This window comes from Microtus pennsylvanicus, chromosome 10, assembly GCF_037038515.1.
Source record: "Microtus pennsylvanicus isolate mMicPen1 chromosome 10, mMicPen1.hap1, whole genome shotgun sequence".
NCBI lineage: Eukaryota > Metazoa > Chordata > Mammalia > Rodentia > Cricetidae > Microtus > Microtus pennsylvanicus.
This window is the reverse complement of record NC_134588.1, coordinates 30,911,877-30,981,017: the sequence shown is the minus strand read 5'-3', so window position 1 is coordinate 30,981,017 and position 69,141 is coordinate 30,911,877. Positions and strand designations below refer to the sequence as shown.

At 51.8% G+C, this 69,141-nt stretch overlaps 3 protein-coding genes and 2 long non-coding RNA genes across 5 annotated transcripts; 1 reads left to right on the top strand and 4 right to left on the bottom strand.

Annotated features, from left to right (window-relative positions):
* Window positions 1-12,329: 12,329 nt before the first annotated feature.
* Window positions 12,330-19,018, bottom strand: Tnnt2 (troponin T2, cardiac type). The gene is made up of 11 exons (XM_075988076.1): window positions 18,952-19,018; window positions 18,654-18,689; window positions 17,742-17,775; window positions 16,788-16,851; window positions 16,448-16,564; window positions 15,669-15,746; window positions 15,128-15,238; window positions 13,740-13,849; window positions 13,163-13,253; window positions 12,873-12,913; window positions 12,330-12,565 (listed from the first exon to the last, which is right to left on the bottom strand). Exons 4-11 carry the CDS (start codon window positions 16,839-16,841, stop codon window positions 12,520-12,522), a joined length of 648 nt encoding a protein of 215 aa, XP_075844191.1. The 5' UTR covers window positions 16,842-16,851; window positions 17,742-17,775; window positions 18,654-18,689; window positions 18,952-19,018; the 3' UTR covers window positions 12,330-12,519.
* A 5,115-nt stretch (window positions 19,019-24,133) lies between these two features.
* Window positions 24,134-28,982, bottom strand: LOC142858608 (uncharacterized). Its single transcript, XR_012912056.1, has 3 exons — window positions 28,755-28,982; window positions 24,504-24,543; window positions 24,134-24,331 (listed from the first exon to the last, which is right to left on the bottom strand). It is a non-coding gene; the product is annotated as an uncharacterized LOC142858608 (long non-coding RNA).
* Window positions 28,983-29,210: 228 nt separating this feature from the next.
* On the top strand, window positions 29,211-31,645 carry LOC142858351 (uncharacterized). Its single transcript, XR_012912009.1, has 3 exons — window positions 29,211-29,433; window positions 29,691-29,794; window positions 31,570-31,645. It is a non-coding gene; the product is annotated as an uncharacterized LOC142858351 (long non-coding RNA).
* A 489-nt stretch (window positions 31,646-32,134) lies between these two features.
* Lad1 (ladinin 1) lies at window positions 32,135-46,481 on the bottom strand. The gene is made up of 10 exons (XM_075988075.1): window positions 46,070-46,481; window positions 39,339-39,476; window positions 37,146-38,022; window positions 36,441-36,545; window positions 35,537-35,580; window positions 34,367-34,439; window positions 34,133-34,267; window positions 33,807-33,893; window positions 33,491-33,565; window positions 32,135-33,144 (listed from the first exon to the last, which is right to left on the bottom strand). Exons 1-10 carry the CDS (start codon window positions 46,105-46,107, stop codon window positions 33,139-33,141), a joined length of 1,578 nt encoding a protein of 525 aa, XP_075844190.1. The 5' UTR covers window positions 46,108-46,481; the 3' UTR covers window positions 32,135-33,138.
* Window positions 46,482-53,706: 7,225 nt separating this feature from the next.
* Tnni1 (troponin I1, slow skeletal type) lies at window positions 53,707-65,085 on the bottom strand. The gene is made up of 8 exons (XM_075988074.1): window positions 64,990-65,085; window positions 62,123-62,156; window positions 59,491-59,532; window positions 58,908-59,039; window positions 57,081-57,170; window positions 55,854-56,030; window positions 54,973-55,082; window positions 53,707-54,095 (listed from the first exon to the last, which is right to left on the bottom strand). The coding sequence occupies exons 3-7, from the start codon at window positions 59,497-59,499 to the stop codon at window positions 54,975-54,977; spliced, it is 516 nt and encodes a 171-aa protein (XP_075844189.1). The 5' UTR covers window positions 59,500-59,532; window positions 62,123-62,156; window positions 64,990-65,085; the 3' UTR covers window positions 53,707-54,095; window positions 54,973-54,974.
* Between the last annotated feature and the right edge of the window lie 4,056 nt (window positions 65,086-69,141).

Here is a 69,141-nt window from a genome sequence, read left to right as displayed (position 1 = left end):
GAGAGGTGGGGATCAGTGTGACGACATCACCCTCCCCCTCCAGCCTAGCCCCTGCCAATACTGCCGACCCACCTGGAAATGAGGGCAAGGGTCCACCAGGGACCAAAGCACTTCTGAGAAGAACCTTACCTAGCTTTTGGTGTGTGGGTGTGGGAGCAAAGGGATTAAAGCATCCTGACGTCATTTGCACAGGCTCACAGTGACAAAGGCCTAAATTCTGGAGGCTCTGAACACATGAGTTAAGTAGTTTTCTTTGCTCGTGATTTTCAGAGGCTTTGATGTGCTGAGGTGTTTCGGGGCAGAGAGAGTGGGAAGAGAGACAACACAAAACCTTCCCATGAGCCTCTGCAGAACACCTTTTAACAGAATGCTGCCAAGGAGCCATCGGGGCTGCAGCCTCGGGTTAAGCTCACATGTAGAGAGAGGTTTCATATTTCGAAGTCAAGTCACGGCAAATCAGTACACAAGGGGAGATCTGTCTCTGCTAAGCCTGTGCCCGGAATGAGACCTTGTATGAGGACCCTTGGCATGTCTAGCCCTCTGCCAGCCACATGTGTGGGCTGGCAACGGAAAAGGATTCGGGTGTCAGACAGGCACACAGCCTACTCTGTTGTTTATGGAATTGGACACCCTCTCCCCTCTATCACCAGTCACCAGTCAGTCTGTACCAGTGATCACGCGGTCCCAGACTCTGTGTGTTTTCAGGGATTGAAATGCTCACCAAACCGTCAGTCGGAGAAGCTCCTAGACAATCTCTGAGGGGCAGGCTGGGTGGAGTGGAGTGACTCGGATGGGAAAGGCAGGAGGAAGCAGGGTTAGGGTCACAGCGTGAGGTGAACATAAGGATGGCGTGAGAGCAAGGCAGGTTCAGGTTGCCACGGCATCAAGAAAGCCAAGGCGCCATGGAGGCCTGCACTTCACAGTTAGGACTAGAATGGGAGGCACAAGTGGTGGCTGGGAGATGGACAACAGCGTCCAGGAACTGACTTTCACAGGCCCTCATTGTGACCGACAGTGTGGAATTGGGACTGGAGACCACAGCCAGGGTCAGGGCTGAGCCTTCAAGTGACGGGTATGATTAGGCTCTGGGTTCCTCTCTTCAGGGGAAATCTGTGCCTTCCTCATGGGAGACGGGATGTCACCAACACCTAACTTTTACCTCCTGTAGCTGGTTGGCTCTCCGCAGCACGGAGGCGAGGCAGAACAGGCTGACTCATCCCACCAGACCATCTTCCCATGACCTGTAAGCCCCAGGTTTGGCAAGAGGAGCCAGCGGGTGGGAGGAGGGGCCTAGCTATGGACCTATGGCTCATCAGGATGGGAGGAAATGGGGACTTAGACTGTGGGGAGCTACAGGAATTGGGTAGGAGGGTAGAAGGACAGAGGAGGCCAGGGGACACCCTCATGTCCCACAGCACCCCAAAGATCACAGCGATATTCATCTGCTTCCACCACGTGCTGTTTTGAGCCCTGATATTTACGCAAGCTCCTTTAATCCCCACAAGAACCTGGTGAGGGCATTGCTAATATCATTCCCATTGTGTAGAGGAAGAAACCCAGACACAGTAATGCTGCCAAAGCCACTCCACAAATACGGGGGCGGGGGTGGCCCTGGACCCAGGAAGCCCAGTGCCACAGCCTGTGCCTTTAGTAACTTCCTGGAAGAAGCTGATTCCGGGCAGCGCGTGACTTCTCCTCTCTCTGCCCCCCTCCTCTTGACCAAGTGAACAGAATCCAGAACAGGCTGCTGGTGACCCGGCCCAGAACACCCTGACTTCAGGAATGACAGCCAGCCCACACGAAACCTCTTCGGGCAATCTCCCCTCCATGAAAGCCTCTTTGCTAACTTCCCTTCTGGCTGAAGTAGCCCTGGCTTTGTCCTAGACGGACCTCTTCAGATATCCAGCTGCTCTCACCTGGGGGCCCCCAGCTTTCACGGCTGCAAGACTCTATCTTTTCTAGAACACCGTGTGTGCACAACCTGTTCAACAGGAGGCCTGGACTCTGGGAGAAAGTCACTCATCATTCTTCACACCCAGCAAGTAGTCCCCGAGCGTCACCAGGTTCCATCGTGTGCATAACTGAACAAAAGACCAATCCCGGCCCTGATGTGCTTGCAGTCAAGTGGAAAGACGCCGTGAAGACAAGATGAGCTGGGGCAAAGTACGTCATGCAGCAGGCCAAAAGAAAACTCTAAAGGGAGCGTGAAAGAGAAGGGGACAGACAGACGGACAGAAGAGCACCTACAGAGCCAGCTTTGGCAGCCAGGAGTGGCCTCCCTGTGAGCCTGGGAAGACCCGAAGAAGGTGAAGTTGGCCACACAAAGTTTTATCTGTCCTCACAGCGGTGCTCACCCCTCTGAGGCTTGCCCTGCTGGACTGTGGGGTCCCCTGGGGCTTGCCCTGTTGGACTGAGGGGTCCCCTGAGGCTTGCCCTGCAGGACTGTGGGGTCCCCTGAGGGCTTGCCCTGCAGGACTGTGGGGTTCTCTGGGGTCTTGTCCTGCTGGACTATGGGGTCCTTTGAGGGCCTGTCCTGCTGGACTATGGGGTTCTCTGGGGGCTTGCCCTGCTGGACTGTGGGGTTCTTTGAGGGCTATCCTGCTGGACTGTGGGGTCCCCTGAGGGCTTGCCCTGCTGTACTGTGGGGCTCCCTGAGGGCTTGCCCTGCTGGGCTGTGAGGTCTGTTACAGCTTCCAAGCCTTAACAGTCACTCATGCTTCCTACACTTGAGTTGTTAAGACTCCCTGATCCAGCAGAAGCTTGATCCCCAGTTCGGTGTACCTCTTCCTCCTCTGACTAATACAGGCTAGACTGTGGGGTGAGCAAAGAGAGGCTGGCACTGCCCTGTCTGCTGCCAGGAAAAGAGAGGGCTGGGTCCTTGGTCTCCTGGTTGCCTTACTGCTACCCTGGGGTAGACGCTCCAGGTTCCTCTGATTTTGTGCTATAGTCAGAGGGAGTCAGGGGTAGGTAGGTGGAGGGGGCACACGAGGCCTGTCAGAGGCCAATAGTAAGTGTTGGTCTCATATAGCAGCTTCAGGGACTAGAAAGTCTCCCACCAACTCTCCAGACCCCAGGCTTGGGCCAATGCTGTGGTCAGCCCATCGTCTTCAAGAAAGGTACCATGTCATACTACCCAGCCTCTCACAGCTTTCCACAGTCAACCCTTCCAAACTGCCTCCTCCTGCCCGGGGGCAAGGGTAGTTGCTTGGAGTCTCTAGAGGTAGAAGAGACTCATCCAGGTGTCCCAGGGCCCTGATCCCACCACGGCCTCTAGAGGATGTCAGGAGAGTTTTGACTGCTGAACCATGAGAGTCCAGACCATCCTATTCCTTACTAACAGACATCAATCTAACTCCACAGGGACCCAGAGCTTATCCCAGTCCCAGACTCAAGCCACGCACTGAGGTTGTAATTTGCTTGTCTAGACCCTGAGCAATAGCCACACTCCAGAACTATTTGGCAGGAAATTGGAGCTGCTGGGAACCCTAAGTGGCCTAGGACATCATTATTAGAGGAGACGTCTCTGTTTCTATCCACCATACACAAAAAGCTGGTGTCAAATGCAGAATGGCTAGATTCCCTAAGTACAACTGCCTATCCAGATGATTTTTGTCATGAAAGAAAAGATAAACGAAAGGAAGGAAGGAAGGAAGGAAGGAAGGAAGGAAGGAAGGAAGGAAGGAGAAGGGAAGGGAGGGAGGGAGGGAGGGAGGGAGGGAGGGAGGGAGGGAGGGAGGGAGGGAGAGAAAGGAAAAGAAAACTTGGTTGCACGTTTTCAAGTTCTTTCTCTGAAGCAGAGACTTGAGGCTCACTGGCCAACCACCCTACCTATTTGGTGAGTTCTAGGTCAGTGAGAGACTGTGCTTCAGAAAGGAAGGTAGACAATACCAGAGGAACAGCTCCTGAGCTGGGTTTTTATATCTACCTCATGGACATGCATACATGTACACATACACCCCCACACTCATGAAATAAGGTGAAATCAAAATAAAAACACAGAGCTCAAAGACGGTCCTGGCTGCCCAGTATAAGGGTGGTGCTGTAGGTAACGGCATGGGGGAGGGAAGGGGAGAGGAGAGGAGGAGAGGAACGAGGAGGGGAGGGGAGGTGGTCCTCAAAGGCAACACATCTCCTCTTCCCTGATTCTGTGGCTTTGCCTTCGCTCTCTCCTGCTCCATTCTCCTCTCACTCCACTGCCTGCCCACATCACCAACTTGACCCATCAGCAATAGCGTCTTGTCCAGTCTTCCTGTGTCCCTGCTGGCCGTCTTCCAACCAAAGAGATTTTTATTTTTATTTTTATTTTTTTGGTTTTTCGAGACAAGGTTTCTCTGTGGTTTTGGAGCCTGTCCTGGAACTAGCTCTTGTAGACCAGGCTGGTCTCGAACTCACAGAGATCCACCTGCCTCTGCCTCCCAAGTGCTGGGATTAAAGGCGTGCGCCACCACCACCCGGCCCAAAGAGATTTTTAAAGCACAAATCAAGCCAAACTAGTTGTGCACATCTGAAATCCCAGTACTCCAGAGGCTGGAGCAGGAGGATTGCAAGGAGCTGGAAGCCACCATGAACTACATAGTCAAACTAACTTAATGTTATCTATCTATCTATCTCTTTCTTTCATTATCTCCCCCTCCCGTGTGTGTGTGTGTGTGTGTGTGTGTGTTGTAATGTAGAAGCTAGATAGTGGCACAGATTTATACTATAATCTCAGTACTTGGGTGATGAAGAAAAGAGTATCTCAAGTTCAAGGCTATCTATCCTCGGGTACATAGAGAGTTATAGCCTGAGCTATAGGCCTTTTCTTATAAATAACAGGTGGTAGGTAGGTGGGTGGGTGGGTGGGTGGGTGGATGGATGGATGGATGGATGGATGGATAGATAGATAGATAGATAGATAGATAGATAGATAGATAGATTAGATTAGATGGAGATCGAGGCAGGAAGACAGGCATGTAAACCAGCGTGTGTCACTCTTGCTAACAACTCTCAATAACTTCCCATGATGTCCTTTCCCATTACCTGCAGGGACTGACTTGATCCTGGCCATCCCTGGTCTCTTCCCCCACCTCCACTTCCATCCTTTCCATCCCCTCTCAGGACCTTGACCACATCACAACCCCTGCCATTCTCTCTGCTACCAACACCCTCTCCACTCCCTTCCTATGGCTAGGTGCTGCCAGCCCAGAGAACTGAACCCAGGGAAGGCTTCCAAAAAGAAACTCACTCATCAGACCTTTAGCTAAATCATGTCCCACATCAAACCTTTAGTTAAATCATGTCCCACACTGAGCACTTTCCCTTTCTCTCAGTCTTTCTTCATAATTTGAAACAGGCAAACACGGGCTTAACTGTATATATGAATTACTTATGTCATATCTTTCTAGCTTTCACTGGTGTAGTGTCTGCTTAGTATTTCTCTCCCCTGGCCTGTGAAGCTCAGGCTTGGTCTGTTACCATGGTAACCTCATAACCAGATAGTAGCTGGCATGTGCTCAATAAATATGTGTTAAAATTTTAGATTGCTGAATCAATGGATCGATAACCTCTCCTAAAGAAACACCCACACTTAAACAGACTCAATGCTTACACTGATATGTATATTAGGTACACATCTCTATTTTTGAAGATTTATTTATTTTTTATTTTCTGTATATGCTTTGCCTGCATGTATGTATATGCATCAGGTGCATGCCTAGTGCCCAGGGAAGTCAGAAAAAGGAATCGGAGCCCTTGGAACTGGAGCTATGATTGATTGTGGGCCACTGTGTAGGTGCTGGGAACCTAACCCAAGTCCTCTGGAAGAGCAACAAGTGCTCTTAACCACTGAGCTACCTCTCCAGCCCTGCCACCCCCAACACCACCACCAGGCTGCTTTCCATTTTGTTGTTTGTTTTGAGACAGGATCTCTCTATGTAGCCCTAGCTGTCCTGGAAATTTACTGTCGACTAAGATGGCCTCAGTCTCAGAGATCTGCCTGCCTCTGCCTTCTGAGTGCTAACACTAAAGGAGTGTGCCACCATGCCTGGCCACGTGACCTTTGAAGAGAAAACTTGTTCTTGTAGAGCAGGAATGCCTTTGGATACAGGGATACAGGGAAATGCTGTTGTCGTCTACAACGCGGTGGGTCACATTTATCACTTTCCTGGGACCCATGCAGTCTATGAACTGCAATGCGGACATGCTTGTTATAAAAAGCTAGCACTTTGATTTATTACAGGACTCAGCAACAGCCCAAAAATAGTGTCTGCCATGTATTCCAATCGTGTTAATATCTGATTCCACAAATCAAGTACTATATAGGTCACCTACTGTGGGAATGACTTACTCAGTCTGTTTGGTAGGACGCTGGGATCTATGAATGCCTGAGCTAGGGTTCTTTTTTTTTTTTTTTTTTTTGGTGTTTCAAGACAGGGTTTCTCTGTGGCTTTGGAGCCTGTCCTGGAACTAGCTCTGTAGACCAGGCCGGTCTCGAACTCACAGAGATCCACCTGCCTCTGCCTTCCGAGTGCTGGGATTAAAGGCGTGCGCCACCACCGCCCGGCCTGAGCTAGGGTTCTAGGCATCAAGAAAGGCCAAGTTTTCATGAGAAGGAAGAAGATGAATTCAATGGCCACAACTAAGAGAGAAAAGAGCTTTAATTCACAAACCATGGCCGGATTGACAAGCATTGGCAACACCTGACTAGCCAGAGAGTGATCAAAATTTTGCAACTCATAGATATGTATGTTATTTCACACAAGTTTTCATACGACAAGGACTGGAACGCACAGATTTTGCTTTGCAGAATCAGAAATGATTTGAATATTTGTTGGCTGGAGTGCTAATTTCTTGAAAACATACTTCTTTTGTCTCCATCAGATAGGTGACTTCATTCAATAGAAGGCGTGTTGGGCAAATAATCTAAAATCATAATAAAAATGATCCTATATGCAATCATAACAAAAGTAATCCCTGCCCTGTGTGACCTACTATGAGTCACCTAACTTCCCTGGGCCTCAATTTCCTTGTGCATAAAATGGATTTACCTATGCAGGACCTAACTTTGGGTGCTATTGTAATTAGAATTTACACAGGGCAGTGCCCAGCACACTACAGCCACTGAGTCCAGGGGTACTGACATTGTTTATTAGTATTAGTCACAGCTCAGAAACTATACCTTGGGTCTCAGCAGAATGAATAGACCACTCACTCCCTCATTCCCTGTGAGGACCTAAGTCAGTGAGAGACACCAAACTAACTGGTCCCCTGGATCAAGGAAAACATTGTTTGTTCATTCCCCCCAAACCTTCACCCCAATTGCCGGCCTCTTCTGGGAGTTGGCAGGGCATGGGAAGAAGACGAAGCAAGACAGCTCATCCTCAACAGGCCTCCAGACCTGTCACTCTGTTCTGCTAGCCCAGCACCAACTCAGCAGGTCTCAGCCTGGGAACCGCCCCACCCCATGCCTGCCTACTGCTTTTCCTCAAGAGCACCCCAGCCTGGCCCAGGCTCTGCATTGCCCAGGCCTGACTTTCCAGAGGAAACGACTCTGAGATTGGCATGAGCTTAAGGTGGTGCTCCTGTGGCCCTGGCCAGCGCTGAGTGCAGAGCCACAGGGTGGGGTAGGGTCAGGGCGGGGTGGGATAGGGAGACGGCAATGCACACCCACTCCCCAGGGCCTGGGTGCTTTGCACAAGTGTGGAAACATTTTTCTCCTGAGTCTTCAACTGAGAGCAATTTAAATTCCTGTAGCTGTTGGGGTGGAGGCTGAGAACCTGGGGTGTGGTGGGTGGAGCTAGGGAGGGAGGGTTGAGTGGGGCACCCAGAGCTGACTTCAGGGAATCACCTTGGGGCAGGGGTAAATCCTCAGTACAATTCATCTGAGGCCTTTCCAGAGGAAACAAGGAGCACTCAGGACATGGCCAGAGAAACGGACTGGCCACAGCCCAGAGGAAAGGGGCCACATGAACTTGGGAGGGAGAAGCAGCGAGGCTAGGTGGAGCAAATAAAAATGGGGGTGGAGGGAGCTGTGTGTTGACTCAGTGTGCTTGCTCCAAGTCTGAAGACCCAAGGTGAATCCCTGGACCCACATGGTAGAAGAGAGAATTGACTCCTGTAAGCTGCTCTCTGATATTCACACATATCCATATGCACACACCACACATACACGCACACACACACACGCACGCATGCACGCATGTGCACACACTATATATTTTTTTTATTGTTTTGAAAGCATGCTGTCCCCCTTCTTGCTATCAGATGGCAGCTGCAACAGGCCTAGGCAGTGACTTCCGTGATCCCCAAACCCTTCACCCATCCAGGACATAGGAATGGGCTGTGGGCTCCATCCCAGCCCTCACCAAGAGGAGGCTACCTGTGCATTCTGTGGTTCCTGGTGTGTCCCCCACTGCAGGCTGGCCTCCCTCTGTTGGACCACACCTCCCATCAGGTCCAGGGTGGGGAAAGCAGGAAAGGGACAATGGGAGCTGAGTCCCTGGATTCAAGCTTTGTGGCCTGACCCCAGGTTTACCCACAGAGTTCACAGGAGACTCCGACTCTGCAACATTTTAGGGAGGCTTGGAGGGCCTCCCAATCTGCAAGGCCCAAGTACAGAGAAGGAGGGAATAACAGTGTCCCCTCTCATACCCCATCTCCTTCCTGGTAGGATTACTAGACAGGCTGAACTTTCGGAGAGAGAGAAAGAGGTCACACTCAGATAGGCAAGTGCCAACGATTGTCCTGTGGATATCTAGACTCCAGCTTCTGGAGTCCCCAACTCCAAGGGAGGCCATTCAGAGGCCAACCTGAGCCCTGTCCCCCACCAGAATGAACCCAAGAAAGTTAAGTTTTTGTCTCCACCTTTCCAGAAACCGTACTGCACAGTCAGAGGCGGAGGTCTGCCTGAAAGCAAGCTCAACACAGGATAGTCCTGACCATGTTCTTGGAGGACAGTCTCAGGGGCAGTGCCTGCCTATTGCAGCCTCCAGAAGTCTGGCCAGGGAGAAAACACCCAGGCCGGACAAAACAGTGGTAAGTTGTCTTCGCCAAACCTTGAGCCCCTGAGAGAAACTGATCACATGAGAGCCAGAATAGCAACAGTAGTGGCTAACACTGACGATGCAATTAATCTACAGCTAATACCACCCTAATCGCTACACACACTACTTCAGCCAACCCTCGTATTCACTCCACCTTTAGATAGGGAACTCAGAAACAGAAGCAGCAAGAAATGGCCCAAAGTTCCCAGAGTCGAGCCTTGGCAGAACCAGAATTTGATAAGTTTTAGGTTCAGAGCGTGGGTCTGCAGCTTCAAGAGTTGATCTCAAGGAAAGTGGAGTCCTGGAGACCCCTGTTCTTAGTTGTTCTTAGTGGGCATCATAGAAAGGAGCTTTGCCCAGGACACAAAGTTGAGAGCAAACATAAGGGCACAAGAGCAAATCTGTTGGCAAGATAAAGCAAAGGTGTCTACTTCTTCAATCCAGGGCCATGTGGAGCGTGTGAGTGGACATAGGGCCCTGAAAGCTCCTTAAGATGAGGGGCCAGGAACCCAGAGTAGTGCAAGATTAAAGTTGAGGTGGGAAAAGGTTGTTCTTGGAGGTGTACAAGAAAGATGGGCCTCCAAAGCCACAGAGAAACCCTGTCTCGAAAAACCAAGAAAAAAAAAAAAAAAGAAAGATGGGCAAGTCAAGTGTGCATTGGTCCTACCCGCACCTCCCTGACACCCTCACCAACTCTTAGGTAGTCATGGGGCCCAGCCCATCTTGACCATCCTTGCACCTCCGGTGTTAGACCCAGTTCCATGGTAAACACGAGAGCATTGTGTGGGATGGAGACTTGGGCTCAGGAATCTATCTGGGTGTTTCTGTGTGCATGTCCATGGTCCCTCTGTTCCCTAGGAATACCAGGGATAATGTGGAGGACCACCTGGCCTCAGCACATCCCTTGTCTATAGAACTTAGGAGGGCTCCCTGCCCAGGATCATCCCTTAGGTATGACCCTACACTCTGGCATTCTCTTTTTCTCTCCTCCATGAGTGAGAGAGGACAGGGCCACCTCCTTGGGCTCCACTTATCAAATGCTTCATGACCTAAAAAGACCAGGGACTTCAGCCAGGCTCAGGGACGGATGTTGTTAAGATCTCACTTGGATATAGAATCTAGAAGGATGGAGCTAATAGGAAGAGAAAGCAGAATAGCAAGACAAGGGATGTCAGGTACGTTCTTGAGTTCCACCAGTTAATAATAATGTACGGTGTGTTGTGTGTTTTCTGAGAAAAAGACCTTACCTACTAGACACCTAAAACAAGGCAGTACCAAGCCCTGCCTGCATATGTGATGGTTTCCTACACACACTTAAATTTTGTTTATAATCTAGGCACAGCAAAAGGCTAACAAAGTAAGCCACAATAAAAATAGAGCCATAGTACTAATATGCAATAATAAAAAAGTTATTTGAACATTCCCCCTTCTCTTTTGCCCTGCCCCTACCTATCTTGATACCTTTTTGAGCTACTTGTGTTCATAGTTCTTGGTGAATGAGGGTAACCGAAGGATAACTGTGGACTGGGGTCAGGGCATAGGAACTACTAGAGACAAAAGCTCATGATAAATATCCTCACTACAAAGAAATGGTGAACATTTGTGTTTAAAAAGAAAAATAAATCTTCCCAAGACTCCTGATGACTTTAGGAAAAAAGATATGGTCGGGGGAAGTTCAGAGCAGAACAGGCTGCCTCCTGCTTCTAAGATTTGTAGACTCTCCCAGACACACCTCTCTCCTAACTTCCCCTCTTTCCCACTAGGACTCAGCAGGTACACTTCCCTCTAGAAGCTGCCTGCTTGCTATGGCCCTATCTGCACCTTTCATGCCACTCTGTGACCGGCACAGTGTCCAGCATATAGTCAGAACTCAGGACATAGTTACTGAGGGATGGATGTGATAGGGTTTGAATGTAAAATACAGCCTACACACACACACACACACACACACACACACACACACACACACACACACACACACACTGCCCTGTCCCACATGCATACTGGCTCATGTGTTTGAACCCTTCCTTCTCCAATGGCAATACTGCTTGGGAGGCTGTAGAACCTTTTGGATGTGGGGCCTAACTGGCAGGCATGAGGCCCTGGAGGTGGAACTTGAGGACTATAGGCCCACTCCACCTTCTGTCCAAGCTGCCTGTGCTTCCTGATCCACAAAGATATGAGCAAGCTGCCTTATGCTCTTTCCTGTGGTTTCCCCACCATGATGGACTGTGCCCTCCGTTGTTTAAACTGTGAATAAAAATGAATCCTTCCTTTCTTAAGTTGCGTCTGTCTGGTATTTTTATCACAGCAACAAGAATAGTAACTAACAGAAATGCATGCGTAAGTGAACCCACGACCACAGGCCAAGCCCCTAGGACTGTATTATTGTCATGTCTGTATCACTAATGTCTGTTGCAGGCACATAGCTCAGGATAAATAGGGAGTATGGTATCCAGAAAGCAGGATAAGCGATGTCTATAGGAACAGATTGATCTAACAGTGTACGCTAGAAGACATAAGTTGAGCCCAGATGCTCAGCGCTATGAGAGGTGAATCCACTGTGTCTGGGAGATCACGGGGCAAGTTCTGAGACAGTACCCACGAGGTGTTACTGATGGCAAAGGGAAAACAGGAGAAAAGATTCAAGCAGAGGGAGGCCCAAAGAGGGCCTGGTGGTACAGGAGAACCTGCCTCCTTGGGGGGTTGCCTGAGAGAGCTGTTGAGCAGGTGGCCTCCTATCTCTTATAGATTTCCTGTCCATTTGCTCAGAAACTGTGCTACCATGCTGTCTTCTTAGCTCTGGGATCTTTAAGCCCTAGAAGATATGCAGATCATGGGAAAGGGGAAACCGAGGCACTCAGACTAGCCTAATCCTCTTGGCAGCTCTGACCTGAACAGCTGCCCAATGAAACCATCCTTCCTTCCTTCCTCAAGGGCTCCCTGCCCCTCAGACAGTGGGCTCTTAGTGCCCAGGCCAGGAGGAGAAAGAAAACAGGAACCATCCAAAGAGGCTCCATTGTTCTCCAGCAAATGAGTCACATGGGGAATGCCTCTCCCCGTGTGACAGCCCTCTTCCTGGTGACTCAGAAGCTAAAATCACAAACCCTGTCCACTGCTCGCGCCTCCCTCCTGGGCTCTGAGAATGTATGTGTGTTACAGGCATCAGGTTCTCCCCTGGAGGTGGGTAAAAGCTGTAGGTGGGTCAAAGAAGACAAGACTGGCATAAGTTCCTCCAAGCTGGGCAAATATGAGGGTCTTGATTCCCTGTGACACTTGAGCGAAATGACAGAAATACCATTCTGCGTGTGCAGTGTGCTGGCCTTTTATTCCTAGAGTGGTATGGGCATAGGGGTCAGGAAGAGTACTGGCTTCTAGCTAGTCCAGCTCTCACTCTCAAGACAGGAGTCTGCATTGGGTGCCCAGGAGGACCTGAGCTGAGATGCTCAGGGCAGGAACACAGGCAAGGGTCAGAGCTTTGGCAAGAGCAGTGCTGTCTCTACTTCCAGCGCCCGGTGACTTTGGCCTTCCCACGAGTTTTGGAGCTGCAGGAAAAGCAGAACCCATCAGATGGTGGGGGGCGGGGGCAGTTTCCAATGGGGCAGAGGAGGGGCTAAGGGAGGCTAGGGTTGAGATGAACATCCTGGAGCAGGGATAGAACATAACAACCGCCTTGCTCTTCCCCTCCTCCCCCTACCCCATCCTACCCTGCTCAGGCAAGCAGTGGTTAAGGCTGAAAGAAGAAAGCTGTGAACTGAGGGAGAAGGGGAAGGGCTGGCGTCCCAACCCTCACAGCCGGATGAGAAAGAGGGAGGCAGAACGGGAGATGAAAGAAGGACCTTGGACACTTACACTTTCTGGTTGTCATTGATCCTGTTTCGCAGAACATTGATCTGGAAGAAAAGGGGGGAAGATAAAGGATAAAGTTGGGGCTCATTCAGTGAGGTCTGGGAGAGGGGAGGGGTTCAGTGTAGAAGCAAGGGTGCAAAGGGGGAGGAGGAGAAAACCAGAACACTGCTGGGTACCGGTGAGTGAGTTGAGTGGACTGAAGGGGGACAGGGAAAGGGCCTTGCGGGTCAGCAGTGGTGGAGACCAGATCACACCAGAGCATAGCAGAAGGACGGGCACAGTGAGCAGCTCACTTCATATTTCTGCTGCTTGAATTTCTCCTGCAGGTCGAACTTCTCCGCCTCCAGGTTGTGAATGCTCTGCCATAGCTCTTTGGCCTTCTCTCTGCAGGAGCCACGGGGAGAGTGGAGTGAGGAGCCATAAACCCTACCGTGGGTTTGGCCTTCATCCTGCCCCCCCCCCCCAACCAGCCTACACGGTCCCCCAGCCTGTCTTTGCACATTTAGGTCGGCAGAGGGCGCCTCCAGCCTATGCCATGGGCCTGGCCGTTCTGAAACTGCGTCCCAGCTACTGTGCCCAGGGCCCAGTGACAGAGACCAGGAGTTCTGAGAGTCGCTGGGGTCGTGAAGAAGCACGCCAGGTGCTGCAGAGCATCTAGCTCAATCATCCTTTCTACGAGCTGACTCAGTTCTCTTTCCCTGCCAGCAAAGCTCACACGAGGAGACCGGCCTGCGGAGGCCCTGCACGGCCCTAGTAATGAGCCTTGGGAAATACGTGAGGGAGTAACTCCCCCTGGCGGTTTACATGGAGAAGTACCTTCCACCCCACCCGAGAGAAGAGTGCCAGGGTTCACCCAGCCAGCTGGCCCACCTCAGCTGGTCTTCATTCAGGTGGTCAATGGCCAACACCTTCCTCCTCTCAGCCAGGATCTTCTTCTTCTTCTCTCGCTCAGTCTGCCTCTTCCCACTCTTGCGCTCTGTCTGAGGCGGTGGTGAGCAGGGACACTTGTCTAAAGATGACGCCTCCCTGTCCCCTAACCCTCCCAACACCCTGGGAAGGAGGACCAGGTCTTCAGAACACCAGGTTCCTACCCTCTTGCTCTAGCAACATGACACGCCGTCCCCTTCTAAATTCCCCCGGAGAAACTGAGGTGGGGGCAAGGAGGGGCCTAAGTGCCCTACCAGGCTCTCCCAGACTCCCTCCTCCCACAACTCCTCCTCCAACAAGGTGTGCTCCCCTCCCAGGGAGCACTCTACAGCTAAAGGGTGGAGGAAGAGGACTCGAGGTTTTGTACCCACCTGAGCTTGCTAAACCAGGAAACCATGAGAGAAAGACCCAGAGAGAGAGACCAAGACCGCCACAGAGACATGGAGAGAAGCAAGGTGGGAGACAGGAAGACAGGAAGGACAAAATGATTCGGGGTCTCCGCAGGGGCTCCCTGCCATGCCAAGCACAGGTCTGGGGCTTAGGGAAATAAAATTTTGATAACATTTGCCTGGTGTGGTCACTGTGAGGATAGAGACACGGCAGCAGAGCTGAGGACTTAGGATATCTAAAATAAAATATTCTGATGTCTCCATGCATAAAGAAAACCAGGCCTGGTTGGGCATGGTGGCTCTTGCCTTTAATCCCAGCCCTTGGGAGGCAGAGGTTAAGTGTATCTCTCTCTGTAAGTTTGAGGCCAACCTGGTCTATATAGTGAGTTCCAGGACAGCCAGTACTACACAGTGAAACACTGTCTAAAAAACAAAATAAAACAAAAGATGCAGAAAGAAAGCAAATGAAGCCCCAGTCCTGGGGGGGGGGGGCATCTGGTATGAGTGAGTGTCCACCAGCAAATCACCCCATATCTGTGCAGCACACATTTCCCATGTCAGCTTGTCGCCTCTCTGAAGCTGTGGACAGGCAATACTAGGCCATGTGAGCAAACAGAACCAGATGTTAGTGTAGGCCATGCTGCTATATGGGGCCGAACCGGGTCTTTAACCAGAGCTCTGACTCCAGGACCCAAGATTCTCTGAGTGGCACCCAGTCACCTTGGAGAGCCAGCATGAGGAGGCATATCAGCATTCTAACCTTTGCCACAGCAGACCCATCCTAGTGACATCATGGTCAGGCTGACAGCTAGCTCAGGGGCTAAGCATGGGGAGACCTTAGACTTCAGCCACAGCAGCTGGGAATTTCTTCATGGATCCCATCAAAGGCAGTCTTGAGGATACACTGAGATCTCCTGGTGCCCAACGCTGCTTCCCACCTACCTTCTGGATGTACCCTCCAAAATGCATCATGTTAGACAGAGCTTTCTTCTTCCGGGCCTCATCCTCGGCCTTCCTCCTGTTCTCCTCCTCCTCACGCCGGGCCCTCTCTTCCTGTTTTCAGGGAGAGCAAATGAATACATTAATGGCGAGGGTGGGAAACCAGACTCTGGGATGAAGCTGGTGTTCTTTACCAATGAGACAAGGAGCTTTCTGAGGTACCCTGTGGCACAAGATGGCATACTGAAGTTTACTGAATGGGCGGATGAATTGTTGTGTGAATGAGTTAACGAAGCACTGACTCACATCGGTAAAGTCCCACCATCCTCCCAGGCTGAGAGACCCTCTGTCCCCACCTGGCCTGTCCTAGGGAAGGGATAGGGACTAAAGGGCCTTAAAATCATGGGCACAAGACCCCAGCACATCTGTCCTGTTCATCGATGTGGTGTCAATACTGAGCCAAGGACCTGAGCTTCTGTGATAAAGGCAACCAGAGAGGACACTTGGACTTCAAGGGCTCAGTAACTGGGCTGCGGTCACTCACAGCCAGGCGGTTCTGCCGTTCCTTCTCCCGTTCATTACGAATGCGCTGCTGTTCAGCCCGCTCTGCCCGTCGCTTTTCCTAGAGAGAGAGGTAGAAATGCCTGTGTGTGTCGGTGAGGGGTGTTATCCCCATACAGGAATCGGGAGGTGGCCCTCTTCCACGTGTTTCTGTTCTCGGCCCACTGCAGGGATGCAGATGGAAGTGGCCCATCACGGTGGAAACTCCAGGAGAGCGTCCTGGCTAGGTAAGGAGAGCCTCTTGGAAGCCCATTGGAGACTGTCTCAACTCTGTGGGAAACGCCGCCCAGTGACTTCTCTGTCTCCCTCAAGGACAAAATCCACATTCTGGCTCCAGAGCCAGGCCTGGCAGCTTCTCTGTGCTCAAAGATAAGGGGTTGCTGTGCACAGCTGGGGAAAGCAGGTTGGGTAGAGAAAAACAAGGAATCAAATAATCTCCCCTCTCTGAGTGGAATTCTGGGTATCACCCAGGATTCCGTAGGCTGATCTGTGTGTCCTGTGTTAGGGTGGCAGCTATGCCCAACGGGTAGGAAAGAGGCACAGGGAGAACACAGACATTTGACTGTCATCCCACAGCCAGCGGTGTCCGGTTAGGCCCAGCTAGAGCCAGAACTTATCAGGCTCCTGTTGACAAGGAGTAGCCACACTGATAGGCAGGTGGCAGGGGCCCAGCAGGAGCAGCATCCAACAGGTTGGCAGCTTGAGGCAGGATGAGGCAGCCGGGAAGGAGGGTAGGGTGGACTGTGGAAGTCGGACACCTACGATCCTGTCTTTGAGAGAGATTAGCTCCTCCTCCTCCTTCTTTCTGTTCTCGAAGTGAGCCTCGATCAGCGTCTGCAGCTCGTTTAGGTCCTTCTCCATGCGTTTCCTGTGGATGTCCTGTGGGGAGAGTCTACCTAAGCCTGCCGCACTGTGAACCTGGCGGGCTCAATGCAAAAGTTACTGTCAGGGCTTGGGGCCCCAACCTCAGCCATCCCTGCGCCACCAGGCCAACGGGCTGCCCCAGCCCCAACCCCAGCCCACAAGATCAGGGGCTCTGTGACTCTCATTCCAGCCCTTGTCACCCCCAGGCTGAGCTGCTCTACCAGCAATCACCACTCACATCAAAGTCCACTCTCTCTCCGTCGGGGATCTTGGGTGGCACCAAGTTTGGCATGAAGAGCCTGCTGCAGAGAGGCATGGAGAGTCAGGGATCACCAAAACAGCTGGGGGGTGGGCGACTACGTGATCCTGGAGCCTCCATGATGACGTCAGCACCGACGTCTACCTCACTTGCTTGACCTTTCACAGAGGTTAATCTCATTTTGTCCTCTCACTAAATCCCAGAAGGGGGCAGCACTGACCTCTATTAGGAAAATGGAGGCTTAAAACTACACAGTTGGGAAGCAGAAGAGCTGAGTTTAGATGGTGTCCCTGGGTGAATCTCTGGTCCTTGATTTCTTCATATGCTCTTGGGCCTTCGGGGACTAAAAGGAGCTGCTCGGGAATGCTCAAAACAACACAGAGAATGAACAGAGCCAAGACCCACCCAGGCCACTGGAGGCCATGAGTGTGCTGCAGCGCCATCTGCTGGCAGGATAAGCATTGCCAAGACGGAAACGCTCCGTGTCTCAATGGCCCCATACTGACAATCAAGAGATGTGATTCCCTCTATGGGATGGACCTGCCCCATTCTGCCCGTTCTCAGCTCCCCAAAACTGTCATGCCTAGGTTGGCATGGTTTCACTGCTTGGTTCCCCAAAGTTTGCATCCCTTTTCCCCTAGATCCCACACAGCCGAGAGGGTCATCCTGTGTGACAGGCAGTGTGTCTGTCCAAGGCCACGGCTAGCCCTTCCCTAGTCTGTAGACGAATGAAACTCCAACCATGTTAGTGTGCCTATAACTGGTAATGGAGTGTAGTTTATAGTTCATCTCAATTCTTCCCCTCTGGGGTAGTCTGTGCCTACTGCAGCCCTGCTCAGCCTCACTATACCACACACACTCCTGTCTCTTCGTCAGTCTCCCTAAATGGCCTCTGCCCCCAGGCTCTACCACAGACAGGTGCATCACACTCACCTGGGCTTGGGTTTGGACTCCTCAGCTGGACCATCTGAAGGAGAGAGAAGGAGGTATGGGCTCAGCAAACCTGACTATGCCCAGCTCCACCCTGAGCTGCACACCTTCGGGTCTCTATTTCCCCACCTGCACAGGGTGTCTCTCCCAGCCCTGGTAAATCTGGACTTCCATAATCACCAACAGGCATGAAGGGAGCCTGGAGGGGAGGTCACAGAGGACGGTGGCTGTGTCTACAGGCACACTAGACCTGGAGCCATGGGGCTTTCTCTCCTCTGTTCTGGGCTGGGAAGATTGTTTTTCAGACTCCACAGTCATGCAGGGGCCTGTGGGAAGGTTCCCAGGGGCTCGAAGCCTAGATCGCTTCCCAGGCCTGCCTTAACGTTTTGGGCCCTAGACTTCCTGGTAGCCACGAAGCCAGGGAGCTAGTGGGAATGATTCCAAGACTGGGCTGGCTGTCCCCGCAACCCTCCACCCCAGTATATGAGTGACTACGGTCAACTAACAGACTGCAGCCTGTCCAGGACACAGATGATGACGTCACCATGTCAAGGACATTGAAGATGATGTCACCACAGCATGAACCATCTATGTCCTACAAACACCAGACCTCACTGGCATTGCCTGGGTACCAGGAGCCCGGGGTGTGAATGTGACTTCTGAGTCCACTATCCTGCATGGACCAGGGGGCTACATATTGATTTCCTCTCCTATTTGTCACTAAGGCTATGTCTCCAAGGTAAAGAGGACAAAGGTTCAGAGCCTCCCAGACCCTGTAGGTGCCACCCAGTTCTGCCTTCCAACCCTTTCCTTTGTAACTTCTGGTGGAATCCCCAGGCACAGTCGTCCACAAGGTTACCATGGCAAGTTTCCTCATCATACCCAACTCCTGTGCTGACATCCAGCAGCTCTTACCTTCAGCATCTTTGGCTTCTTCATCCAGGTCAACCTCTAAACAAAACACGAGCAATCAACAGAGGTCCTGTTCTGAGCTCATTTCCCTTGAGAGCATTGCCCATGGCCAGGCATGTTAGCCTTCTCATTTAGTATAGGGTCAACCATGAAAGGCCCTGGATTGATGATCACTGACCAGAAAATGGACTGCTGCATCCCCAGCCCAGCCAGAAGTCCCAGGCACATGAGCTAGAAAGCACCTGGATGACTGACATCTTAAATCACCACCCTAAACCCCCTGTCCCCTCATCTGGCATACCTTCTGCTTTGGTCTCCTCTGTCTCCGCCTCACCCTCAGGCTCAGCCTCGGCCCCACCATCCTCCTCCTCCACTGCCTCCTCTTGCTCTGGAGAGGTGAACCAGACACCATGAACAACCAGGCCCCTCTCTCAGTAGCCAGACAAAACCCCCAGAACAGAGCCTGGGAGGGGTGGAAGAGGGCCAGTAATATCCACGTTCACATGATTCGGGAGCTATGGCCTCAGATGACAGAAGGAACATGGCTTGGTTCCTGGTTACCACCAGAAGTCAGCAAACTAGAGCTCACAGCTACAGCCAGCCCAGGACTACTGTAAGCCAGGGTTCATAGGCACATAACCTCACTCACTACTTCTGAAAGCAAGGGTTCGTAGGCACATAACTTCACTCACTACTTCTGTAAGCAAGGGTTCGTAGGCACATAACCTCACTCATCTATACGCTCATCCATGCCTCAAGCCCACAAGTAAGGAAGGGGAGCAGGGGACTGCGGGGCTGCCAGCTGAAGTGTGCTCCATCTGCTCCTTTGTTTGGAAATCAGAATGGGGTCCTCTCCGCTGTGGACACCTATTTGCCACCAGGAGGCTGCTGGAAAAGTCAGCTATTGGCTGTGGGAACGTGTGAGGGGGTGGGTGCTATGGGGAACACCGGTGATAGAAGACAGAAAGACTCACTGCTGGGGACCAGCTGGGCTGAGGACCTGTCCAGCCTCTTTCTGCCCAGTTTAGAACCTGCTTCCCCTATGACCGCCGTGGTGACATGATTCCCTCACCTTCCCTAACTTTTCACCCTGGAGACTCCACTCAGTGCCTGGCCCTGTAGGACAGTTTCTGACTAAACTGGGGTACCAGGGAAAGTCTGTTGCGAGCCCAGTGACTCCTCAAGTCCATAGACCCTTCCTCCACGTCTAACAGAAACCGAAGCCATGAGGTTGTGTGGGTGGACGAAACACCCAATACTTAAAGAGTTGTGCTACCCAGAGGGTTGCCAGGAATTTCTATTTTCGTCATTTGCTTGGCAGGATGTGGACCCCGCCTCTCCCAGCACTCAGAAGGGACAGACAGATTAGGGAGGCAGGATGCTGTCCAGACCATGACTCGGCTTGGCGAAAGTGTTTGTAACATTCGGTGATGGATAGGCTGAAAAGTGGTGGCCCTAGACAGAGGGAGGAGAAAACACCCCATGACAGACAGAACCATCAGAAGAAAGGGGGCACCTCTGTCCCCTTTCCTAGTACTGGGTCCTCACTGACATCTGGGGTGCTCCTTTCAACCCTGCAGGAGGTTTGCCAATAACATGAGAACAGCGGAAGGTGGCCAGTTATGGGGTCCACCTTGAAGCCACCACGCTAGCACCTCATCCATACACCTAGGCTTCATCGCTCTGTGCCATGTGTCCTTTACTCAGTGATCGGTCACACAGAAGCTCAATAAACAGGTCACACTTGGAGTCTCCCTGGACGTCACTGTGGGAAAGCTGGTCCTAAAATTAAAGCCTTTTCTGTCTCCTTTGCCCTCCTGCTATCCCTGGGAGCAGGCCCAGCCTCACCCCACAGCTCAGCAGCACACAGCTGAAGGCTTACATCATGTCTTCTCTGCTCTGGCTATTTGTAGTCTCCTCCGCTGCTCTTCAGTGACTTTGTCCTTAGAGCCCTAACCCCTTGGCCATTGTGCCTTAGGCGAAACAGGGAAGGTCCCCACATGTAACACCACCATGCATACTGGAGCAGTTGGGGTCCATTCTTGCTGTAAGAATCCCTCTGTGACCACACATGGAGCTAGTGGGACGATAACACAGGCCAGATCCTTCCCAGTGTCCACCCCAGAGAAAAATCAAGAAGGAAAAGAAAGAATGGACAAGGGGTTCTAGGGTCCTGGCCCCTCTGAAGTCATGGACCTTCCCAGGCCAAGCCCAGAGCCCCAGAAGAACAGGAGAGCAGGGAGAGGAACAGGACAGAGAAGGCTGTACCGTCTTCGTCTTCACTCCAGTCTTCCTCTTCTGGGTGCAGGAGGTGGCAGCGGCGAAGGGAGCAAGCGGAACAGGTTAGTGTGCAGCAGAAAGCCTGGCGGCAGCGCAGGCAGCAGCCGGCTCAGAGTTAGGCCTGAACTCTGATTCCCAAGCCAACATTCAAACAATATGGCAGGCTCACTCAGTGACATCCCCAAGCCTCAAGTAAACGGACATAATGACAGTCAGTTCCCAACCACTACTGAGAGCAGAGTGCCTAACGCCAAGGGGAGTCCGGCACCTGAAAGCATTCAGCCCCAGCCTGCTTCGAGGCTACCGGCCCTGGCTTCTCTATCAGAAGATAGTGGACCCCAGTATCAGGAAAAAACTCACTTCTCCTCCAACTTCTCTTATATTCCTGCCTTGAGTGAGTTTTGGGACTACCCCGCAAAACACCTACAGACTCCCAGAATCACATCTCGGACTGCCATACTAGGAGCCAGACCAAGGGAACTGGCTTGGCCTGTTGGAAGGCATGGGCTCGCATTCTGAGGAGACTGCCTGTTTCCCCACTGTTTTCAATGCAAATCTCTACTTAAGGAAGACTTTAGGAAGCCAGCGGTGGTGGCACACACTTTTAATCCCAGCAGGTGGATCTTTGTGAAGTTTAAGGCCAGCCTGGTCCACAGAACTAGTTCTAGAACAGTCAAAGTTACACAGAGGAAACCCTATCTCAAAAATAAAAAAAAAAAAAAGATAAGGGGTGGGGGTAGGGAGGAAGACCTCAACAGCAGCAGAAAGATGCTTTCCCTAGAACAAAGGCCCTCAGCACTGTCTGCCCTGTAGGTTTCAGCCATTCTGAGCCAGAGACAGCGCCTTGGACCATTCGGGACAAGGGAGGTAGATGCAGCTATGGCAAGAACTCGTTCCACCAAGCCTGCTGTGTGTAATAGCCAGGCTGAAGGTCCCAAATCTGGCTGAAGTCTGTTTCCCAAGGCCTACTAGCCAGAACCTGCTGTCAACAGGAGATTCCTCCAAAGCTAAGGAATCCCCCAGCCGACGGTGTCCCTCCTATGCAGGAAGTTGGAAGAAGCTGGGCTCTTGATTCAAAATATGGTTTTTGAAGTTGAACATGGTGACTCACAGCTCATGCCTGTAATCCCAGTACTGAAGCTGAGGCAGGAGGATTGCCACAGCTTGAGACCAGTCTGAACTCCAAAAACAAAAACAAACAAAAAGCCTTGGTTTGGAGATTTGGTTCAGTAGTAGAATGCTAGCTGAGAGACTTTTCTAATGGTCCCTAAAAATTGAAAATGGCATTTCCTGCTCCTGGCATTTGGCTACACGACCCAGAACAGACTTAAAGGAGCAAGAGGCTCCTCATTTTTCCCAGAAATCCTGAGGCGCAGGGGAGGTGCGGCTCCCAAGATCATCAGAGATCCTTTCCATACATGGCATGAGTTAGCCAAACCACTGCAATCCAGGCTTCAGCCTGCCTGTGGGGTGGAAAACAGGAGCCACAGGGTCATTCTGGGCCTTCCAGGAGGAAGGACAGAGAGAGCGCTTCCAGAGATAGCAGAGTCCAAGCCAAGGAGGGTGACATGTCACCATATCCAAGAGGAGGGGACAGCAAGATGGACCTTTGCCAGGTTGTAAGAAAGCTTCATGCCCATAGAGAATGTCCCAGGTAATGAAGCAAAATCAGATTCACGTGAAAAAAACAATCGCTGGGATGGGTTTTGGTTTGTCCGTGGCATTATGGTTGTGTCTGTTTATTTAGTGGTTTAGTTTGTCTAACTTTTAGTTTAACTTTTCATGTATGTGGACGTTTCGCCTGCATGTATGTCTGTATGCTACTTGTATGTATGGTGCCCACAGAGGTCAGAAGAGGGTGTCAGATACCCTGAAACTGGAGTTGCACACGGTTGTGGACCACCATGAGGGTAGCAGGTATTGAATCTGGGTCCTCTGGGAGAACAGCCAGTGCTCTTAAAAGTTGAGCCATCTCTCCACGTCTCGAGATATATGTGGAATTAGTAAGGTATGTATCTGGGAATGGTTTGGGGTGCCTCTTCAGACCGGCCAGGACCAGCTGGAGTAGAGACGACTATTGGCCACACTTTTTTTTTTAATTTATTTATTTTGGGGGAGCCTAGGCAGTTTGGCCACACGTTTTTGATTGCAGAGGCTAGGTGATGAGACTGTGGGGCTCATTATTCTTTTCTTGTTGTCTATATACATGTCAAAGTTTTCATGGTAAGAAAATATGCTGTATACACACCACACACATGAAAATATATGTATATTTGAATATATATATGAATATATATATATATATATATATATATATATATATATATATATATGCAAAAGTGATTACTCGGGCCATCTCTGCTCAGTTAGGAGTTCAGGGCAAAGAAAGACAAACTGTTTCCCCAGAAGCACTGGCCTCCCAAAACTCCTCTCTTACTCCCCATGTGCCTCAGGTACATACCTTCTACAGCTTCTGTTCAGAAGAGACCAGGGCAAAAGAGAAGAGAAAAGAGACGGGTCAGTTTCCAGCCGGACTGTCCTCCATCAGTGTGGGCATCCCCACGATCACTTACCTTCCTGTTCCCTGGGAATAAAAGAAGACACTGTCAAAACTGGTGTACACACTACACACTACACACACATATACATGCACACACACATACACGCATGTGCACACACACGCACACACAACGACCTTTCCATGAAGCCAACCAGCCCCCTTTCCCACTTCTTTCTTCTGCAAATAGCATTCCACCTTCCGGCTCCCTCTGCAAAGGCCTCCAGCAGCCTGACCCACCCTTCTTAGCCTGCACTATCTGCCACTGTCCCCAGCAAACATCTAAGTCAACAAGTATCTTCAGTGTTCTTCCCCCTTCCGCCTCTCACCTCACCTGAGATTCTCCCAGACAGTGCCCTTTTCAGAAAACCCTTTCTCCAATTCCTTCTACAAATGCGGCCAGGGGAAGCCTCCCTTCTCCACGCAGCTGCCTCTGCCCATCCCTGCACCCACTCTCGCTCTTCCCCGAGCTCCTGCACAACATCTGCACCATACATCTCTTTATCAAGTCCTCCTGTGGTTTGTATCTCAGCAGCCCAAAGGGAAAGGCAGGTCTGTGCTAGTCAAGGTGACCTCCCTGGTGACATCTCTACTCAGAATGCTTGTCAGATTGCCTGACTGTACCTCACCTTTGGCATCCCCAGGGCAGGCCTGTAGACAAGGCACTGTGAGGGACTAGGGATAATGCTGGGCCTGGGACAGGAGGCGGGCCACCATTTCTGTGGCCTCAGGGAGAGCTGTTGAACTGTTAGCAGTGTCAACAGCCCCAGCTTCTCAGCTTCCCTCCTGGTCCTCAAACTGAGTCCTGTTTTCCTAAAGTCCCCAGTCTGAGGTTGCCTGGGATCTGCTAATCAGAAATGGGAAGGAAGGGAAGGAATCCCAACTCCAAGTCCTGGAAACAGGCACAGCCACTCCCACCAGGATGCGAGGGTAGGAGGGGACCCCATGCAAGGCAGAATGCACCCAATATGGGCATGAGGGGACCCCATGCAAGGCAGAATGCTCCTGATACTTACTCCTCGTACTCCTCCACCACCTCCTCCGCGTCAGACATGGCTTCAGAAAGAGAAAAACATCATTGCGAGTAGGAAGAGAAAGGTGGGGCTGCCTTCTGCAAGAGCCCTCTGCACCTAGCTAGAGAGGACTCAAAGAAGCCTGGGGATGAATTCACTGTGTGACCCACAGAGCAAAGTCAATTTCTCCCTCTGCAAGAAGGCAACCATGACACCTGAATCGCAGCAGGGCAGCTAACTGGTGTTCACCCATTCTCTGCCCCCTGAGCATGCCACCCTGGATTTCTTAGGTTCCTATCTGTAACTCTCAAAGAAATATTAGCTGTGTTTCTCCACATCTCAGGCGAGCACAGCCCTAGTGACCAGCATTCTCTTCCTGTTCTCACTGTACGTTCCATCCTGACAAGCTCCCCTGGGATGCTGGTGACACCATCACGAATAGCACATTTTCCCGTTAGTGCTTGAGAAAGGCAGCTGTGATGGTCACATGCTGTATGGCTCCATTTACAACTTCTTGACGTGGCAAGATTGTAAATATGGAGAATAAGTCACCAAGGCTCATGTAGAGGGCAGGAGAGAAGTGGAAATGGTAATAAAAATGTGCACAAGGGACCCTTTTTGGCCTTTTAAAAATGACATATTTATTGATGCGTGTGCACACAGTGTCATAGGGCATGTGTGGAGATCAGAGAACAGCTGGTCTTCTTCTTCCCCATCTGGGTCCCAGGCATGGAACTCGGGTTGTCAGGCTTGATGGCAAGTGCTTCTACCACCGAACCATCTCACAGGTCCCTTGTGGGTCTTGACTAGAGGGATGAATGCATGAACACACCCAGGTTAGGACTGTGTAGGACACACCCCAAACAAAAGCACAGTGAAGCTGGGGCGGCCTGAGTGTGAGCCTGGATGGACCGGATCTGTGTTTACATGTGAGTCATGATATTGCATTCTATAGTTTTGTAAATGTGTTGTCTGGGAAATGTGGACAAATGGACACAGGAAACCTTTTCTGTTTCCTTTTTTTTACTTATTTTATTTTTTATTGACTGTGTCTGTGTGTGCTTGCGCATTTAAGTGCAGGTGCCCATGGTGTTCAGAAGAGGAATTAGGATCCTCTTCTGATCCTAATTTGAGTTTGAGTTACAGGTGATTGTGAGCCACCTGGCATAAATGCTAGAACCCACCTGGACCCTCAAAAATGTGCTCTTAACTGCTGGGCCATCTCTCCAGCCCTTTGGCAGTATTTCTTAGATGTGCGTATTAATCCACCCAATCTCAATAAAGATCCCAGCTTTACAGCATCCCTGGGAGACTTGGCTGAGCTATTCCTGCAACTGTGGCAGGGACAGCCCTGGGTTCAGGCTCTTATCTGTTTACTGAGATGTTGATGTGTTTGTAGCACAGTTGAACCTTGGTTCTTTCTGAATGATGGAAGGAGTACAGACATCCCAGCTAAGGGACCCTATGAGGACCCCGTGAATATTAATGAGTAGATGCCCAGGCATGACCAGGTGTGATTATGTGCTCTCATAATTATAAAATGCCACGGGGAGAGGTGGAAGAGCAAGGCTTCAGTATGAGAGTCATCTGGTGACCTTGAGTATGACCTTCGAAAGGTCATTTCATTTTCCTACACCATAATTCCCTTTGGGAAATTTCTCCTCCCCTGCGGTGTATGCAATAGAATGAACCGATTAGAGACAGTGTGAAGTATCTGGGCTGAGAACAAACTCAACCTGTATTATTATGACCCAGCTCCTGGAGGCACATTAGTGCCTAACCCAGAGACACCGTCAGGTTGCCTGAAATGTGAGCAATGCTCCCTGTTGTTTGCAATATAACCTTCCCGACACTGGAGTTAGAAGGGAGAAGGACCACACAATGCGGTGGCCTCAGGAGCGACAGGAACATGCTGATTGGCAGGACCACACCACATGGTGCTTCCTGCCCACCATGAATCCACCCCCTGCAGCCTGATCCATGTTGCCAGTGTAAAGGGTGGGACATGAATGGTCTCATCCCTGCCTTCTCCAGCCTTCCCTCTATATCCCAATGCAGGGAAGAGTGCCGAGACCCAACCCAAGCTCACATCTATGGGCAGCCATGAAAGGCGAGGTGCTGCTGAATTGAGCTGATGGTCAGGCCAAAGCCACCCTCGAGACTGGGTCGTTTCTGGGAAGCCGGCACTGGCCAGATATTCTGAGCAGAGTCTGTATCAGACTCAGAACTCACTGCAACTTGGGATTGGTCCGGGCCTGCTTGGTTGGGGACAAGTGCACAAGTCCCAGGTCTGCTCCCTCTGCAGGCGTAGGACAGACAGTTGTGGGGTGGGGCCCGGCTCAAGTGGAAATCTGGACAGCAGCCCTGTGCAGCATGTCACCCCACTCCGCCATATGATAGTGGAAAAGGGATGTCAAAAGTGTAAGGTGTCTCAACAAGTGGGGTGGTATTCTACTCAGAGGAGACTTGAACACCAGACACCCTCCACCTGGATCTCAGGATGAGATCCTGAGCCCAGAAGTCTGGTAGTAGACCCACCTTGTCCAAACCTCAGGGGAGTAGTCAGAACTTGTGAGGAGCCTGGGGGTGTCGAGGTGATAGGGAGAGTTCTTTGGGGGAGGTGTGTGGCTACCCCAAAGGCTTATCATTGCCAACTTCTCTCCTGCCCTCACACCAGCTTAGAACCACTGGGCATCTTGCAAAGATCAGAGAAGGTAGCAGCAACTTGGATTCCCCCCCCACCTTGCCCCCAGGAACACCATCTAGCTCCCAAAACAGAGCACAGACCACAGATTGCAGAGTCTGGGGGATGTTTTCAGGCAAGGGGCACACCTAAGTCAGGTAGACTAGGGAAAAGAGGGGGGAGACTGAGCCTGAGGGCTACAGAATGAGAGGAGATAGGGAAGCTGGAGGGATGGATGTGAGTATGTCCCAAGAATCCTACCCTCCTCCAGCTTCTTACCATCTGTCAGGGGTCACCTTTCACGGGTAATAAAGTAAAACAACAGAAGCCAAAAGAGGACTCTCTTTGGGGATCAAAAGATCTGAGTTTTAAACCCAGCTTTTACTGTGCATCCTTATACAAGTCCCTAAATGTCTCTGAACCTTTCATTAATCTACCTATGAAATAGATCAGCTTCAGATTTTAGCCTTGCAGTTTCTGAGGAGCGTAGGCTCTGTCCTTTGGTCCTTGTCCAAAGCATTGAACTGGGGATCTTCCTAAAGCTACAGCTGTTAGCCCGGGACACTAGCTGAAGAATCAGCAGAGGGTGAAACTTGATCCCCTCCGATTTTTCTGCCCAGAGGAGGAGGACCTGTCCTGTGAGAAGAGGGTCAGAGGAGGAATTCTGGAGGTCAGGTGGCTTCCCAGCTGAACTCCCTGTGGAATGTGCTGGACATTTCTTAGCCTCCAAGCAATTACCTCCCAAACAATCCTTCACTGCACCCAGAAGTCAGAAAGCCTGCCTACGACGCAAAGGCACAGAACCCTAAGGACAAGTTGGGATGGGGCAAGGGTCACAATGGAAGGGGCACAGCGGGTCCCAGGAATACCCTTCCAATGTTGACAAGCTTAGCTCCCCTCTTCTGGGAAAGGGATCAGGACTCATCACACACACCCCATGCTAGGCACCCTTGGGTTCCTCCAGGAGTGGACTCACACCCAGTCCCTGATGCCCAGTGGATATAGAGCATCCGCTTGGAGAAACCCCATCAGGCCTACATGTCCCTGGACGTTTGACCTTTCTCAGGGCTTCCAGGGCAGCATCTTTGTTCCTGGGCATGACATCTGAGTCACCAGGATTCATTGGTAAATATAGCCATGGTCTTACCCTGTTCTCTGGGCCTCTAGAAAAAAAGATTCAGGTGGCCCTTAACCTAGAGTCAAGGAGACAGACTGAACAATCTGGGGATCCCTGATGGTTAGGTTAGGGTTCTGTTGTATTTAGTGACCCAACAATGATCTAGGCCGCTCTACTTATGAAAAAAAAATAAGATCTGGGGAGGGAAAGCAATCTACTCAAAACTTCAAAACCACACGCTATCTTTCGTGGTCGATGAGGACCTCCCACTCACTTCCCATCGAGGATGCAGGCTCTCCCACTCCACAGCACTCTGGTTGGAGTCTGTCCTGGAAACAGCGCCGTGGATTCCCATCAGCCCTGTGACCACTCAGAATGGACACAAGCACAGACCAGGGGAAAGTGCCAAATCCACCTGCCTCTGCCCTCTCCCAGGGGCTCCCCCTGGTCTTACCTCTGAACAGGGACTGCACACGGGTCCTGAGGTGTCTGCTTAGCCTCGGCAGGGACTGGCCGAGGGCAGGGCATGGAGAGGGCTTTAAGCAGGCATGTGGGCTGGGGCCTTGAGAGCCAAGCCCTGCGGTGGGAGGAATGTGCAGCAGGAGATGGGGGGGACGACACAATGGGGGGGGGTGTTGGCTGCTATTTTGGCAGGTGCCAGGCACAGGGCTAAAGGAACAAGTACCCCACGCCATATAAGCTCATGTGGTCCTGCAGCTGCCCACATAAGCTATTTAAAACCAGAGCAGATATGCTGGGAACACAAACCAGCTGTCCCTCTTGAGAATTCTGATAAAGCAGATGCCAAAGCCCAGGCCCAGAGGGGGGGAGGGCTGGGAGCAGGGTTGGGGTGGATGTCAACCTCAGAGACACCTCAAGAGCCTCTTGGCGGGTTCTGGGGAGCAGAAGACAAGAGCTGGGGGAAAGGCATCTTCTGGGCTGCTAGCTTCTGCTGCTGCTGAACCAAGTGGCTTCAGGCAGATGGCAGGCTCTCAGGCCTTGGGAAGAGCACGCAGAAAGTCGTCTCCATGAGCCCCGAGCCACACACCATGTCCTCCTCACAAGAGTGGTCTCCAAAGCCAGAGGAGGCTGAGCACCAGAATGACAAGTCTCCATAGTATGGCAACAGGAGTGTGAGTAGGGAACAGAGGATCATTGGGTTTCCTCTCAGGGTTAGAGACGGGGGTCATGGTGAGCAACTTTGTCCGGCTTGTCCGCTAGATCAGAAGGTCCATAAGATCAGGACCCAGCTTTTGCTGTAGCTTGAATGTTGAAGGCCACCAGCCCACAGGGACAACAGGTATGGTGGGGATCAGGTGTGAAAGAACTGAAAGAAACTAAGTTGGGAGGCAACTGAGTCTCCCCACAGTCTACCTCCTTCCACCCCCAGCCTTCTCAGCAGGCCCTACAGAAGCCAAAGAAGGAATACTTCCATGGACCAGGCCCAGCTTCCCAGGTGCCCCAATCCCTGAGATCCCTGACCCTCCAGACATGGTTAGTGACTCATTCTCTTGCTCTCCACACCGGGCTCGCCCAGCCTCTGCCCTTCTCCTCTCTCCTGACCGTGTGCCCAGCCTCTCCTTTAGCTCCACCACTTAAGAGGGACAGGGCTGCCTCTGTGTGAAAGTCTTTGTGAGGACCCTCTGTATAGAAATGCCCACCTTACTAGCCAACTTACCCATTATTCAGCTGACACAGTTCCCTTCCCGTGGTCCCAAGCAGTCTCTGAGCCCAGTGACTTTGATCCCTGGCTCCAGGCTTATCCTGAGCCATGTGCATCTCCGTGTTGCCAGCAGGTCAGCAACAGGACCAGCTAGAGCCACAGGCCTAGGGGCAGCATCCCAGGAAAGGGAGGGCTCAGGAAAGCTGCGGGGGGGGGGGGGCTTGGAAAAGGCAGAGGGAGGGGGAATACTGAGAGGGATAATGAGACAGAGCCAGGCTGACCTCATAAAGAGCATGGCAGCCAGCTCTCCCCTCCCATTTAAGCTCACCAAGCCCCATATTGCCTTGTATCTCAGTCTAGAATCTCCTGGAATTTAGGAGTTGCTTTTCCTAAGCCCTCCCTGAACTTAAACTACTTTCCAAGAAAGCTGACAGATAACCTTTCAGACAGGCCATAGCCAGTCTTCATGGATGCCTGAGAGAGGGACCTGGGCATCAGCGCACACAGAGCATCCTTCTGGAAAACCAGTGGGTTCTTCATATCTGGGGTCCCTAGCTGTGGGGCGTCAGCCCAACAGTCACTGCGTAGCAGCCACACTGGTGTATAACGGGGCGGCTCCAGAAGCAACTTACAAGTAATTGTAGTGACCAGATTAGAGGAAACAGCAAATGGGCAGAATGTCAGAAATGCGGTGACAAAGCATGTGGGCCAGTGCATGCTGGGGCACAAATCCGAGGGCCATGCCCAGGCATTGCAGCAGCAGAGCAGAGAGGTGGACTTACCTGTAGGGGGCACTCAGATGTCACCTCAGACACACACACACACACACACGCACATGCATGCACACACATCACTCAGATGTCACCTCTCACAGGCACACACACACCACTCAGATGTCACCTCACACGCACAGATGTCACCACAGACACACACACACACATCACTCAGATGTCACCTCACACACACATATACCATACACGCACACAAACGCACATGCATGCACACACATCACTCAGATGTCACCTCACACACGCGCACACACACACACACATGCACATGCATGCACACACACCACTCAGATGTCACCTCACACGCACAGATGTCACCACAGACACACACCCACACAACCCTAATTCTAGCCATCTCCACACCCTTGTTCATCAGCTCCTTCCAGAGCAAAGCCAGTGGCAGAAGGAGCTGAGGGGTGGAGCTGCTGCCACACGCTCCCCAGCAGCCTGCTCACAATGGGCAAACCAAAGAGGGGATTCAGGCAGAGGCCATACCACTTTGAGCCTGCATCTGATGAACATCCCTTCCACTGTCTGAGGGAAGCACCCATGAGCCTCTCCTAAGAGTCTGTAGGACAGCTCGGCCAGCTACAAAAAGTTCACCTGCCAAGGCACTACCCAAAATTTGCAACATGAGCATCCCAAAGCCATGTGAGGTCACCTGCTTGAACTCTTGGGATTCAGAGAGGGGAGGAGCATGAGGTCATAGTTAGGGTGCCCAGCAGAACCAGAGAAGTTACAGCAGTTGCTCCCACTGTCCAGGTGACACACAGTCACCACCTCTTCTTGCCCAGATTTCCAACAACTTTCAATTGCAGATCAAGTCCTTGGCAGGATGTACAAGGTGTTCCAGGCAGGTCTTCAGGGTGTCTTCAGGGTCATCCCCCTGCCCCTTCCCTGGCCCAGCAAAAGTGTGAGACCAGCTGCAGGCAACTCACAGAGGTAAGCAAGCTCTGGGTACTCATAAATGAGCACAGACAGGATCTGAGGGTCTCTGTCCTCTGGACTGTAGGACCCAAGCCATAAAAACAAGTGGGACTGGCTGCCTCTGCCCCATGAACTAGGGGAGCAGGGACCTGGTGCTGGCTCTTATTAGCCATGCTCTGAAGTGGGGCCACTGCCCCAGGCTGCCTTCGCACCTGCCCTCCCTCAAGCTGGTTCTAGGTGAAACCAAAGCAATCCCCTGGGAGTAAGAGCTGTACCGACTTAAGACCGCCTTCAGACTCCAGTTAAATGGAGCTGCAGGGTACTGGGCTGCCTTTCTTGGTTTGCTGTGTGTTTCTGGATGGCTCAGCATTCTACACACACACACACACACACACGAGGCCATTGTAGTGACCTGGAAAGAGGAAGCCTGGTGGAAAGATGGGGTGAAGATATGTGGCCATTCTGTACTCTCAAATGCTTTTATTTTGTGTGTGCTTTGCTTGCATGTAGAACCATGCACCGTGTGCATGCAGGGCCCACAGGTCCCCTGAAACTGAGGTTCCGGTTGATACGTAGGTGCTGGAGACTTGAACCTAGGTTTCTCTGGAAGAGTATCCAGGGCTCTTAACTGCTAAGCTATCTCTCCAGCCCCCAGGTCTGAACTATTAAATCAGCATGCTAGGACCACTGATGACAAGCCTACCACCTTAATATGAGAGAAGATAGGAACAGAGTTCTTCCTTTCACCAAAGCCAATGGCCCCCTCTCCCTGCGGCTGACCCGGAAGGAAAACAAAACCTACGGGGACAGACCCATCAGTGTTACAGTCAGTTATGCCTGAGAATGAATGAGTTTATCAGATCCTTCCTGAGAAAAGATTTTTCTGAGTAAAAGACTAGTGGTAATACAAAAAGGCACTGGGCTCCGGATCACAGTGGGCGGGAGGGGGGACATGGCAAAGCGGGAAACGCAGTACGTGGTCGGTGTCTGATGACTCCTTTCCAGTCTTGAAAAAGTCTCAGAGAGCAGTGACCAAGTCTAGGACTTGGTGCGGGAATGTCACAGGCACACAGAGTACCCGCTGGGAGCAGGTAAGAGAGATAACTCTGGAGTTGGCAAACACCCCAGCCTGATACTGGCAGTGAGCAGGAGAAAGGGGCCGTCTCTAGACAGGACATGGAGACTCCATGGCTGGTGTGCCAGGGCTGTGTTCTGGGCTCAGGGTAGAGAGTGCCTGCATCTGGAGAAAGCATCAGAGCACATCTACCCCGCCCCCGCAGGCAGGGCTGGGGAGGGGCTGGAGGTGGGACACTCATCTTCCTGGCCCCCAGGGACCCTGATCACACTGGCTGAGAGACAGAAAGGGAATGGGAACAAGGGTCAGGAGTGCTGCAGGCCAGGAGCTGGCACGAAGAAGGACCCTCGGGGTGCATGTCTGTAGGTCTGTCCTGGCAGGGCTTTCACACCTGTGGGACAAAGGGCAATTAGAACAAGGAAACGGGGTTCATGGGACTATGGGGGAAGGCACCTCTGGACAAGATAACCCTTTGGCCAACCAAGCCTCCACCCACCCACACTGGGTAAGGACCCCAAACCTTACAGTTAGATGGGGCAGGCTTTGCTAAGCTAAGGCTCAATCAAGCCAGAACAGGGCTCCCATTACTCTCATGGGTAAGTCATCTAAAGAACACACGGGGGGCAGAACCTGGGTACCCAGACCACTCAATGGCAACCCAGTTAGAGCTGTGCATTTGGATAGGTTGGGGGGGGGGCTTCCATATCTCAGAGCTGGGCACCTTCTGCCCCACTCACCTCGGCATCCAGGGACATGGCTGATTTGTTTCCCCATTGAGCCCTCCTGGTGACGGATGCCTCTTTCTGTACCTCCTGATCAGAGTAGAAACCGAGAACTCAGAGGTAAAGAGGGACTTGGGACCCCCACCTGCCCCTTCCTGATGTGTTTGTTCTTCCTGAAGAAACAAGGACTCAGACCCACCCCTCTCCTCAGCTCTCACCCACAGGTTGGGTTTCTACCCTATACCCTTTGCCACCAGCTCCACTTCTGAAATGACCCATTGCTGTCAGGCCTAGCTATCCCTCCTCTGACCTGATATGTGGGTAAGGGTACCTGAGCGCCCTGGTCTCCAGAATCCTGGGTCTTGCTGATCCACAGGTTAAGTCTTGATGTCACAACCCCTGACAGTCGCAGATTCTCCTAGAAAGAAAACTCCCACCTTAAGGTTTGGAGGCCCCAGAATGGGGACGAGAGTCTCTCTACCACAACATCCACTTGGCACAAGCTATGTGTAGCTGGGACAGGTCCCACCCTGGGGAGTTCTGCACCCAGTTAAGGAGACTCAATCAGAACAATACAGTTTCTAACACTGCCGAGGCTGAGGCCCAGGCTTCAAGGATGTCAGACCAGAGCCCCAGCAGTTGGGATCTGGCCCTCACCTTTCTGATGGTTGGTTCTGTGCGGCTCTGGCCTGCCAGCTCCTTCTCAAAGAGGTGGCGCTTGCTGGCTACACCGGCAGGAGTCACAAGAACCTCTGTGCGGGAGGAGCCTGGAGACCTGACAGATTCGGATCTCTGTAAATCAGAGATAAGAGTGGCTGAGCCATAGCTGTAATGTTCATAAATAGTGCCCTCCACCCCGGCACAGGCTCTGGAGGAATCCTCCGCTCCTACCTGTATAGCTGTGTGGTATCTCTCCAGTTTCTCTCCCAGCTTCACCGTGCTAGCTGGCAGCCTCACACTGGCACTGTAGGATGGGAAGACAGATTTGAGATGAACCAGCCTAGACTCCGCCCCCCAGGGAGGCCAGGCTTGCCCCCAGGGCTTGAAGAACAACCCCTAATACCCCATCCTGAGGGCCAAGAGGGAGGACAGGGACTGATGAAGAAGATGCCTTTGTTGCAGAGAGGATTGCAATGACTTGGTCAGGGTGAAGTTTACAGACTCCAGGAACTTCTACATCTCTGAGGAACAGCCTGTCTACTCCAAGGGGCCTTTGAGGATTAGACGAGCTTCCCACTGTTCCCTTCCTGCCTCCTCCTCTCACACCCTGTCCCTTCTACTCACTCAGTTCTCACAGGCTGCGAGGTCATGATAGCCCCTGCGCTACCCCCCACACCCGGCTCTCACTGCTGTCCCTGCGTCTGCCTGCCTGGGTGGCTATGGGTTTAATGGTCTCAAGTGAGTCACTTGAGGTTAGCCACTGTCTTGTCTTTGTTCTCCTCTTGCTCTGTCCCCTCTCCCAGCCCTGCACCTAGGAACATAAGCCCTTATTAAAGGTTTAACAGATAGGTAAGTACGGCACAGGTGGGTGAAACTTTAACACCGGCACTAAAGTTTAGATTTTATTTTTGTCCCCGCCCCCTCCCCCAAGCAATGTTCCATCCCCCATCTATTTGGCTCAGTGATACAGGGGTGGTTACTAAGTATACAGGTTCCCGGCCACTGCTCTGGGCCTGCCACAGCCAAGTCTTTTCCTTCTTTGTCCTAACCATAGTCTCCCTTCTGGAAAGCTCTTACCCTTTCTCACCCCAACTCCAAGATAGACCAAAGCCTCCTCCCTCTTCAGAGACCCATCAAAGCTGCGTCTCCTCCACGCAACTCTCCCGGGGCCCACAGGACAAGTACTCCCGACAGCACACAAGCTGTAACGGCACTGCCACCCCGCGTCATCTCAACCTACCCCAGGACCTCCTATCAATCCTGTCGCCCCGCCAGATCTAGAGTCCCAGGCAAAATCTGCACCTTCCCTAATGTATGCTGCGGCACAGCCTGGCACACCGATGGCAAGTGAAAACAGATAACACATAGCCAGAAACAAGATCAGGCCTCCAGGCAGCTCACCTGCGGGTTAAGGTTGTTTCTGAGTTGTCTTTCCTGGGGCTCATCTGAAATAAGAAGGTAAGTGAGGGTCTTAGGCAAGTCCATGCCCCCTCTCCAGTGAGGAGTCTAGCTCCCAGGATGCGTCTTCTTCCTGAGAATAACTCCCCGCACACACCAAGTGCCAAGCCTTCATAAAAAGTCTTAATCTGGAAGCACCTGCCTTCACTCTTCTGTGTGTCAAAGCCCTTCCAACTGCCACTGCACCCCAGCCAAGGTACCTGTTATGACCTGTGTTCCTATCTGCCTCTCCACTAACCAAGAGCCTTGAGGGTACTGGTCAACCTCAGGCATATGGTCTTCCCCAGGGCCTGGCATGCATCGAGTCACAAGGCACATTCAACCAATGGATGAGCAGATGACCCAGTAAACAAAAGGACCAAGAATAAGCCCTGAAACAGGCAAGACTTTCCAGTCTCATCACATAGAAGCAAGGAAGGGGCAGAGAACACTGGAGAGAAACCTGCTGCTCTCTGTCCTTCCCTCCTCCTAAGGAAGATACAAGAGAGCCAAGACAGGTCAGTCTGCTCTGGCAAGTCTGCTCTGGCAAGTTCATCTTCCTGCAGTCCTGATCTTATCCACTAGGTGGGACTGCTCGTGTGTATCTCTCTCTCTCTCTCTCTCTCTCTCTCTCTCTCTCTCTCTCTCTCTCTCTCTCTCTCTCTCTCTCTCTCTCTCACACACACACACACACACACACACACTTTCTAGGTCTTCAGCCTGCTCGCGTTGGGCACCGTGGAAAGTCAAAGCTTCTGCCTGTCTAAAGAGACTTCCTATTGTGTAACCTAGGCTCTTGCTTAATGGGTCCTGATTTCCTTTGCCTACTCTGCGGCGGATTAATGACTAGGCTTCACCCAGCCCTTACCCGAAAGGAGATGGTCCTGGGGCTGGAGCGTTTGAGGGAGCTGCTGTAGGTGAGCAGAGTAGGTGAGGATATGTCTGCCTCTTCATCCTTGCTGGGAATTTTCACCTGAGTGAAACAAAGATGTCAGATGAGAACTCACCTTCCTCCGTAAAAGGGTAAGGTGCTCCTAGGCCCAAGAGGCCCCCAAGCCCAAACTTCCAGGAGGCCTTCAGGTGACCTGGCTCATCCCAAAAGCTAGAGATGTCTCACTCTCCCGCCCCTGCTATACAGTGACCGCACAGCCTCGTGTAGCCCAACCACCAGGCAGAGCTTTAGTTTAGAAAGATCTGAGGTTGTCTAAGCTTGCTATCTAGCCCAAGGTTCCCGTGCTTAATGGGTGTCTGTTTCCTCGGCGGGCTCTGTAGTGGACAAGGAACAAGGTTACCCAGGCTCTGAACAGACATAAACGGCTTTGGGGGCCGGAGTCCAGGACCTGGATGAGGATGTGGTTGGAGACCCCAGTACTCTGCACTCGGCCCCTTTTGGTTCCAACAATCTGCCTCTGACTCAGTGCCCTATTCGGACAGTAGTTAGGAACTCTGACAGCTAGGAGAGAAAAAACCTGCCAAGACCAGCCCAACAAGGGAGGAGAGGAGGAAACAAGGGAGATACAGGCCTCAGGGCTGGACTGTCAAGGAGGGCAAAGGGGAAAGGGGCAATGCCAACCTGGAGTGTGATGGGTGGGAAGCGAGAAGCCTTAGTCGGAGGGTCTGTTGTACACTGCTCTGCAGAGGAAGGTGGGCTTTTCCCAGGGACAGCCCTTCCTCTGGGCTCCCTTGTGGTGGCCTGGCTTCCTCCAGGGCCTGGGGGCTGCTCTGAGGCTGTTGCCTTCTTTGAAGTCAGCTTTGTCTCTGAGACTAGTGACTTCTCAAAGATGGATGCTTTCTCTGACACCAGCCTCCTCTCTTGCATCTTCTCAGAGACCACGGCTTTATCTAGAACTGGAGCAGGCCTTTTCTCTGGTACTGCTGTCTTCAGAGACGTGAGTGTCTTCTCGGGGATGGGCGACTTGTCTGACACACTCGTTCTTTCTGGAACCAACTTCTCTGGGCTGTGCTTCTTCTCAGCCGGGGATGCTTTCTCTGTGGCTGCTCCCTTCTCTGAGGGGCAGGATTTCTCTGAAGTCAGTCTCTTGGCAGGCACTGGAGTCTTCTCTGGGCCAGGCGCTTTCTCAGAGACCAAGGTCTTCTGCTGGACCTCTGCCTCCTCTGGAAGCTCCTTTCCCCCTCCCCCAAGCTCTCTTCCCTTTAGGGGCTCTTCTTCCTGGGCCCAAGGGCCTCGCTGCTCCCGGCTCAGTCTCCGGCGAGGCAGGGGCTCCACTTTCTTCTTAGGCACAAGGGGCTGCGTCGAGGTCTGCTCGGGGTCTGGGCTGTCCTTTTCCCCCTCTAGCGTCTCCTGCACCGGAGCCTGGACAGCCTCTATCACCTGCCGCCTCTGTCGCCGTTCCTTACGAGTCCTAAGGATGGCCTGTATGTCTTCCTCTTCATCTTTGGAGGCTGTGGGTGATGGCTTGGGGACCTCTGCTTCCTCCACACTGGGAAGCCTGAATCAAAAGACACAGGGAGTCAAGGTGGACAGAATCAGATGACGTCAGGAGTGAGGGTGACCCTGGGTGCAGATGACTCAGTGAGATGCCTCCAGGGCCACCAAGGAGGAAGCAAATAAGTCAGACCCTGCTCTCCCTGTCCCACCACCACTATTTCAAAAATAACCACTTTTCTGCATTCTGTGTACCGTTCTGCCCTTCCGAAGGGTCAGTTGAGCAAAGCACCCCAGGGCTCTAGTGAAAATCACAGATTGCTGTGCAGTGTAGAGTGAACGGTTCCCTGTTCATCCACATCCACTAACATTGATCAAGCAACTGCTTTATAGGTTCTAGGCCTGGAGCAATATTGGCCAGGAGGGCTCAAAGGAGTGAGTTCAGGCTCTGTCCATCAGAACTTAGAGGAGGCCATGGGAAGTAACTGGTAGGGAGCTAGAAGGAAAGCCAGGGCTTCTGAGGCCCCATTCTGTCCTCCGTAGGGTATGCGTGAAACGTGGTGGCAGCCCTGGGTTTGGATCAGTCCACGGAACACAGCCTGGTCTTCCTTCATTCGGAGATATAAAGGAACAAGAGCAACATAAAATAATTGTGCGAAACTCAGAGGTCCTAGTCTCTCGCCAAAGGAGTCCACGCCTGCTGTCACCCTGCTTTCCATGTGATTTCAGGCAAATTAACTTACTGTCTGAGCTTTCCAAACCTGTAAACTGAGCTTGTTAAGCCGTGAAACGAGAGCCATCCCATGAGAGCAAAGTCCTAGCACACTGGCAACATTCAGGAAGTTCTGGGTCCTTCTCTTCCTTTCCCTCATAATCCCCAAACCTAGATGTCAAGATTGGTCCCCTTTTGTTCTCCTTGGAATAGAGACAGTCAGAGTATGGGGAGGTAGCCTGTTTAAGGGACATTTGACAAAGCTGGATAGACACTGTCGCCACACTCAACTAGGTACAGGTCCTTGATAAGTTATCTAAGCATGCTTCCTGAGTCTCTCCTCCTGTGAAACAAGTTATCAACAGTGGCCTCTCAGACATCATGAGGATGGAGGGACCACATACATAAATAAAATGTCCAACAGAGTAGGGCTCATGGACAGGCTCACCAAACAGCTCCATGAGTGTGATGACGAATGTAGGGACCACACTTTAGTTGAGGATGGTGAGGAACTTAAATTTCATCTTCCCACCCATTCCTATTCATCAACCTATTCCTGGACCAAATCTCTAGCAGGTCAGATTTCACACAGTCTTCTGGGGCAGGTAGGTCCCCTGCTTCCACTCAGAATGGAGAAATGATGTTCAGATCCTAACCCAATCACATACCTCTCCACAGATCTCTGAGCTCCATTCTGGGTCACTTTTGGAGATTCATCGTCTGTGGTTGAACTCAGGTTGCGGTGCCTCCGCCTGCGTTCTCGCTCCTGTTCCTCTTCATCCTCCAAAGTCCGCTGCCTGGCCAGGCTAGGGGAAGAAGGCAGGCATCAGCACAGCCCAGAGACCGAAAGGCACCTTCCCTAATAAGACTTCCACAGAAGAGAAGACAATTGCCTTCAGTCAGCCCTGTGGCCAGCGGCCCTGTGGCACTGCAGTGCTGATGCTGGGGCAGAGAGGTTGTAACTACAAACACACACTAGATTTCAAAAACCCAGGATGAAGAACAAAGTACAAAATTTCTCACTGCAACAGTGTAACTCTCTGTGATGGCCTGTAGTTCCAGCTAGCTAGAAGGCTTGAGCCCAAGAACCTCAGGCTACTCTGAGCTACACAGTGAAAGTCTGTTATCAAAAGAAGAAAGAAAGATAAAAAGTATATATTGACTCCCTATTGAAATGATCACTATGGGGTGTATTAAAGCAAATAAGATACATTATTTTTTCCCATTTTACTTCTTCTTTAAGGTGACTACTAGAAAATTTAATCTTTCAAAGCAGTTCCTTTCTTTACAACTTGCAGGGATCTAGTTAGACCAGAGTGTCTCCTGGTTGGCATCACTGAATTTCGGCCAGATAATTTTTTGTAAGGAGCTACTTGCAAGGGTACCAAGCAACACCCCTAGATGCCAGCAGCAGCAGTGTCCATTTGGGACAACCAAAGACATCCTCCAGCATAACCAATGCCCCTTGGGATACTGATACTCCTGTGCTGGATTTTCCTGTGGGAGCAGAAGGTCTCTGGATGATGGGAACAGGGAAGGTGGCATGGTTCTCTCTGAAGGAAGAAGGTGACCTCATCAAGGTCCTCGCTCTTCTGAGTTCTTGACAGACAATAACGGAGGAATTGCCTCAAAGTTGCTCGCTATGCCTTGGCCTCCGGTGGTCAGGGTAAGGGTAACTCAGAAATGAGACCAAGAGAAAACCACTACATCCTTCCACTTCTCAGGGCCTCCCTCAACTTTTAAAGCCATGTTCTACCTGCCGGGAGCAGCAAGGAAACCCCACATACTCTATGTCTGGTTTCCACTCCTGTGACCTCGCATTTGTGGGGCTAACAAGACACGTTCAGGCAGCCGAACAGCCTCCCACTAATCCATTCATGCAGCCAGCCAGGCATCTGGCAATCCAACCAACCCGTGCAGTGCCCCCTCACCATCTTTATACGCATACTCTACCAGAGACCCACCTATTGTCCACCCCCCGCCCACTTTCTCTCCATCCACAGACAAACAACAAATAGACAGTTAACGGCGCTAATGAAAGGCGCCCTTAATCCGTAACTAAGTTTGGGTATTGAGGAAAGTATGCCTTGGCATATTCCTCTTCCCTATGCATAGTTCTGTCCTTGGAGAGGCAACTTTTGAAAAGCAGATTGTGTTGGCTTGCAGCTGAAGAAGAGAAGAGAGATAAAAACCCTTCTTCAAAGAGACCCTTACTTATACATATGTTACAATGAGGTCGGGTTTAAGGTATAATGTGCTAGCCATGTTTACCTATTTCACTTTAGAGATTTCTCAGAACGGGGTGTACAAGTCTTTTTAAAGTGGTTTAGTCACTAATGCTAAAAACAAAAAACAAACAAACAAAAAAACCTCCTGGGTGTCAGCAAGAGACAAAAATCAAAACCCCAGACAGGGAGAAGGGCCCTGTCCTTCTCATTGTGTCTATTTCCTGACTACCCTGCTGCAAAGCTTACAATCTGTACACACTGCACCGCATCTGAAATGTATGTGTGGGCCTCTGGGGTCTGCTCAGGGCCTGGTCTAGTTCTCTTGCTCTTGGGTAAGTCACCACCTTCCCCTTTTCACTTTAGATAAGGACTGCTCTCCCAGGCTGAGCATCCTATCTATACAGCCAACATTCACTAACCCAGTGCTTTTTGAGGGCCGACAGGTCAGGCATGATTCTAGGAGCTAAAGTCCAACAAGCAAGAAAATAACACATCTGCCTTCATGGAGGTTAGGGGAGTCAAACAACAAGCAAGGAAGCAAACCCAGGACAAAACAATTAGACTCGGCTGGAATGAGAGAAATGCTTGGGTGTAGAGACCTGGTTCAAGAGAAGGAGCCAGCAGGGTCTGTCTGGTGGCACAGGGTCCCAGAGGGGGGTTGTGAGTGCAAAGCCGTAGTCTAAGAACTGGGGCTCAGAGGAAGAGGATAGGCTAGGGACAGCCAACAGAGGAGCTAGGCAAGAGAAAAGAAAGAGCAGCAGATTCTGAAGACCTCTGGCATCTGACATGGAGACCAGCACATAGCCAGTGCCAACGAGTGCAGAAGGAAGATGCAAATGTCACTGGCAGAATCCAGGACTCTCCTCTTCCTGAGAAATCTCCGACTTCTGCCTTGATGCAGAAGAGTGCACAGAGGGAGGCAGTCGGGGGCGGGGCTGAAGGCAATATGTCCCATCTCTCTAGGGAAACGGGTATCTGCTCATCACCTCAAGGAAAGGAGCTACCATAGAAAGAACCTTCTGGAATATCCCAGTTCCACTATTATGAGGGCAACCTCAGGTCCTCTGCTCATCTGAGTCACAATTGTATCCTGCCTCAATGCAAACGGAAAAGGGCTGGGGTTTTCCTTTATGGCCTTGACCATGGATCTTAAGCAGGACTCCCCTGGGCCTTCACATGAGCCCCGTAATCTCTGAATGTTTACGGACTTATTCTTCAATCACCCCACACTGCACACAAACCTATGGTCTCTCTCCTCCACCAACTGCTCTTCCTGCTCTCACTCTGCATGCACCCTGCCCCATCCTAGCTTGGGAACAACTTCTACCCTCCAGAGAAGGTCCATATCCAGAGGAAAGTGAACACTCCCGACCCACACCCAGTAGGGCTGGGTTGGAGCCTCCAGGATTCCTTGACCATGAGCAACACTGTTCCCATAGGCTGCTCACTGCCCTTGGGGAAGCAGGGGGTTTGTTTGCCCTCCTCTGGGGCCCTATGTGGTGTGCCATCAGCCTGAACCAGGTCTCCTCAAACATGACTCATACAAGCTTGGGACAGAGCTAGCTGCAGAAGTCAGGGCCTGGTGTCCTTTAGTGTGTCCAAGCTTTATGCTCAGACCCCAACACTCAAAAAGGGTGATGTGGTCACCAACACCTGCTACTCAGAAATCTCCTGACACCCAGCAAAACATGAGTCCTTTTATTACCTCACCCCACCCCAGGAGAAGAATGTTGTCTCCAATAAGCAAAGATTATTGGCCTGTAAAGAATAAATGGACAGAAATGGAAGAGAAGAAAGGTCAGCTTCCTTAGCAGGTACAATTACTGGAACCCCAGAAATAAATCAATTATTTTGGGGGCTTAAAACGGGGCTTGAAAATTCAAATATGGTGAAAAACAAATCAATAAGTAAAAGAATGAAGGAGGGTGGTCTTAGCACTTTACAAATACCACTGATGCTAATCCATACATAGCTATGAGCAAGGTGGTGCTACCCAACTCGACTCAGAGAAGCCTGAGGCTTGGAGAGTTCAGAACTTTCTGGATGGGGATTGGTTACTAAAAAGAAGGAACCGAGACCTTCCACCTGAGTCACTGTCTCAAAGTGTCATGCCCTCATGGACCAGAAAAGATGCCCTGCAAGTGCTGGTCCAAATTGGAGCCTAACAGCTGAACATTCAGAAGGAAAAGGGGGCCGGAGCAGGAGCAGGGTAGCCACGCTCAGGGTGCAGTTACAAGAACTGCGGTTTGGGGAAAGCCAGCAACTATGAAGCCCTAGAGCCAGACCCTCTGTGGAATTTGCAGGCCGTACAGCCCAGAGACTTGGCAGCTGACTGTGCAGCCCAGCCAAGCAGCTCACTGTTCACTCCTCTCCACACCCTTTCCTCCACCTCCTGGCCTTCACTAGGGGAACTATGTCCCTCTCGGCACCTCCAGGTGAGGCTGCTATCCATCCTTACTCCCAATTCATCAACTCCACCCTTTCTCATGGATGGCTAAAGACATCACTGCCCTGTTACACACGGAGTAGAACCCACTTTCCCCAGGGGTCACAGAGAAGCCAAGTACAGGGCAGATGAAGGTTCAGCTGCTCTGGTTTAAGTAGCTAGAGGGTTTGTAAAGATGCTCCAGAAGCACTTAGTGAACCCTGGGGCTCAATGAGCTGGACCTGGGGAAGGGGAGAACAGTGGAAGGGCCCTCAGGGTGGCTGTGACTCTGGGCCAACCTTCAGCTCCTGACCAGACAGGCCTCCAGCTCCCCCTCCACACGCTGAGGCGCTATTGCGGATGGTCTGAGGTCCCTTCTGCCCCAGACAGTCTAAAGAAAAGTATCAGGAGAATCCAGAGAAGCACGGGAGGTGAGAAGGCTGTTTAAGGGCCAGGCAAGGAAATGATTAACCACTGGCCACTTAGTCCCCGTGCTCTCGGATCCACCCCTCACCCCCCACAGACAGGCTGGCAGATCCTCACTGGTCACCAGGTCAGCACTGGAGGAAAGGACAAGACTGGCCAGGGCAAGCAGCTCTCCACTGCCCTGCCCCAGGTCTGCAGCTCCTGAGCCTCACGGCTAAGGACAGCGCATACAGCCTCACGTCTTTGCTTTGGTTCTAGTTAAGGCCACCCTGGGAGGCTCGGTTGCTGGTGACTCACAGCCCTTTCCAGCCCTTTCCTGCAGCCCGCTGGGGCTTGTTGCGCATTCAGAGAGCAGAACAGGAGCGGTCCTCCGTTCCAGGTGTCTCGTCAGGGAGACTGCTGGCAGCAGCTGCCTCTGCCCACGGGGTTCCATGAAGACTGGGACCGGGCAGGGAGGCCAGACTAGGTCTTCCGGTGGCAGGACTGGTTCCCCAAGGCTTCACTGTCACTTAGACTGGACATCCCATGGGAACTCAGCCCCACCCTGCAGCCACAGAAGTCTATGTCCAACTGAGCAGCGGACAAGCTAAGACCAGACCTCATCCCCATTAAAAATCCTAGTCCCCCAGCCAAACACACACACACACACACACACACACACACACACACACACGGGGGGGGGGGCCTTTGAAAACAAAAAAGTAAGTAGAATAAAATTACAAACACTCAGCAGTCTGGGCACTTTGAAGGAAGTGAGCCCTGTTTTGTATTTATAACCTAACATGCAGTTCTAACATCTTCAACAACCATTTAGATGGAACTCGTTGGGAGCAAGCTCACATGGGCATAGCATCTCTACACAGGCCATAAACATGCTCACCCACACAGACGCTGCACTCCCTGTATCTGAACATGCATTCATAGGCACTAACGTGCCCACACCCAGAAACAAAGACACTCCTGCACCAACCCCCGCGCACACTGACCCACAGGCAGAGTCCAAGGCCTTGCCCCCGCACCAGCTCCACCCTCGGCACATACCTTCCCTGGGGTGTGTCTGACCTCTAAGGCAGCCTGGGTTCCCTCTCCAGAGCAATGGATCTCACCCTCCTTCTGGCTTGCCTTTCCCCTTCTCTAGATACCTTGGGCCTCTCTGTACTAAGACTGAGGGCACCCATACCTCAGAGCAGGGTCCCAAGGGTCTGAGGAGGTCAAATGGATGAGAGTCTGTGAGAGAGTGAAACAGAAAAGAGAAACAGGAAAGAAAAAAAGTGAAACCCTCTGAAGCCCTTGGGGAAACCCCAAGGGGCAGCAGTTTTTAGATGGTGGAAATTGTGAGAGATGCCTTGATAAGCAAGGTTATGGTACCCTTGCTGCTAGAGTGTTGCTAGGCTGCACCTACGAGATAGCTCTGACCCCACAGTAGGCCTGAAGACCTAAGTCCACTTGAGAGAGGACAAGAGGCCAATTTTACCCTGACTGGAGCCTAAGAAATAGGAAGAGCAGGGCTCCAGTGTGGGCCTCTGCTCCCTTAGGACAAAGGATGCATTCCAAATTAGGGACTCAGTGGCAGAACAGGGGAGGAAAGATGCTCATTTCAATGGTTCTGGAGAGGTAGGGGACAGCTCCAAGAGGAGGCACAAAGAGAGGGGCTGCCTCTTAGGGACCCACCCCTCCTAGGCTGCTCTGACCCTGATAGGCTGTCCAGCAGGCAGGCATAGCACATACAGTTTCTGACCCAATGGGACCAGTTCACAAACTTAGATAGCAACACGGGCAGGGATAGCAACTATCCTGCTCCCAGCGTAGATGCCACCCCAAATGAGAGCTGAGAATCTGAGCCTCTCTTAGGATGGGGGAGCTGCTTTCTCTGACCCTAGTCACAGATTCCGGCTCCGTTGACTCCATTAGGTGGGGCTAAAGGACACTCCCTAGACCTACTCTAAAACTCTTTAGAGAGGAGCAGAGACTGGGGGTTCACTCAAGAATAAGGCTTGGAGTAACTCTTGGACCTTCCCAGCCCCGTAAAATGTTCCTTTGCCCTCACAGACAGTGGCACCCTGGGCTGTCCAGGCTGCGGACCAGCCTTCTCCTAGCCTACTCTTTAGGACCTAAGGGGACAGGAAGCTGCGGAGCAGGGAAACCACACTCCCTGTCATCTGAGGGGTCGAGAGTTTGGTCTCAAGTCTGTCCCCACGAAAAGCAACAAGACCAGGGTCCCGCTCCACCAGGGTAGCAGGCCTGTGTCCGGGAGAGGAGATCCGAAGAGGCGAAACTACACCCCAGCCCCGGCCCACCCAGCCTCGGTGACCGCTCTCACCTGGACAGCGCGGACCAGTCCTTTCTGCTGACCGACATGCTGCCGAGCCCCGCGGCCGCCGCGTGCCGAGCTCCGCGCTCCGCCGCTCACCTGCGGCCCCTCCCCCGCGCCAGGTAGGGTCACATGGCCGCTTATCTCAGCCCGGCTCTGCCCCGCGCCGCCGCGCTCCCATTCGCCGGCCCTAGGTGCTGCCTCTGGGATGTGGGCGTCCCAGACAAAGCCGCGCTGATCTCCGCCGGGGCGGGTCTCCAGCGCGGCCGCTCTGCGGGACTGTCCACCGAACTGCGGGCTGCAGCGAAGCCGGGGCTAGCGCGGGGTTGCACTGCTGCTGGGGGTGAGGGCGGGAGACTTCCTGCTCAGAACCAGTTGGACCAGCTTGGCGCCGGCCCGCGTCTTCCCTCCGAGTCGCGGTCCGGAGTGCCAGGGAGTAGGGTAGGGGGCGGGACCCAAAGATCGGGGTCAGGCTGAGCTCGCTGCCTGGAAATCGACTTAGTCCGCAGAAACCCAATAGCTGGAAGCTGAACAGAAAAGTTTGAGCAGGTACCGTAATCTCGGGTGTAGAGTGCCGGCAGCTGTGAGAAAGTGGGGACTCCCTAGAGAACACCCCAAAGTCAGAAACTTTCTTAAAGACTCTGGTGAGATGAGCAGACGCTCATGAGAAACATCCCCAAGAAAGCTAGCCTCTCCCAACAGGAGATGAGGCTCAAACCCGCCAACAGGGAGGGAGTGCACACGGCTATAAAAATATATGCACCAAAGGCAGGAACCCTGCTCTCTGATACCCCACCGTAGGCTAAGGGGCAGGGCTTAACTGTGCTATAGAAGCAGTTTTGCTCCTCCAGGAAGCATGAGGACCATAGATAACTGAGACTAATATCGCACCAACCTAAGGCAACTCGGACACCACCCATGGGCACCCATTTGGGTGGGAAATCAGGTGAAGCCAGGATCAAGTACCTGGATGGGAATTTTACCTTCCCTGAGAGATCAGAAACGGAACCAACGGCTACTGCAGGCCCTGCTCAAAGAAGGATGGGTACTACACAACCCACAGAATGAGAAGTCAGAGCTGGCGTAATTGCCTCCAGAGATCCACTTGTCTTTGCCTCCTAAAGCCTGGAAGAGCTGGGATTAAAGGCATGAGCAAGGGGGCTATTTTTTGTAATCTACAAAAGAAACGAAGGGGGGTTTAGTCAGAGTTAACATTGTTCAGGAGGTGGGGTTAGCAGGAGCATGGGAAAGCTGAACTGTCAGAGGTAATTGCCAGAGCTGATGAGTTGAGCCAGGGATTCAGAGGACCAGGAATTCCAGAGGGCTTAGGAAGGAAGTTGGCTATAGACCACAGAGGGTTTCTTGATATTTCAACCTGACAATTAATTCTCGGTTTGGGGAGCTATCTCGGCATTGTCAGATGGTCCGCTGCCCCCAATACCCATTTGAATTTAAAGTCTTAGGAGGAGCTGTTCAGGAGATCTTTGGATGTTGGTGTAGGAGCTTAGGAGACGGCTTGGCATTGTGTGCCCTATAACCCAAGGACAGGGATTGAGCAGGAAAGAGAAAAGAACACAGAGTTGGTATCTATGCCCATGTCTTCCTGACTTCCCAAACATCTTGAAAACAAATCTCCCCTTAGTGTCCCTTAACACTTTGCTGAGCACACTGGGTGCTTAAGAACAGTTTGGAGAAGTAAATTAGCTTTATTTAAGAAAATCTGCACCATTGAAATTGACATTTGTAGTCTTAGTCACGAGGAAGCTGAGATCGAGGGGATTCCAGGCATCTAGACCCCTGACCTCTCGGATGAGGTAAAGCCAGGGTATGGTGCCTCAGTAGCTCTCAGGGTTGCAAAGGGAGTGTAAGAGGCACAGCTGGCAAAGGTGACCGTGTTCTTGTTCTCCAACAACTGCATTCCTGGATAGAAAAGACTCTTGGACATGAACACCAGAGGAGAGGCCCGTGACTGTTCAGAGAAGCTACTGGGACACAGAAGCCTGGAAGGGAATGAATGAAGGATGGTATCTCCATCATCTCAGCTTTTCTTGGCAGTGAAAATGAATGTACTGCTGAGGGGTGAATTTTTGACCGGGCATTGAAAGAGAAAAGGCAAAATGCACTTATCTAAAGCTTACAGGAAGGCACGAACCTCAGCAGTGCACAGATTAGGGGTTCATAAACACGTAGACATGTACAAAGACAGCCAGAGAATTGTATAGCAGTCCCCTATCCTCAGAGGATCTAAGACTTAGGGAATGGCTGAAATCACAGAGAGTACCAACCCTGCATGTGATCTTTTTCCTATACACACTTAAGAGAAAGCTTGATCTATAGCATAGACACAGTAGATTACAAAGAATGGCTAAGAATAAAAGGCTGGCAGTGGTACTCGATGGGAAAACATATGTTTAGCAATTATAAAGCCCTGGATTCATCACCTGCACAGAAAACAAGCAAGCATAAAACAAACAAAAGCCAACAACAACAACAAAAAAAACCCTAATGAAACAGAGCAAGTGGGGGGCAGGGAGTGTTCATGCCTATAATCCCAGCACTTGTGAGGCAGAGGTAGAAGGATTGCCAGGGGCTAGAGTCCAGCCTAAGCTACATAGTGCGTTCCAGGCCAGTCTGAAATACAGAAAACGGGGGTGTGGCGGGGGGAGGGATATAGAGACAATTATAATCACACACTGTGATAAAATTGCCAGATATAAGACCTTTGTGCTTCGGAGCCATTAAGAAAGTAGGGATGACTTAAAGGCAAGAACTGTGACATTGCACAGCTTATCTGGGGACAGAGGTGCCACATGGCTAACAATCAGCAGCTATGCCAGGACACACAGGACAAGAGAATTCAGGTTCTAGGCAAGACAGCATAAGAGTCCATTACACTACTCAGAATAATGTGTGATTTTAAATGGATGAGTTACTTGCTTCTGGAAATTTTTTCCCATTCAGTATTTTTGGGTCAGAGTTACCACAGATAGCTGAAATTGTGGAAAGCAAGATCCCAGAGAAGGAAGACCCCTGTAAACACAAAATTGAATATCATGTTTATTTACCTTTATGGAGAGGAAGGCATTATGATGAGGGAAGGGCCCAAGGGTTTCAAAGGTACTTCACAATATCCTAGATCTGAAACTGAACGATTGGGAGGTGAGGGCATAGTTCAGTGGCTGAGGTCTTGCCTGCGTGCCCAAGAGTTCAAGCCACAGCACCATAAAAACAAGTAAGTAGTGCAGAGAGGGGTTGCTCACTTTGTAATTCTTTATATACACAATGTTTAAAATGTCAGCATGTGATGGTCACTTCCTACAAGGAAAACCCATCAAGGCAAAGCCCACTGTGAGTGGGAAGTCCCTGACCGAGGGCAGAGGTTTTCTGTCATTTCACAGCCAAAGATAAGGCAAGAGGTCACCCCTCTTTTTCACTTCCTTGAGGTTCTGAGATACCCCACAACAGACATCCAGGCTCTGGAATCCCCCAAACACAAGACTCATAGGGCATCTTTTCCAGGAATGCTAGAATGGAAACCTGGGGGATCCCCAGCCCCGATCAGCTGATCTTTACACCCTGACATTTCAGTTCTGGCTCCATTTTCCATCTCCACTGAGCAGTCTATGTGCCTTTGGCATTGTTGGAGAAGCGGGGAAAAAAATGAACAACACCCACATCCCAAGGACCCCAGACCAGTGGTCCCTGACTTTTGGTTATTGAAGTGGTGTTGCCAGTGTCTTCATTTGTGGCTTAAGAACATTAGAAGACAGTGGTCCATGCCTCAGGAGGATCTGAGTTCAAGGTCAGCCCAGTCTACAAGGAGACCTTGTCTTAGAAGACAATAGAAAACAATTGGGCACACAGGCTATCTTAATACTAAAATAACAACTTGGAGATAGGCATGCTTTGGAAGAGCCACCGCCCTTTCCCCTTTTCTGCATTAGCTCTGGGGCCCCCAAGCATCTGCGGTAGTGGCTCCTCAGCAGAACACAGCCCATGAGCTAGGATCACAAATATCCATTAGGGAGGCCATCCTCAGGAGACCATCAGCACCAGACCACACAGTGTGTGTACCCCACTAACCAGTGGCAGCCGGCTCCCCATGCTGCACCACATAACCTGGCTCACCTTTCCTCTATGCAGCCCTGGCATTCACACAACTTTACCCCCAGGGGCTCAAAGTTGAAACACCTGCCTGTCACCCAGGGGAGGCATACTTCTGAACCCAAAGCAAAGGGCCAGGTTCGCCAAGCCTGTACTGGCCCCGTCGGTGAAGGAGGCCACTTGCTGGCACTGGAGTCAGCCGGGGTCCTGAGATGGACAGACTCCCAGTCTCAGCCTCTGGCTGGAAAAACCAACACTTTCACTCAGTCTTCCAAGCAGACGGGAGTCAGGGGAGCTGTGTGCTAGTCCCGTGCAACCTTGAGAAGTCACTTTCCTTCTGAATGCTTCTGCACACTGACTGTAACACTCTGTGCCAATGGCCCAGGGTCACCAAAGTCCATCTTGTCTGCCTCAGTCTCCGGGTCTGGGGCCACAGGTCAGCTTGGGCATATATTCCGGGAATAAGGAATCCCTGCCCCTCTCTGTGTGCAGGCCCCACAGACTGGCAAACATTTTGAGGAAAGAGAACCCCGAGGGAGTCAGGAGAGGAAGCTGTCATCTGCACAAGTTCCAGAGACATGTCCCAAGACTTCAGCAGCTTGGTCACCCACCTGGAACAAAACTGCCCCCACGGCTGCCCAGCCCAGAGCCCTGTGGGGGGTGTGACTCACTTCGCGGGGGGCCATTGTGGCTAACATTTAACCTGGCCCCTCCTTCAGAATGACACTTTAGCCCCAGAAGTTCTGAGTACAGATCTGCCCTGTGTGCGCCAGGAACTGAGTGACAATCACACACACCGCCCGGCTTGTTGCCCTGGGACCAGTGGAGACAAGGCATCTCATGAGAGAAAGGGAAGACAACTGGCCTCCTGAGAACTCTAAGACAGGCAGGGTAGTAGCAGGTGGCATCCTGCCCTGCTCATTCCTAACCAGGAGGGAGGAACATCCTGCCATCTCCAGCTGCAGAGAGAGGCATGCCCACACAGCTGCTGTGGGTTTGTTCACACCAGACATTCCCCGAGAAGGTCTTGGGCCTCTACCCTCAGCCTAGGTCCAACTATTTGACGAAGACCTCCCCTTTGCCCATGTGGATCTGTCTTGCCTCCCACAGAATGGCTTCCCCTTTGGTAGGAATGAGAACACCATGGTATACAGGTAGGATTCTACTGTGGAGTCCTTCCTGGGCAGTAACTAGTTGCGCTCTGTTGAAGCAAGACTGATCCTAGAAAAGAGAAAGCACCAAGGCAAGTGGGACGGGGGTCCCCTGTGAAGTCACAACTCTGGCCCCTTACATCCTACTGTCCTAAGCCCTCCAGGGCTCCGTTTCTAGAGCTCTACCTCCAAGCTTTTCTGAGAATGCATGACAAATTCTGATACAGCATTTGGCATGGTAAATTTGTCATTGTTATTACTGCAAACAGTGCCCTGGAAATTGTGAATGAGAGTCTGGATGCTGGCAGACTCCTTCGGTTAAGTTCTGCCTCCCTCCTTGCTTTGTGACTATAGCAAGTCCTTAGACTTCCTGCGCTGTGCCTCCCTGGGGCATGGGGAAGGGGACAGTGTTAAATGTGAAGGTTAAATGTATCTAAAGTAGTTAGTGCCTGGCACATGGTCACATGTCCTGTGTGGGAGCTGCCAATCAAGGAGAGGCCCCGGGGCTTACTCCTGCTTATAGCCATATCAGGTCATGTGGACTGTGGGCATCCATGAAGAATCAGGTCTCAACAAAGGACCCTTTACAGAGTTCCCCCATTGCTGAAGCCCATCTTCTCCTTTCCGTGCAGGGGCTCAGTCTTCCCCAGATGAGTGTGGGTATCAGTCAGAGCTCTAGTCATCCTCACGGAAATGTCTCAGGGCACCGGAAGCAGAAGAACAAGGCTGCTGACCTTCTGGAGTTGTCTGCAAGGGTCCTCTGCCCTTTGCCAGAGGGCCACAGGCTTAGGTGTGTTGGGAGCCCCACCCCCACCTCCTAGCAGCCCTCTGTGTCCCGTGTTTGCTTTGAGTCAGCATTGGGGCTGGTCTCCCACTTCTAGAGGGCAGGGTGGAGACCCCAGTCTGTCAAAGCCCTAGGTTAATAGTCTACCGTCAGACTGAGATTTGCCTTAGGAACTTAAGGCCAGGTTCTATCAAAGGTTTGGGAAGAGACAAAACATTGAGATGTGCTTTGGAGCCAGGCCAACTGGGAGGAGCCCGTGAGGCAAGGAAGGGTGGGTTTCTTGGCTGCCCAGGCACGAAGCCTCACCCTGTGCTCTGTGGCATGAACCAGCCCTGTCAGGTTCCCCAACGTGCTCTCTCTCTGTTTGTGTATGTGTAACTCTGTTACTATGACTACAGGTATGTGCACAGTGAGCGTGCTCTTTGCACACCCCTGACTCTCTGCCTACTCATGTGCTTGTAGCAAAAACCCTGTGCTAGACCCTGCCTTTCCTAATGCACCCCACGTTGCTGGTCCCCGCTGCCACAGGCAGGCTGAGCATGCCTGCCCCAGACTGTGCCCCAGGAGGTAACAACACCGTACTTTGCACCAGCCATTGGCATTCATACCAGATAATACATGGAGATCAGAGGGTAGAGCCTGGTATCTCCGGGGCAGTGGCAGCTCAGCCTCTGCGGGGACTAGTCCTGGGGACCAATTACTTCCCTGTAGGCTTAGATCAGGAACTGCCAATGACACCTCCCTAAAAGCCAAGTTCCACTCTGGCCCAGAATGCTGCTCTTTGCTCCTTTAAGGGGAGTGGAGGTGGGGTAGCAATTCAAGAGCATAGGAATGTCCACAGTCCCTCATTACAACTACTCCTCTCCCCTGGGTTAAGCCCCTCTCAGGTTTTGGGCCCAAACATTAGTGAGATAGAAAAAGGAATTGGGCCAAAAGTCAGGACCACCTTGGATCAAGAATGAGTCTTGGGGGTGTTTGACTGGGAGTGTGAGGAGAAACTGAGGGCCCTGACACACTCTTGTCCTCTGGGAAGGGACAGAGGGTCCACGCAGAGGACTCAGGAAGTGTTCCTACTTCTGCCTTCTGCACCTCCAGTAAGAGAGGAAGTGATTTGGAGCAGACAGCAAGGACCTGAGCAGCCAGACCAAGAGACGAGAGATGGAGCCCCCTGGTGACCAGACATGGAACTGCAGCATGTCCTTCCTGAGAGGCTAGAGTGTAGGAAACTCAGCCCTGGGTCCTGCAGACCAGGAGAGGCTGGAAGCACCTTGACCTGTTGGCCCACAACGGTTAGGTGCATGGAAGGCACCAGATAGTCCACGTTTTTGTAGGCTAGGGAAATCAGCAGGGGTATGCTACCAAATGGGACACCCCTCTGACAGCTAGAGTCTAAGCTAGGACACATGGGCTGTCAGAGATCCCGGCTTGAGAGAGCTGAGAATTCTGGATGCTGAGAGTGTGTGATGTCACTGTGACTTGGAAGAAAGATTCCTTGGGGCGCATTAGCAGGCTGTCACCAAACCCTTAGCCTTCCATTCTGATCCTGAGCTCCTGACTCAAGGCTGAAGTTTTTCAAACCCCTTTCTTCTGAGCACTAACCACAGAGCTACGGAAACCAGCAGGAACCTGGATTTTTAATGAGGAGTTGTGATGTCTGTGGACACAGCAGGTAGCAACAGAGATGGGGGTGGCAAGATGGGACTGTAAGGAAGGCGTTCTCTCTGCCTCCCTCTCCAGCCTATGGCCCCTCGGCCTGGTTGGATAACCCCAGTGTGCCTCGTGGGTTACTGGAAGCCCATGCTTCTGGCTTGAGGTCTCAGACACTCGCATCTCTCTTCTCTTTTGGGTGCCATTTCATCCCGGCTCCAAAGGTGATCATGTAGGCTGGAGGGAGGAAGGACATAGCAGGGATGCTCCAGCATTGGCAGAAAGATAGGTGAGTGGGGCTGGAGGAAGGCGCCCAAAGCATGACCCCAGAGTCATACAGCAAGCCAACCTGCAAGGACAGAGAGGAGACGCTATCACACAGATCCTAGCCATTTAGGCATCACTGATTGACAACAGCAAGCATGGTCCCCATCATCCCTGGGGCTTCTCCCTTGTGCCACTCTTGGGACTCCTCAGCTGCTCTGCCCAGAACCTGAGCTCCCTCTCTCTCCACACTTCCACAGCTCCTAGGCTGGAGCCGGTCCTCTCATCTTCCATGACTGGGTTCTTTCCACTGTCGCTGACCTTTGCACCCTCAGCCCTTCCCCTTCCTCTGTGAACCCTCCCCTATCTGTAACTGAGATGTGCTCTGGGGAGAGAGCCTTGTCTGCTCTGTGCTGCTGTAAACCTGCCCACTGCGCCTCCTTTCCATGCTCCCACAGCAGGGCTTTAATGCCCAATTCCACCTCTTTGTCAATCCCTCCCAACCTTGGGGGGCGGGGTAGCGTCTCTGAGCTGGTGTCCCCCTGGAGCACTGACTAGGGTGCTTCTTTGAGTGAATACAAGTAAAGGACGTCACTGAGGACAGTGGAAGATGGGAGACTCTTGGAGAATTAGAGCTGGAAGGACCTTGGGGAGCATCTAACCTTAGACTCTCAGACTCTGCCAGCCTTGGGATTTCCTAATGTCCCCCGGGCACACAGTTTCCAATCAAACCATTTGCAGCCAGGAATACATGAAAGCTGCAAGCCCCAGTTTGCAGGTGAAAGGACCTGACAAAGGCGTGCCATGCCCAGAGTCTGAAGGCACCAGAGTGGGCGCCTGCGCCCGAGAGAGCTAACTACAAAGGGTTCTCCTGCACACTGCATCAGCCTCCCATCCCCTATGTATCCTGAGTGCCCTGGGGACTCTGAAGGATCCCAGGACGAGCCCCTTCCCCCAGGCACCTCTACTGTGAAGTCGGGGACTTGGCAGCATCAAACATCTTCTTGCGGCCTTCCATGCCAGACATGGCCTCCACATTCTTCCTCCAGTCTCCCACCTCCACTGGTCGCTCCTGTGGGTAACCCACAACCATGTTAGAAACTCACCAGGCTGCAGGGGCTACGAAGGGCCCCTGAGCTCAACAGACATTAGATGGAAGAGAATCCACCTCCTCAAAGAAACCCCGATGCTCCTGCCCAGCCTGTGATGGAAGATGCCTTGGCCAGACAGGGGCACAGGTTATGCTGAGGCTCCACAGAAAATGTGAGGCTGTGTGGATGGGAGGTCCTAGCATGCTGTGATCGGACCACAGAGCTGATTTCCAGTGTATCACAGGCCAGCCTCACCTCCAAGCCCCATAACAGCCTCCCGTGTGACACACCACAGCTCAGGGTCACCTCCTCCATTTGACTGGTTTCTGTTTTGTCAGCATGCGGTCTAGCCTGTTCATCCATTAGGCTTCCTGGGCTGGAGATTGTTCTCTCACACAGTGCCTGTCAGCTCTGGGCATACACTGTGAGGCCAGCAAACTTGACGCTGCTGTTTGCTAGGCAAGTAATCGAACCCAGTTCTCCAATTTCTACACACTCATATTGCCACAGCCACAACGAGAAGCCGTGGCGACGGGGGCAATAGTCGCCCCTGAACTGACACAGAACTCCTCAGTCAGCCCAGTCTTCCCCTCATATTGGAAGCAGCCCGTCTTCCCTCTTCTGATGCGGCCCTCATAGGGGGCTCTAGAATATTCTAGTTCACAGACTGACTAGAGCGCCTCAGGCTGTGTGAGAAGCGATAGGTGAAGGCTCGTAGGCGGCAGGCAGGAGTCTGAGGAGAGTGGCCCTACCTTCTCTGTGTCGTCTTTCTTCACAGACTTGAGGTTGGCCCGTAGGTCCATGGAGACCTTGTGCTTGGAGCCCAATAAGGCTCGGAGCATGGCGTCGGCTGAGACACGGACCCGGCGCAGGGGTGGACGCTTGAATTTCCCACGGAGGTCCAGGACCTTCAGCTTCAGGTCCTTAATCTGTAGGCAGGAAGGCGCCAGGCTTTATGGAGGGGACGCTAGACCCAGACCTCTCTTCCTGGGGATCCAATTGCTAGGCTTCCAGCTAGAGACACACCCCAACTTTCCCAGGCTCCATGCTAGATTCTCCGAGGTGCTCAGAACCAACTATCCTTTTCCAAACAGTCACCATGAACTTTCACAGATTTAAGCTAAGTGGCTAATCTCACCCCTTCCCTGTCACCACGCCTCAAATAAACGAAAAGTCACTAAGCCACCATTCACATTGGGAAGCCTTGTGTGGAGTGTGAACTGCTTTCCTCTGTCCCTTCATCTTTAGCTTGGCTGCTCAATCCCTGCCCAGGGGGCCTGCAGAGCAGCTGAGCCTAGGCTGACCCAGCAGGTACAAAAGTCCTACATCCTAGACCCTGGGAATCCCAGGGTGTGGTCTATGAGGAAATTCTCTGGAGTTTAACGACGTCACACATCACCCTCCTGGCAAGAGGAAGTGGGTAGGGAAGCAGCCCGCCTGCACCGGAAGTCCCGCCTTTCCCCATTTTTCTCTGCTGGCTGACCCTAATGCTCTCACGGCCCGCCCCACGCAGACGGAGCACTGAGTACGGGAGAGGGGAGAACCAGAGAACAGCATGCATACTAGGACCCCTGTTCTGTGACTTGAGCCAAGCAAGCTCTTAGCCTTTGTGAGTCTCGGAGTCCTCATTAGTCAGGGTTAGGTAATAGTCCCCATGTCACCCACAGGCATATAGGGAGGATCAAAGGAGGCACCACACATGAAAGTCCTTCAGGAAGGTAAGATGTCATTAACAGACATCTGATTACTTGTGTGGGAGAGCGAAGGCAGCAACTTCTGAAGAGCTCACTTGGCAGGTGGGGAGGAAGTTTGTTCACGTGTGACCATCCTTCCCGCCCATTGCCCATATCCGGCCTACGGGGCTAGGGTGGGAAGCTAAAGCTTCATGCTGACAGGCTGGGCCAAGTGCTGTCCAGCCCGCCCAGCCCAGGCCCAGCCCGGACCAGGCCTAGCCTCCTACCGCCCTCCCTGGCGCTTACCTCCCTCGTGTTGTGGAGGCATTTGGCCTCAATGTCGTATCGCTCCTCATCCACCACCTCCACCTTGGCGTGTAGCTCTCGGCACAAGTCCTGAGGGTGCAGAGTGAAGTCATGAGAGTGGAGGAGAGGGGAAAGGGACACCAGCTCCAGCATCCCTTTTCCGTCTCCACACTGAGCATGCTCGGCCCTATGGCCCATTGCTTTCTCAGAAGTGTGATCCGGACGGGAGCTGCTGGAGGCTCCATCGTGGCAACACCTCAGAGTGGAAGCCTTTTCTCTCCTTCTGCTCGCTGTGGGCTTTCTTTTTCAAGCTTTTTGTAAATGTTAACTTAGTTTTTACTTTTTATTTTTAGATCATGTCAGTATGTAGTCCAGCTGGCCTGAAAACACTCTCATTGAGGGTACCTAGGCACGAATTCACAATCCCCACTACATGAATTCACGGAAACTGTGAGAGACACACAAGACCCACACATGCTCAACCCCAGCACTGAGAAGGGAAAGTAGACACAGAGCCCCGCCCCTAACCAAGAAGCTGTCTGTGATGGATGTTACTGTGAGGGAATCTGCTTTCTGCACTGGAGTGACTGGAGTGTCCCTGGTGCTTGAAGACCCAGGCCCAGGGCAGATGGCCACACAACATGGACTCTGCGTCTCCATGCTTCTTTTGGTTTTGTTTTTTATCTTATTCATATTCTCTCTCTGTCTTTCTCTCTGTCGCTCTCTCTGACAGGATCTCACTATGTAGCTCTGTTCTGGCTCACTCTGTAGACCTTGAACTCACAGAGATCTGCCTGCCCTTGAGTGCTGGGATTAAAAAAGAGCGCCACCACGTGCCTGATTTTCTCCTTCCCTCTCTCCCCCTATCTCCCTCCCTCTCTTCCTCCCTCCCTCCCTTCCTCCCTCTTTTCTTTCCTTCTTTCCTCTTTGTTTTGATTTTCTTTTTTTCTTTTTTTATTTTTTTTAGGGAGAAATAACATAAAGTTGAGTGGCCCAGTAGGTAAGAATCTGGGAAGAACTGGGGGACAAGAAATATTATCAAAATGTATTGCATAGAAAAGTTTAAAAAACAAAACAAAAAAATCTTTAAGCCGGGTGGTGGTGGTGCATGCCTTTAATCCTAGCACTCAAGAGGCAGAGGCAGGTTGATCTCTGTGAGTTCGAGGCCAGCCTGGTCTACAGAGCTAGTTCCAGGACAGGTTTCAAAGCTACAGAGAAACCCTGTCTCTAAAAGAAAAGCTAAAATAAAAAAATTTTAATTCACAATCCTCCAGCCTCTATCTCCTGAGCATTGAGACTACAAACACATGCCTCTAAACAAGGCTCATAGTTGTTTTCTTAAAAATTATTGTTATCATAAAAGGAACATGAGTTAATTTAGTAGAAAATTAATAATAGAAAAACTATATGTTAAACTAAGTTAATAGTAGAAAACTGTATGTTAAACAAAAACAATAGAATTAAAATAGCCACTTCCATGGGAGACATGTAGAAATATTTATATCCAGTCTCTTCTCGTCAATCATTGGTGTTAAAGCGATTGCTAACTGAATCAAAACAATAAAGCCTCATCTCTAAAAGGACTGCAGATCTCTGAAGGAAGGGCCTTCCTAAATCCTGCCCATCTCCCAGGCCATGCCATTGCACCTGCTGACGGGAAGCAAGTCCCTGGTTCTGCCCAACTAAGTCCATTCTCCCCCTGGGACTCCTCCCCTCTCAACAAGTGTTGTGAGATTGGGCGCTAGGGGCAGGAGAGCACCTTATAAGTTACAGAGCTGTGTTAGTTCAAGACCCACAGAGGGTCCCTTCCCAGCCTGCCAGGCTTACCTGCAGGGCGCTGAGGGACAAGCCTCTGGTCTGCAGCGTGGGGATGCGCTCCGCTAGGTAGCGCACCTTCTCGGCTTCTCGCTCCTCATGTTCCTGCTCCCAGCACTCCTTGGCCTTGGCCAGCATCAGGCTCTGCAAAGGACAAAGTCACTGAACCAAGGCTGGTTCCTCATATTCCCTACCCAGCATCACCAAGTGAGGGGAAGAGCCTCCAGACTCAGCAGGCCAGGTCTGAGACCATCGCTCTGTGTCGCAGTGTGTGCAGTAGCTGCTGGCAGGCCTTGTATAAGTCACACAGAGTGGCTCACATGGCATACCCAGTCTCCCTCTTCCATCCTTGTTATCCCTTCTGTCTCACAGTGCTCCAAAGAGAGAAACAGACCAAATGAACCATGTCCCTTCCTCCCCCTCTACCAAGAAACCCCTCCCCAGGAGAGACCGGAGATACAAGTCACTGGTCACCAGTCAGCTCCGGCAATGGATAGGCTTCTTCCCTTACCCTTGCTCGGTCTCCCACCTTCCCCTTCCTGCCCGCTTTGAGTCTATATGGCTGCTCCTCCATCTCCCATGGAACCAGCCTCACCTTCAGCATGAGTTTGCGGGAGGCAGTGATCTTGGATTTCCTCTGAGGATGAGAAGGAGAGACCAATGGTAAGGTAAAGGCTATATAACTGGAATTCTGGCGCAGGCCAGCACAGCACTAGCTGCGGTTCTTCATCATTACCCAGAATTCTCTGCTTGCTTTAGGGCTTTTCAAGCTCATATTTGGGACTAAACCAGTTGAAGCCCTGCCTTCCAATCCACCCTCTGCTGCATATTCTGCAGATATGCCTCCTGCGGGTACCTCCTCATCTGCAGGCGAGCATGTTGACAGCTGTACTTAGTCCACAGTGCCGCCAAGATAAAATGAGGGCACAGATAAGCAACCTTTGTAAAAAGCCTAAAATGGGCGCCTGTTTTAGCACTCCGGGTGATAATGCGGCTCTGTTCTGATGTTCTTTCCTGCCGGAGACATAAGCTACAGGTTTCCCAAATAAGGGAAGTATGTCTTTGTGGACATCAAACTACCCTATAGTCACCGTCACCCACAGAATTCTCTAACCTATAAAAACACTGCTGTGTCTTCTAATCAAAACGAGCAAGCAAATTCTTTGTTTGTTTTGGGATTTGTTTGGGGTTTTGTTTTGCTTTGCTTTTTTGTTTTGAGTTTTTTTTTTCAAGACAGGGTTTCACTGTGTAGCCCTGGCTGTCCTGGAACTTGATTTGTAGACCAGGCTGCCTCAAATTCAGAGATCCACCCCCAGGTGCTGGGAAAAACGGCACAGGCGAATTCTTGATGACTAGGTAGATATGTTTGAAGAACGCTTTGGAAGTCCCCGCCAAGGCCAGGCATGGTGGGCATATGTGTAATCTTAGCACTCTTGGGGCTAAAACAGGAGGCTCATGTATTGAGGGCCATCGTGGAAGGTCAAGGGCTACACAGAAGAACATATGTAAAAGAATTTTTAAAGTCCCAGCCTGGTGGCAGTGTCCCTCCGTGTGGTGAAGGTGACAGAGACCCTCGCTGCTGACTAATGGGACCATGAGGCTCGGGAGTCCTCGTGTCTCTCCTGGGTTTCTCCTTGCTGCTCCCGCCTGCCTATTTCAGGCGTGATCCCTGGGAGAGCACAGGTTTGTCCCTGCCGTACGTCAGGCAGAAGTGATGAGGCTTTGTGGGAGTGGCTGGGGGAGGCCGTGGATGAGCTTTAGCACACTGAGCACACACCTTCTGATCTGCTCACAGTGGCTTACCTTTTCCTCTTTGAAAGCCTACACTCCAGGTAATGAGAGGAGTGGCCGGTTGCTGTAGCCATTACAGCCCCTGGTTCACCCACCCAGACACACCATGGCGAAAGACCTTTCACAGTCTTGTTTCCTCACTGCTCAGTGAGTATATGACCTCTTCAGCTAACCGACAGTCCCTGGAGACTCACTTTAACAGGAGCTTCTGGAAACTTGAGGGTTCATAGGTCACTGGAAAATAGTGTATTTGCTTCTCCTAAAACTATCCAGGCCTGGTGTTCCCTCAGTCGGTGACGCTGCCTCTCCACTTGAGTCAGCCAGCGCATCGCCTGTTCCTTCCATCCTCACCCCGGGGAGATATGCACGCTATGTTCTGAGCAGCCTGAGGAAATCTGCACCACAGAGTGTCCAGAACCAGGGTGACCACAATCCCGAGGAGAACCTAAGGCCACAGCTCTACTCCCTCCTCAATGTTCAGTCTCAACCTTCACCTTTCAGACATGGCTTTGTGCAGCATCAGCGTTTCAGTGGGCAGAATGGTGCCCCCTGGGATGCAGAGACATTGAGAGAAGCTGAGGGAGAGCTTTCCCTCAGCAACGGTACGAAGCTATGCCTGAGGGGCACTGTGCCCTGGAGCAGCAACTCCCTGCATCCTGGGAGCCCAGCATCATAGAGAATCTTCACTCTTGGTTTCTCTCCTCCTAGGAGGTTTCTCAGTCACTGGCATACCCACCCTCCCTGACTTCTCTTCAGGCCCACCCCACCTTCATCACGCTGAAGAACTAAGAAACCCCAGCATCACTCACCTCCCTTTAGGCATCCATCATAGGAAGGACCGAGGACAGAGCAGAGCATAGAGGGGTGGGAACAGAGAGCACAACGTGAGCAACAACAGAACCAAGCACATTTGTTGGAGAGGAGGGTACGGGTAGCAATGACATGTCTGGAAGACATCAGCCATCGGGCAGGGGACCACTTCAGGGTTTCAGTAAATAAGAATATAAAAACCCAACAACCTTCTGGGCTACTGGACTCTCCTTTTGGAAGATGTTGGTCATTCGCAGTTGTAGGAGATCTAGTGGGAGCCCTTGTAAACTTTGACAGAGGGCCACAGTTAATGCAAAAACTTCTCTCCCTGCAATGAAGCCTCATTCATGCCCACGTGATCTGGTAGCCTAGTGTGTCCAGTTCATTGATCCATACTGACAGGCCAGCTCTGAGGCACAGGCCAACCTGGGAGTGAGCTCTGCTCAGCTGAGGGAGTTCCTGGACCCCTCAGGGAAGCAATGCACGCTGACCAGAAACTAAGGTCCATCCTTATCTCAGGAGCGTCTGCTGGGATTAGCCTGGGGGAGAAGGGAGCCAGGCTGTCCACCACGTCAGTGGTGAAGGGGGACATGCCTCCCAGGAACCCTGCACGGGGAGGGAACAACTTACACTTCCGGCATGGTGGTAGCAAGGCGGCACCTAGAGGGGACAGAGGAGTCATTAATGGAAAAACCGTACCTTCAGCTGTGAACCCCTTGTAGGTGTGGGGAGTTAGACAACAGGAAATAGTCAGCATGACAGATTCCAACAGGATACCTCATCTGTTCTACTTAATCAAAGACAAAACAGAACCTAAGGACAAAATCCTCCCAGGACCTGCACAGCCTAACACATTTGCCTGTGGTTATTTCCAGAAAAATGTTCTGACTCTGGTGCAAAACAGAGCAGAATCCGTAGACAACATGGTTGGGAGGGAAGAACGGGACTCGATAGCGGGAGACTTGACCATGCAGCTGAATCCAGATGTCACCTGTGGAAGGTGCAGGAGGAGCGGAGGAGCACAGAGACTGGCGTGCAGCTGGCCGCTGGGTGCCTTTGGGCCTAACTCCTGAGTGCCAAGGGTAGGTGGCAAGAAGACCTGAGTAGAGGTTAAGGCAGGAGGGAAAAAATACTTGTGTGTCTTCACTCTTTCTTGGCCAGTTTTCCTCTTGGCAAAATTGGAGCTTAGATAAGTGTTGGGCTTCTTAGTATTTGGCCCTTGAACCTTTTGTTCAAACCACATCTCACTTGGAAGCAAAGCAAGATCCATCACTAAAGGCATGACGACCCTGTCTAATGGAGTCGGTATAGGAGCCTGGCGTCCTCTGAGAGAGCACAGCTGCTGAGCAGTCTGAAGCTGCTGACAGGCGTCTCTGGGCCCAGGCCAAGGCGGGCTTCTGAAGGCTGCAGAGGCTACAGGCCTTATTCAACCTCTTGTCTGGGCGCTGACTTAGAGCATCCTGGAGCGCATAGGCAGAGAGTAGAGGAAATGACTGTACGGAAGCTCAGGGAAGCGGGAGCAGCCAGGCTGAGAACTAATGTGTAGGGTGGATCAGGAGGCCTGTGACAGTGGGGAGTGGGAGGAGTGCTGTATATAGAGGGGCAGGTATGGAGTTCAGAGTTCATATTTAGATTTGGCTCATGAACCTAGTTTGGAGTACTACAGGGCCCTTGCAAGGTGCCCACCAGTAATGTCATTCCATAGCCACCCTTCTTGTGCCTGTAAAGAATGTCCCTGAGCCCAGTGACCAGGCTTGGCCCTCCTCTCCTGAATCCTAGCCTGTTAGGGAGCCTTCCACCTAAACTTCAGTCATGGAGAGAGTGAGGTTAAGTGGGAGGTGACCCCAGAGTCTCAGCTGTCCCCAGGGGTCACAGGGGAAGAGATGTGGGAACCATCCACGCATTCCCAAGATGCTTAGCTGAAATTAGATTCCATGCACAGCTGCTGGTCAAGAGCTTGGCTCTTCTGAAGACACCAGGGAAGTCCAAAAAGAAACACGGGCTGACAAAGACCCACCCCCACCCACGTTTGTCTGGCCTCTGGGAATGCAAGGCACAGCCGAGTAGGTCTCACATCTGTCTCCCTGGGATGTGCTTCACCCTGGTGAGCATTTAGCCATGCCTGTCCTCCTTCCATCCCTTAGAGAGCCCACTGTCTCCAGTGTGGGGCCAACCTGGGCCTCCTGCCAAGTTCCAGGCAGTCCCCAACTGCCTCGCTGACAAATGCCAGGCCCAGGGGTCCCACATTAAGCGTGAGGCCCTGACCCGTGCTCTGACACCCACACTGACAGGCTCAGAAGACAAGCAGGAACCTGATTAGAAGCCAGGATGTAGATAGCAGAGAGGCTGGAGGGCCGGATTCCATCTGTCCCGCGAGTGGGAAATGAGGAGATAACAGAAAACACAGAAGTAGAGGGAAGGGAGCAGTCTGTGGGGCCAGACTCAGTGCTCACCTTCCTGGCCCCGAGACTCTCAGCTTTCCACGCCAAGGCTGAATGTGTGTGAGTGTGTAAACCTGTGTAAGAGACAGCATAGAGAAAGAAACTGGCCTCTTGACACACCTGATAGGAACACAAACATCTAAGTAGACTCAAGCTCTGCTTGCTCCCACCCCTGACCTTGGCTCTCAGTTCAAGGGCACCCCATGCTCCTGAACAGGGTGTTAACAAGCTGGATCACCAAGTTTGTGGCCAGGAAGTCCAGGGTTTGAACTTCTTTGGGTTTATGACTTCCAAACTTGGGGTAGTGGCTTTCTTTAGCACGCACACGCGCGCACGCACACACACACTCACACACACACACACACACACACTCATCCCAACACCACAGTGTAGATATTGTCCTAACTTATGCGCTCATAGGCTCTTGTGCTCTCACCCCAAATGCTGCCATCTGCCTACCACATGAGAGGACTCCCCACAATTCCTTCTATAACCCAGAGCCAGAAGCAGTGGAGAGAACTGGCATTCTGATTTGACCTGCTTGTTCCCTGTACAGATGAGACAGGGAAAGTGAGCTAAAAGCATCTGTCAGAGACAAAGGACAAAGAAATAACATGGTCTCTTCGGTCCACACGGCCTCTGGAGCTGTCTCCTTAGAGTCCTGCATGCCAGCCGTCTTCTTGTCCCGCCACTGCAGGCATTTACCGCTGTCACTGCTCCCCAGTGACCCCCCTCCCACCAGGAGCACTGTCCTTCAAGGCACTGGCTGCAGTCCCTCCTGGGAGCGTAATCCACCAGGTGCTGCCTTGGGCTCCTGGGGAACATGTGGGACAGTTCTGTCCTTCCAGGTTTCACCCCCCCCACACACACACACAGCATTTTACAGGAGAGGTGCCATTTTATAGACAAAGGGCTATGAGTATTAGAGACAAGCCTACTTATCCAAAGAAGAAACATCTTCCATCCCCCAAACCTTTTTTTCCCTTTTAAATAAAGCCCCAGCTCTCTATCCTGGCTTGCCCGGGTTCACAGTCAGGGCTATGGACACTTACCTAGTTTAATCCTCGTGGAGTTAGACTGACCTGAGCCTCACCACACACTGCAGGCTGTGGGGGCAGAGCTGAGGGCAGGCTTTGAAAACTGTGGCCTCCGGCAACTGGCCAGTAAAAATAGAACAGCCACTGCCCCTCCAGCTGCCCCTCCTTCCCACCCCCTCCCACCATACACACCTCACAGGGCAGATACATGCTGCGGGGTATACCATAGGGCACACATAGGAGTGCACACACACCCTGCACACACACAGCCTCTGACTGGGGGAACCAGCACTCCTCTGAGGAAAGACCAGACCAGACCAGACCAGATGTGGAGCTGAGCAGAGATGGGAACAGAAAGCAGAATGAAGGACATCTGGGCCCTGGCAGGCCAGAGGAACCATGAAGGACTAGGGCAAGAACCAGCAGACTGACATTTTCCTCTTGCCAAGACATGTGAACACGCAGCGCCAGCCCATGCTCCTCCGAAAACCTCAAAAGGCCCCAAACCTAATTGTTTGTGACTCTGGTGCCAGTGAGCTAGGACGCTGCCTGCAGGGTTTTGGTGGCGTGTTACTGGGGTCCAGCTGAGTCACAGTGGCAGCAGGGTCCCCTTCGTGCACGTGAAAGCCTGAGTATCTGCAGACATTCAATGTACTTCTCCAAGTGGGCTTTAAGGACTCCCCATTGACCAGGTTCCAAATGGTATCCCACCTCCATTTTTCGAACCCAGGGAGACTAACAGTCGTTCCCTGCTTAATCTTCATGTCAATCAGAAGCTAACTGACCCCAGGAGACCAGGACTGCAGGGCTGCACCTGTTTACCGGGTATTTTTAGGACTGTTGATGAACACATAATACCCACCCTATAGTCAGAGAAAGACAATGCCTGCTATGTTAATCCTGTGGCTATTATAATCGGTCATCTTGTGGGCCAAGATCCCAGGCTAGGCAGGACAGGCAGAGCACTGACCCATCTGGAAGGTCAAAAGCAGGCTCGGGGTTGGGGAGGGAGTTGGTGGGCAAAGGGAAACTAAGGCAATGCATTCCTAGGGTTTCCACCAGGAAGAAATAGCATGCCCCGTGACGCTAACATTCTGCAGCCCAGCAGAGATGGCTCCAAACCTCTTCTTCACAGTGCGTGTTTGGGAAGCCTCTTGCTGGATGGGTGCCAGGGAGACAGGGCAGGGTCTGAGAAGCTATGGGGCTCGGGCATAGGATCCCAAGTAGAGAAGCTGGAGTAGAAAATAGACAGGAATCGCTCACATGGAACAGCTGCAGCAGAGGAATCTAGGAGCTTTGGGAAAGGTTCCGCTGAGGCCTATTGCCTTGACTTTTGGAGGATCTCTTTTTTTACATTTGGGGTGTGTGTGTGTGTGTGTGTGTGTGTGTGTGTGTGTGTGTGTGTTCTCACGTGTGAGGTACATATATAAGTGTGTACAGAGGTGTACTGGTAAATGTGGAGGCCGGAAGACAACCTAAGCTACTATCCCTTGAGAAATATCTGCTGTATCTTTTGAGATGTCTCTCATTGGGACCTGGGGTCCTTTGATTCCGCTAAGCTGCCTGGCCAGAGAGCAGCCTGTGTCTGCCTCCCCTCTGCTAGGCCAAGATGCCCAGCTTCTGATGTCGGTGCTAAGGGTCAGACTCGGTGCACAGTACGCACCCTAACAGCAGAACCACCTCTCCAGCACCTCCAAGAAATTTCCTCTAAGACCTCACATCAAAAATGAGTTGTCTGCATGAATTATCTTGCTTTCTGAAAAGGAAAATCGAGATAACAAATATGAGAAAGCACAAAAGAGGAGCAAAACTACCCAAAACTTAGGTGACCATGTGTTTATAGCAAGCCACTGTGAATGCAGGCCACCCAGGAGGGCGTCCTCTCTGCTGGAAATACAAGGCCATGTGGAGGCTCTTGGGAAAAGCAGGGCCTGGGGCCCCTTGTGGTAGGTCCCAGTTTTCTGCCTCTATTTATTTTCCATGTGGCTCCCAGCATCTAGCTCTCTCCCTCGGGCTCCAACTCTGACTTTGCACCCTGGTCTACAGACTTCTCCAGGGTCTGTCTCCTGACATAACTCCAAAGTGGCCTTCAAAACGAAGTCTGTTATGCCTTGTAGTTCTTATACATGCTCCAATTTCCCCGAGCAGGGCCATGGGGGCAGAGACCTCCAGAGCCCACTCGTAGGCAGGTGCTCTCTAGCAAGAGTCTTTCTCTGTGTAGCTAAGGGTCTACCCTGAGTGTTTCTGCTTTGCTGCACCAATCGCTGTCCTTGCCAAGTGTGCCTCTGTCGCCTTCCTCCTGACTGACCCCCTTGCTTACAATAAAGGCCACCACTTTTGAAGTTCATATCTATCCAGAAACAGGTCACCACTTCCTATTCTGCCTCTACAGGGCTAGCTATCCTAGAGCCTTTAGGCTATGCCTGGCTTCTCCTCAGACACGGAGCCAGAAGCAACACTCAAAGTTCTCCAGAGTCCCCAGGGAGAACTTCCTGTTGTCATGTGGATAATGGCCCAACAAACGTTCCCACATCTTAATGGCAATGTAAATATGATACTTTAGATAGCAAAGGAACATTGCAAATGTGCTTAAAGATGGGAGGTTTTCCTGAGTTATCACACAGTGCTTTTTAAAGACCGAGGCGTGAGGCTCAGGGTTGGTATGAAGTGTGACAAGTGAAGAGAGATATAACACACTGCCCGCCAAGTCGGAGGAAGTGAGTGCCAGCCAAGGAGCACAGGTGGCTTCCAGGATCAAGAAGAGGAAAGGAGATGCCTCCCTCGGCCTCCAGAAGGAAGCAGGCCTGCAAATACCTCATTGCCCAGTCTTGAGAGCCTGGTTTTAGACATTGTCCCTTCAGGACTGTAAGATAACTTGTGTCATTTTTTTAGTGGCTAAGCTTGTGGTGGCTTATTATAGTGGCAATAAGAACTTAATGGGCTCTTTCCAGTGACTTGCAGGTACACTTGGGGCCAGCCAGAGAAGCAGTGGACTTGGCAAGGTCAGTGAGAAGAGGGTAGGTGGAGTATACAAAAGCAAGGCAGTCTTAAGGCAGATTCTGACACTCTCCTGGAGAAAAACACAACTTGTCCTTCCTGAAAGCCAGTTCTTCTCTTGCTGGGAAGGATCACAGGAGTTCTGCAGAGGAAGACACCGGTCCAGGAGAACAAGGGGAAGAGAGGCCATGTGATGAGCAGTTCTGGTCTTCCACACACCTCTTCCCTAAATTTAGCACTAGTCTAACCAGCTCTGCTTCTTTACTTCCTTCTAATCCAAACACTCCCATCGATGTCTGTGGCGCTGCTAAGGCCCGTAGGTGTCCACTGAGAAAATGAGAAGACAGCCCCCTCTTAAGGCACGAAGCCATGCAGGCACTGGGGGTTCTCTGGTCCAGGGTGGGACTGTGGGAGTTGAAGAATGTGCTCAGCTGCACCTACGTCCTGGCGCTAACCTCACCCACCGTTGTCAGTGCTCTCCCCTGGTTTCCTGAGATGACCACTTGCACATGGAAAAGGCTATACCTGCTCTTGCTCTAATGTCTCACCAGCTTCACCCCTAATTCCTTTCTGCTGAGTCAGCAGCTTAGTTCACACCCCATTCCCACCCCATCTCAGCATCATCCCCAATCCTAATGCTGACCTTCCAGAGCCTAACCAAAATGCAGGTTCAAGGCCAAATAAACCGCTCCCCAGGGCCTCTTAGACTCTTGGATTTCTCATTGGTAAACTGGCTTCATATGTCATGACCTTAGGGGAGCCTGGCTTCCAAAGGACTCCTTTTTGCCTCCTGGGGACCCCCTGTTTGGGACAGGCTGACGAACTTCCTTCAGCTTCTTTTAAAAGTCCTGGGAAAATCTGAGGCAGTGTAGACAGAAGCTGTGTCTTGAGAGATTGGCCTTCACCATCAGAACTTGACCCTCAACCCAGTGAGAAGTTAACAGAAGCAAAGTGGGGCATGACGGTGCATGCCTGGAACCTCAACACGGGGCACTGAGGCAGGAGGATTGCTGTGGATCTGAGGACAGTTTGAGCTGGAAGGCGGGAGGGACGAGGAATACCAGGAGGATCCCGGGCCCTCTAAGTTGGAAACAAGGGCAGGGCATATCTGGGAAAGAGACCCCGAAGGGGAGTTGGTGAAAGTAGAAGGCCGAGGTAAAGAGTGTCCAG

Bases quoted from the DNA above. Each gene is read 5' to 3' on its own strand.
- Tnni1 (XM_075988074.1), bottom strand. The intron at 57,171-58,907 runs GTAAGCCTGGCA...CTGCACCCTCAG, and splicing joins TGTCCCTCAGCGCCCTGCAG to GACTTGTGCCGAGAGCTACA. The intron at 56,031-57,080 runs GTAAGCGCCAGG...TCCTGCCTACAG, and splicing joins GCCTCCACAACACGAGGGAG to ATTAAGGACCTGAAGCTGAA.
- Tnnt2 (XM_075988076.1), bottom strand. From the start codon at position 16,841: ATGCCAAACTTGGTGCCACCCAAGATCCCCGACGGAGAGAGAGTGGAC. The intron at 15,239-15,668 runs GTGAGTGACCGC...CCCTGAAAACAG, and splicing joins AACGGCAGAACCGCCTGGCT to GAAGAGAGGGCCCGGCGTGA. The intron at 12,914-13,162 runs GTGAGCTGCTCA...CTTTTCTTCCAG, and splicing joins TCAAGCAGCAGAAATATGAA to ATCAATGTTCTGCGAAACAG.
- Lad1 (XM_075988075.1), bottom strand. From the start codon at position 46,107: ATGTCGGTCAGCAGAAAGGACTGGTCCGCGCTGTCCAG. The intron at 36,546-37,145 runs GTTGGCATTGCC...TGTTTCACTCAG, and splicing joins TCCCACCCATCACACTCCAG to GTGAAAATTCCCAGCAAGGA. The intron at 35,581-36,440 runs GTAAGGGCTGGG...TTCTTATTTCAG, and splicing joins CCAGGACCATCTCCTTTCGG to ATGAGCCCCAGGAAAGACAA.